Below are 60,948 nucleotides of genomic sequence, written 5' to 3' on the forward strand. Positions count from 1 at the left end.
TTTATGGAACGAATTATGGGAGAATATATGACAAATTCACAGTTATTTAGAAAAGCTAGTACTATTCTTTATTTTTATATTTACTGGTTTTAAGCAAATGACATTCAAATGTCTTTCTTGGTATACTCTTTCACAAGAAAAAACAATGACTGAGCGAGCCACAGAGTTGTTTAACTGGACAAAAACACTAAAAACTGAATAACTAGCAATTCACAGATGCTCCACTTGACTGTCACTCAGAAGCTGACTGTTCCCAGGGTAAACTTGGTAAGAACTGGAACAAGGACTTTCTCGATGCAGGGACAAAGCTGTGTAGAGCTCTGTTCTTGGAGCCAGAGTGAGCCGGACACTAGAAAGTTCAGGAGATTAGGGCATCTCTTTGTGCAATGCTTTCAAATGTTCTTGAATGAATCGTATAGAATTTCACAGCCTTGGCCAAAGATAGCTTGGAATTAACATCAAGGATAAAGTTTCTCCCAATCTTACTTCAGCTTTGAAGCAAAATACAATGCTAAACATTACCTAAGAATTATATGAATAAAAATAACAGATGATGGGAAAGGTATATATTTAGGTGCAAGAGACATCACTCAAAAATCATAACTGATGTTAAAACTCCCCACACTGCAATTAATGTCACAAATCAGAACAAATCCCACTCCCTGCCAACTCACACTCATGGAAAACGTGATGAGAATAGTCTGTGATTATTATTTTACAATCTCCATTATCATGTTTTCAAAGATTTGCCAAAAACAAAAGAATACTGCAAATTTTAGAAGACAATTCCATCCATACTGTTGTGTCTAAAAAATAGAACATAAAATAGTACATAAGAAAAGTTTGATACAAAAGCATGCATCTCAATCATGCTTTACACTCAACTGCTTTTACGCAAGAATTTAAATAAGTAACCAAACTTCTTTCTTTCCAAAGTATGCCTTCCAGCAAAAACAGAAACCATGCAAAGATGAGGTAATATTTACATACTGTTCACTTTAAAAAAGCACATTATTCTTCAGAAAAATGCTAAAAGCATGACATACTAACACACTGAAATGTTATATGAGAAATAACTATGCTATGACCAATGCCTGATGCCTCAGATTTGTGGTTTACATTAAATACATGATTCCTCAAATGTAATTCTAAATTAAACATGTCTAACATACAGAATTTTAAACATAACGAGGACTCTGCTTTGGAATAAAAATCCCAATGTGATAAGATGTTTCTCCATACTATTGAAAATCAATCTTCAAAACACATATTTGACAGTAGAGAGATCTGATTCCAATAACACTAGCCATACTCAAGTTAATTCTGTTTTTTAAAATCACCACTTGAACTGTATTCCTGGGAGACAAGCACACCTAGCCTGTCAGACAAGTTTTGCTGGAGAGACTCCTGAGCGACAGAAGAACATTCACAACCCTGCAGAGTCAGGCCACCTTGAACACTTCTAGAAACCAACATGCTCAAGAAATGCCCAATTTCTTCTAAATCACACAGCAAATCCTCACCTAACATCCAACCTAACAGTATTGTTTGATTTTAAAGAAAATTTAAAGGGTAAGATCTAGATATTGACACCAAATAAATAGCAGATAAGATTAAAAATAAGACATTATTTTATAAGCAAAAGAGATTTGCCTTCAAACAGGTTTTTTTTTTCCAAGATTCAAAAGATTTATTTGGAAAAATCAGCACAGGACAAAGATATCCTTAATATTCCTCCTCAGAATATTTGAATATTCAGAATCTATATGAAATGTAGACAGCAACTCTGAGTTCACAGGACATCAACGGTGCATACAGATGTAATCCCCATACCCGCCCTCCCCAATGTGCTACTCTGTCTGCCCCTTAGTGACATCAGTTTTCACTAAGCTTCTACCTTCAGGGCAACTTGCACAAACTAAAAAACAGAAAATCATTTGCATTTTTAAATGGCTGGGATTAGTTAAAGCAACCAAAGTATTACTATTACAGCAAAGTTTAGTAAAACTATAAGAGAATACCACTAATAACATTTTAAAATTATCCAAGATGATTTCTTTATTGAGATTAACTACATAGAATTCACAGTACTATGGCATACTTATATTTAGCTAAAGTCACAAACACATTTGAACATTCACAATGATGAGTATCATCATTACCATTCTAATCTACAAAGCTTATGAATAAAGAAAAATACAAAAACCTCACGTTTTACAAAAAAAAAAAATTTTAACGTCTACATACAATAACAATAAAACCACTTCTAGGTAACAGGTAAAAGTGTATTGTTTTCCTCTAGGTAGTCAGGAATGAAAGAATGTTTAATACCTACGACGCTTATTAGGGCCTTCAAAGTTGCCCCCTTGGCTTCCTCTACCAAAACCACCAGGACCACCACTACCAGGACCTACACCACTCATGGGTGCTTGGGGGGTCTCAGAGCCTGTTCTACTACCCATAGGTGAGCCCATCTGAGACGGTGGTCCTTGTGGAAATCTATCATTGTGCTATATAATACCACATAATACATGTGAAGTCCATTTGGAACACACCAAATGTAAGTGACAAGAAAAATTGGCAAAATCCCAAGTGGTGGTGTCATGAAGTTCAGCAGAAAGTCCAGCAGAATCAGGATCACACATAGAAGGAAGAAAGGAGCAATTTAATTAGTTACTATGTTTAAAAAATAAAAGAAGCATCTGAATGAAGAGTTACATTTTGCTAATGCTATGCCCCAATTTCATGAAAAAAGAACTGATTTTATGAAGTGAATGCCATCTTAAACCTAATTAGTTATTATTATACTGTTCTGATCTTTCTTTTTTTAATTATTTTTTTTTTTTGGCAGCACCGCACAGCTTGCGGGATCTTAGTTCCCCAACCAGGGATTGAACCCAAGTCCTCAGCAGTGAAAGGGCCGAGTTCTAACCACTGGACAGCCAGGGAATTCCCTCTCTCTTTTTCATTAAAGTTTATACTGCATGTAACAGCGCCGTGTAATAAAAACACTGTTTTTTTAAAATCAGAGAGACAAAACTAGGGAGCAGCATCACATTGTTTGAAAAAGTAAACATAAAAATTTCAATAGCAGTGCTTTTAACATAGAAAGCATGAGTATAAACACACAGTTATAATTTCAGTATGAAAACTTACGAGGTGTTTTTCTGGAAAGACTATCACTGGGAAAATAGATTTAGTTTTTAAAAGCTGACAATTAGCGTGTACTACTAATAGCAGAATTAAAACACTTGAATTATGTATTTTGTAAAACTTCACAGTAATAACCACATATATTAATCTCAAAGGTTGAACAGAACTCCCTCATGCAGCAGTAAAATATCACTGTGAAAAAGACTAACGGGGATATTTAAATAAACTTTACCATTTCTGCGGGAGGTATGGAAAAGCAGGACAGTTACTTTTACTTTTAACTCTCTGCTGATGATTATATGCTACACAAAATTTAACCAAAGTATTTACAAATTTTTACTAGCTCTCAGACATTTTACTACAAAATAAGCCTCCAATGGAGGAAACAGGAACACTAATTAGTATGCAACATCTGACCTGATCACAGTCGATATTACGGCACTGCCTCATTATCTCCCTATGTTAACACTCATTTAAAAAACCTGTTAGCATGTCCAATTTGTCCAAATTCTTAAAGGACTGTATTTAAAGTAAATAAATTTTAAAATAATAGAACACCGCCTCCATCAGTTCTAAGACGCACATTCACTGCTCACGTCTCTGAGATCAGGAGGGTTTAGAGCTGATGGCAGGTCTGCGTTTACAGCAGCACCTTTTCTTTCTCAGCAGCAAAGGCGCCTTCAGTTCCAAAATTGAACTGCCTTTTCCAAATATACGATCAACTAATTTCCCTTTTCTAAATGTCACTTAGGACAACCATTAAAAAGAACCAAATGAGAAAATGTCTTAGGAATATAACATCTCAAATAGTGACAGACTTTAAGGGAAATGAAAAACAGTAGCAGTCTTGCCACTGATTCTCAAATATGAATTACAACTGAAAAACGTTTTTATAATATTTAACCCACACAAAGATATCTTCACACTCTCAAACCAAGAAATGAAATTGTCTACTTTAAATTTAGTATCAAATTTAATTAAAATTAGTAAGTCTATAGTAAGAATACAATGTAAGTTTAAAATATATTTTAAAACTTTAATGTAAATTTTTTAGTTAAATTCTCTGAAATTACTCATAAATGATTTTTTTACGAAAAATGACAGAAAACTGTGTTTTCACACATATTGAGGTTTTGTACCCCACCAAAGGTAAGGAGTTCACACAGGAATAAGAACACGATCATAAAATACTTGACCATTACACTGAATGCTGGTAAAAGGTGTGTACAAATTAAATTAAAATCACTGTAAAATCACTAGAGTTAACATATATACCTGCTATATACTTAAGTACAAAAGCATGCCATGGATCATAATCCTAACTCTTGGGAAACTAAAAAATTGCCTCTCATAATCACCATCTAACTTCACAAAATTACCTTTTCTTCACTGGATACTGATCTTTACTGACAAAACAAATGATGCCAAATTATGTTAAGTGTGAAGTTACCTTTGGGGCAGAAGTATATATTATTGAATATAATCACAATAATGTTTATGATACATTACCACTGCTCCATTATCTGGCATCATTGGAGTTCCCATATTTGCAGCTCCTTCTGGCCCCATGGCAGGACCAGGACCCATTGGTGGGCCAGGTATAGTTCCTCTGTTGTTCATATTCATACCCATCATTGGAGGAGGACCTTGGTTACCAGCAGGTGCTGGGCTAAACGCATCTACGTAAAACAATCTATACTTAGAGCTGTCCTATCTTAGTTGATAAACATTTAAAATTTAACAATACTTAGGCAATCTATATAACAAGACTATTATCAAAATTATTTTACTTCCTTGAGAACGGGAAACTCAATTATCTACTCTGATAGAGCATTATATTTGCTAAACAAATGTACATAAAACAAATGAGAAAACTGTCAATTATTTTTAGCACATTTGAGACTATAAAAGCTTGAAAGTTTTCTTTAAAAAATCAGTATTATTTGCTGTAGTCTGCTTTTTAACCAAATACTCCCTTACGAGTGGTGACAACTTTCTACCAGTTTAAATTAATGGCAAAGGATTAGCACTTAGGAAACCACTTAATTTTCTTACAGTCATGACTAAAAATACTAGCATGTAAAATTATATTAAATTATGAAGGGAGAAGCCATGTCCTCATACATACACACACACACACACACACACACACACACACACACAAAGTTCACTGTAAATAAATTCTTGGCTTTTATATAATTACTGAACATCTCCCAAAATTATAGGAGGTACTCTTTTTTAACTTTATATAGAACTATGCAATAGAAACAAACAAAAAAATTGAAATGATTCATCATGACAAAACTTATTTCTAAAAGCAACTGCAACCAAATACAGATAAAATACTAATACAGCTGTTTGAATTTTTTCAACATGCTGAAATTCTGGAAATGAGAACAATTGGATACTTCAAATTTTTTCATCAAAAGACATCCATCCACCTGCTTCATGTTAACTGCAATAATGTTTAAGCTGTAATACATTTATAAGGGCCTCAAATACAACATTTTTGGGTATCCTCTTTGAACTTAAAAATTTTTTAAACTACTCATACTTGTTTATCATTAAAAATTCATGACAAAGACTGATTCTGAGTTTTCTTCTAGTATTTCATTATCCAGTTAATTTCATGACATTCAGAACTCAATTTCACAACAACACATTATAAATAGGAGTGGCAGTTTTCATTCAAACTCACAACTCTACACAGCACCCAATGCAGCTCAACCGGCACAGGACTGGGTCCAGGGAGCTGAGAGGAAGAAATCTGACTCCCTGCCGGCCCCTAGCAACAGACCCCTGCTCCTTCTGAGCCCAATCCCCAGGACCCCAGCCACTTCCTAGGGAAGGAAGTAGTTCCTTAATGCCCCAAAGTTCTTGTTAGTTAATCTACACTTCAACTACACAAGAATACTTCTACTCCCTTAAGATAGCTATAAAGAAAAATTTTTACTAGACTTCCACAACATCTCCCATAAGTGAAATGAGGAAGGGTAGAGACAGTATCCAGGAGGAATATTACCTCAACTTTCCCCGAAAAGAACAGATCAAGGATTAGTGGTTTTTCTTCTTTTAATAGAACATAATTATCACACCTAACTTATGAGATACGAATATAACTATACAAGTATGGGTATAATAAAATAAATGAAAAATATTTAAAACTATCATTAGTTGAGGTAGACTTAGTAACTATGTCTTCTACCAGATGGCTGTAGTTAGACTAAATTTAAAAATCTAAGGAATGTTAGAATTATCTGGTCCCCTGAAAAGCAGTTATATAAACTATGTTCCACTTTGTACACACTGGTAACAGACCAGAAAATCTGTCATGTTTAATCCATGCAACTTAACAGGATATGACAATTTACCAACTTAACAGTGACATTCAACTGCATGATAAGGACTTGTAGCTCCATGGATCCATAACTATCATGAGGATAAAATCTCACTTCGAATAAAATGTAAAGAGGAGAAAATTAAATGGCGTGGATGTTAGGGGAGCTAATTAAGTGCTCAAATGTAAACATGGTTCTCTGGTGAATAAAATGCCATTAAAATTTTTAATTCTCTTAAATTCCTCACTAAATAAGGAATCTAAAAGTACATTCTCTCATTTCTTCTAATAAAGTTGCTAATCAAGTAAGAAAGTCAGAATGTTTTCATGGTCTCTGAAACATCACAAATGTTTCAAGTTTGGTTCTGATGTTAATGACACACTTAAAATCCTTAAATCCAACTGGATTATATTATACACCAGCCCACAACTTACTGTGAAAAAGACATAAATACTGAACTACCTTTACATTACTAGACCCTCAACTGTGCTTTCTAATTTAGAACTTCTCATGTACTCTTGATGCACTAACTTTTTTCATGTATCCATTGTACTAACTTCACAATTAAGCTCTTTTGGTTAAGGGTTATGTCTCATGCTTCCTTTGCATATCAGAGATGCTCAATGACTACTTTTTGGTAGATAAGAAAAGTGACGAAGTAAACAGCAATTGTGTTAAATGATTTAGATTATCTAACTGGCAATGGCAACGGAACTGGCATGGGGGAGGGGTGCTTGGTCATGGAAAATGCTCGATCCACATATTAGAGGCTTTAAGATGTCTTACTCCACATACTACATGTACATTCCAAGTACAATCTGGATTTCCTCAGTGGGAGTGCATGTGATGCACACTGGAATGTTAAGGTAATGTAATCTTTACAACAATATGTACATTTGACTTTATATAAAGATTCTAACCTCAGCTTCTGTGGGACAATGTGAAATTAATATATAAAATTTTATTATTTACCTAATTTTCAAACGTATGACAGTTCAAACTTAATAAGACATATGAAAACATCCCATACTTATTTTTCCCTTAGCCTATTTACTTGATATTGCTGCCCTGACAACCTGGTTATACAAGCAATCAATATTAAAGATGCTAATATAGGCACTTTCTTAAAAACTTCACATCAACTCTAAACATACACATTAGTCTAAATATGCAAGACACATCTCATTTACTTGACAAGTCATAGATGTCTCCAAACAGTGCAGTTCTGTGCACAATACTGTGGGTTACGGCAAAATAGTTAAACATTCAGTAAAAGGAATAAAAATAGCCTCAAAGTTACACAAAAAATTATCTTAAAATAGAAATAAAATACTCTCAAAAAGTTTATAGACACTACAACTCAGAAACTATCAAAATTCCAAGATAAAAAAGCCAGTTTCAAGGCAAGAAATCGGATTTTTAAAAATGCAACAACATAGCTTTATTACACCAGTGATGACTCAACAAGTTTCAGGTCATTTACCAAAACCTGTTTACAGGTTTCTTTTTGTTATATCTATTAAAACATAATACCTCTTTTAGCCTAAGAATAAACAAAATAAAAATGTTCTTCCTAGGCATGTATTTTTAATATACTGGTATTTTTTTCCTCATTAAATAAATGTAAGAAATTTCACCACCTACAAACGCTGGTTGCAAGTTTTTGTTTGTTACTGATATGTAGATAACACAAATAGCATGTACACTTCCCTGAAAAATGACAAGTAAGTGACAGAAGGGTTTGCTTCAAATCCCTACCTCCCATGTTTATTGCTCCACGGGGACCCATATCACCCATTCTCATTTCCTGTTCTCTCTGTAAGTAAACATAGTTGTCACAGTCAACCTATCGATCTTAGGACTTTACATTTCCCATCTAAAATCAAAAAGAAAAGAATAAATTGCGACATCATGTTCCATTAAAATATTTTTAAATTTCCAACATCATTTACTTAATAAGAACACTGAAAAGACACTTCAGTCTCCCAGGCTTAATTAATATCCTGCATGTGCTTAGAGCACCCAATTTATATTGCTATATTATCAATGAGTCATACAAAAAACCTACTACAGGATATTTGTAATGTTATTCTCCCTAGAGATCATACACACATGCCTAGATTCTAAGAGAAGAAAAATCTAACAATAATGACCACCAGGACCAACTATTTTTCCCTCCCAGGTCTCTAAAGTCTTAAAACAGAAATGACTGTTACCACTTTCGTATTCAAATGTATTCAAACACACAACACAAGCAGCTGTGGGGTACTAAACCAAAAATAAGGTTATAGACAATTTTCATTTTTTAAATATTATAATTCACCTTTGCATTTTTATTCAAGTGCTCAAGCATTATTTCACCCAGGACCTACAGATAGATATACCATGAAAGCCTCCACTACACACAAACAATTACTGAAAGCTCAACATAATTTTGCTTCCTTTATTTGAACAAGAATTTTTCTTGGAAACCGAAATAGAAGTGTTATTACACAGTTGGAAAGTTCTGAAACAAAATGCTCTTGAGGTTACCTGTGACATAAAAAGCCATACAAATGTACAAAATGTTTTAAGTTTCAGTATAGAAACTACTTCCTAGAAACCCATTTACCAACAATAGTTATATAGAATTAACTTCAATGAAATCTCTAGGTGAAATTACCCAACATATCATAATTGAAATTTACACTACTATTTAATGATCTTGTGCAATACCAGACAAGTGTGTTAAATGTAGCAATCATAAAAAACACTGAGGCAAAAGTAGCAATGTCTAAATCTAAAGAAAGCATCATTTTTCTACTTTTAAAAGCAGTCTTACTAATAAAATGGGCTGGTTTTAAAATATAGTGAAAAACACCTATAAAGCTAGAAATAAAGGAAATAAAAGCCTATGATAGATAAATGCCACTAAGCAGCAAATCAACTGCCCATCTAACCTAACAGAGATGCCTCAAAAGTTAACCTTTAATGAAGCTATGATATGAGAAAAATACCACTCACATAATAGCTTCATGAAGAAACATTTCTCATTGCCTAGAAAACGTAAATACCAAAGCTTTCCCAAAGCTAACTTTTAACTTTCCAAAAAATAAATTTCTTTCATCATAAAACATTTGACTATTAATGGATACTATTACTGACCAGCAAAAAAGCTATTTTATAAAACTGGCTACTGATGAACTCATATAATTTTGCAATTATAGGGAAAATGCTATTCTCTAATCACACTTAGCACTATTATCAGTAAATTAAACCAAGTTGTCACTTCCTCATCAGCAAAGCCTACTGACAAAGTGTGGACTGTTTGCGCATATCCAAAATCTTCCAGGTACTATTTATATGAGATACTCTTCAAGAAGAGCTGCTTGCACTCCAGCACCAGAGAGTAAAATACATGGATTTTATGGCCCCAACATTTTTAGGGGACAAAGGTGTAACATATTTTTTGACTTGTCTTAACTATGAAAGACTAGAAAGGCAATATCTAATCACTAACAGAGGGTAATTATTAGTCTCACTCTTTGAGACTTCAATTTTCAAATCCCCCTTAAATACCCCAAACCCTAGCTTCCTAGTCATATTTTAAGGTTATTCTTTCTATAAACCCGCTACTACATACTTCTAGTAAAATGCAAGAGGCAGAAGTAATATTTAAGGGTAGTGTTATCAACAGAAATTAAGACAGTACTTCTCATTATAACTTGATATATCAATAAGGAGAATCACTTGAATAACCGCACTTTAACTATGTACCCACCCCAATAGAAATACATAAACAAGGCCCTCACTTCTCCTAAGAATTCTTCTAATATATTTTAAATTAGAACTGATACATGTGTGATATTTTTATAATACAAATTTTAATGATGCTTTATTACTTTACCAAAAATTATTGTGCTTTAACAGGCAACAACTTATATGTAAAAATCTCAAAAGACTGCAGTGCAATATAAAATGATAAAAGCTATGATAAACACTCCATTTTAATTAATTCAATAAATCCTCATAGCAACCCTATGAAGGTCTACTGTTATCCTATTTTAGAGATCATAAAACTGAGTCATAGACCTGCTCAATAACTTACTCAGGGTCATACATGTAGCAAGTGGTTGAGCTGACCTATAAACTTCTGCCAAAATAGAGTTCACAGAATTTTCTTCTTCACAGGGCACCTTCATTCTTCAAGAATTCCAAGACCAACAAAAGGCAAGATTTTTAATGTATTCTTACCATGTTTATAAGAGACTGTGCCTTTTGATTAAAAGAATTCTGCACTGTAAAGCAATTATACTCCAATAAAGATGTTAAAAAACAAAAACAACCAAAAAAACCCATGTCTACTAGTTAGACACATTTTGCTTCTCTTCTTCAAGTTCATTTCCCAGGACGCTGAAACCTCTCTCATATTTCAATGCCTTTAAATTGAATAATAAAATGTTAATTTGTATTTTATGGAAAAAAAAAGAAAAAGAATTCTGCGTATGTATTCTTGAAAGCTGGTCAGTGAAATATGCCTAAATTTACCAAAAAAGAAAGTAAAGTACAACTGATTCCAAAGCAGCATTCCATCAACAAAAAGGTTGTTCTCAAGGTGTGGTTCCTGGATTGAAGAGAGTCCCCAAGACACATCCAAGACGTGCACAAACTCAAAACTACTTTATTAGAACACAGTTCTAACACTGGTCTAATCGGGCTTTTCACTGAGATACTCGCAGGGATGGTGCAAGAGCAATGATGGGCAAGAATCCTGGTGTTTCAGCACAAACCAAGGCACTGGCATTCAATGTTTACCAGTAATCGTTGTACTCTAGACATTACAATACAACTACATTTAAATGATTTCAATTATGGCTGTCCCAGCCAGAGCATCCAGAAAAGACTGAAGATTAGATTGCAAGAAAATAAAACAGGACTTCCCTGCTGGCGCAGTGGTTAACAATCCCCCTGCCCAAGCAAGGGACACGGGTTCGAGCCCTGGTCCGGGAAGATCCCACATGCCGCGGAACAACTAAGCCAGTGCACCACAACTACTGAGCCTGCGCTCAAGAGCCCACGAGCCGCAACTACTGAGTCCACGTGCTGCAACTACTGAAGCCCATGCGCCTAGAGCCCACAACAAGAGAAGCCACCGCAATGAGAAGCCTGTGCACCCCAACAAAGAGTAGCCCCTGCTCGCCGCAACTAGAGAAAGCCTGTGTGCAGCAACGAAGACCCAACACAGCCAAAAAATAAATTTTTTAAACAAATAAATAAATAATTTTTAAAAAGAAAACAGAAGCCATGTATCAAAGAGCTGGATTTTATTTTTATTTTTTTTCTTTCTGGCTAAGCCACAGCAAGCAGGATCTTAGTTTTCTGACCAGGGATCGAACCCAGATGCCCCTGCAGTACAAGTGCATGGTCTTAACCACTAGACCACCAGGGAAGTCCTCAAAGAACTGCAGTACAGGTAGTTCATCAGTTTCTAAGACATGGGTCTGAAACAGCTACCAGTTTGGTTCTGAAAAGATCTCTGACTCGTGTTCAGTTACTTCATCGAGTAGGTCAGGACCCTGTCATGAGACAGGTGGAAAGAATAACCCTGTCACAATATTTTCTCTGGCAGCAAATGAGATGTGGCCGATCAGGGGAAAATGAAGCACACCAAATGGGTGAGGTCAGTCAAAAACACGGCACAGACTTTCAGTATTCTGACCAGGCCTCAGAGATGTGGCATATCAGTATGTGAAAAAGGGGTCTCGAATTTATGTGGACAGGAAGGTAGACTATGGTGAGTATATGGATAAAAATAATGTGAGATGACAAGAAACAACAATTACAGCTGATAACATATTTCCGAGTGACCAGACAAAAGAGAAGGCATAGAATGGACAATTCTTCTTTGGCCATTGTTTGGTACAGTCTCATTTCCAAATCATGATTGTCTTTATAGTTTATAAGGACAAGAATCAAAACACTCTTTTATATTAAAAAAATAATAATTTCAACTATGAATACCTGGATGAAGCAGTAAAAATGATTAATTTTATTAAATCTCTAACTTTAGGTACATGTCTTTTTATTATTCTATGCAACAAAACAGATATATACATTTAGCATTTCTGCTGCATTCTGAAATATGGTGGTTATTTCAAAAAACACCATTCTTATGATTGGGCTGAAAGCTGAATAAGACACATTTTCTTGGAGCGAGATTTTTACTTGAGACAGCATTTGACAGACAAGCCGAATAGTGACCTGTGTACCTGGCAGTGATTTCTGACGAGTGGCTGATACTAAGAAATGTGATTTGTTTCTAACTTTGTATAACAAAATACATTAACATTTTTATGACTTGTGTAACTCAACTGGTCAATATTTTTCAGCTCGGTACATGACATTACAAACTCATGCATAGGTAGAAGATCCACTCAAAGGTAGACCAATGGATTCTAATGCAAAAGAGTACTTTTAAGAAAATACTGCTTGTCAAGTTTCACTGCAGCATCAAACAACAATATTCACAATTAGCTGAAAAGGTTAAAATATATATACCTCTCTCCACTTACTTATCCATGTGAAACCAGATTCTCTTCGTATTTTTTAACCAAAAGAGCATTTTGCAATAGGTGGAATAATGCAAAAGCAAATATGGGAAGCCAGTCATTTTCTTATAAAGCCAAACACTGAAAAACAGTAAAATAACACTCTTCCCACTACACAAAGTTGAGCATTAAAGAAATTTCAAAAAAAATGTAAAAATAAGGCCACTCTTCCCACTATAACATATTTTCTTTTAAATTTCTCTTTTAATTTCTTACATGGTAAACATTGATATAATCTAAACATAAAGCTCTTTGGGGTCTTCAATAATTTTTAAGAGCTTTAAAAAAGGATTTGAAACCAAAGTTTGATAACCACTGTTTTTAAATTCCAGTCAATATTTACTTGTGAAAATGTAAAGTGGCAGAAATTTTGCACTAATGTAAATTAACTAAACCAGTATACCCCAATGTGCAGAACCTGACATTATTTTATGTATAATGTTGATTTTTTTCCTTTAATACTTAATACTCAGGATATCGATCTGTGATTTTTGAAGATATTTTAGGGTTTTCTAGGTAATCTAATTTAAACAAATATTGACTCTATGTAATTATCAACTGGAACAACATGCTGCAGTCAATGACGAAATGTGCTCACCTCACACACTGATCAGTCTAAGTCCTAACAGCCACCATCATTCTTCTTTAATTCATAAAGTCCTCTCTCATGTATGTCTCTAAAGAAACTTCTAAGGATTTTCTAAGGATCACGATGTGCCACTTAGGTTCCATGTCTTAATAAAGAAAATGCTAAAAATCCTGATATAAAAATGCTGGAATAAAACTTTTAAATCTAAAAGAAATATAATTCTAGAGAAACATATAAGTTTTGGCAAGTAACAATAGTCAACCTTTTTATCATTAAATATTCCTAGAAATTTTCCTAAAAATAAATTACTCTTAGCACTTGGAAATATAGCTTTTCCTTCACTAGAGAAGTTTACATACAAGAATAATAAGACTGTTAGATAGCTAGTCAAACATTCATTGGAGAAAACAAACTGTCAGCATCTGGAAATACTAGGTAACAAACATATTTACAAGAACGGAACAAAAATCAATTATGTGAAATATTTTTTAAAAATAGGTATAAACAGGGCTTCCCTGGTGGCGCAGTGGTTGAGAGCCCGCCTGCCGATGGAGGGGACACGGGTTCGTGCCCCAGGTCCGGGAAGATCCCACATGCTGCAGAGCGGCTGGGCCCGTGAGACACGGCCGCTAAGTCTGTGCGTCCGGAGCCTGTGCTCCCCAACGGGAGAGGCCGCAACAGTGAGAGGCCCACGTACGGCCAAAAAAAAAAAAAAGGTATAAAGATAAATAAAATCACAAAAAAGTAGGCCACTTTGCCAAGAAATTATCCACTCATTTAAAAAGTGTTAAGTTATGGAAAGGTGTGCATCAAGAAATTAATCTTCTAATAAACTAAAAAGGGAAGCAAGAAAAGTTCCTATTAATAGAACTCAAATAATAGCATGCAAACTTTCCAACATAACCAACAGAGAAAGTGTGGAAGACTTAACATTTTTAATTCAAGTAATAAAAAACACTTTCCAAGACATTATATCACTCACTGTTATATTGGGGGGGGATATTTTAAGTAACATAAGACAATCTTTAAAATATACAATTTATAGTGGGTTTTTCCCTTCAATTTGCATTCTAAAATGTCTGCCCCCGTGAGTATTGAGGAAACGTTCCTCAGGTTTATGATTGCTTAAGTGAAACTTTACATCACATTTCATTAGGGAACTGCTAATTAAGACAAAACAGTTACCACAACACATCTATTAAAATGTCCAAAATCCTAAATGGTGACAACAGGAAATGCTGGTGAGGATGTGAAGAAACAGGAATTCTCATACACTGCTGGTGGGAATGCAGAATGGTATGCCCGCTTTGGAAGACAATTTAACAGTTTCTTATATAACTAAACATACTCTTACCCTATGATCCAGCAATCATGCCCCTCGTTATTTACCCAAAGGCACTGAAAACTTATGTCCACACAAAAACCTACACAAGGATATTTGTAACAACTCTATTCATAACTGACAACCAAGATGTCCTTCATTTGGTGAATGGATAAACAAACTGTGGTACATCCAGATAATGGATTATTCAATGTTAAAAAGAAATGAGTTATCAAGCCATGAAAAAACATAGAGGAGGGACCTTACTTAAATGCATATTACTAAAAAGCCAATATGAAAAGACTTCATATCGTATGATTCCAACTATACGACATTGTGAAAAAGACAAAAATATGGAAACAGGAAAAGAATCCGTGGTTGCCAGGAATTATGGGGAGGGAGGAATAATAGGTGGAGCACAGAGAATTTTTAGGGCAGTGAAACTACTCTGTGTGAGACTGAATGGTGGGTACGTGTCATTTTCCATTTGTCAAAACCCAGAGAATGTACAACACCGAATGTAAACTATGAACTTTTGGTGATGTGGATGTGTAAGACACAAGTGTGCCCTGTATGCTGTGGGAATCTGATGTTGGTAGGAGTCTGACATGAGGGCATCTGTACGTATGTGGGGTGAATGGGGTGCGTGGGAACTGTCCCTTCTGCTCAATTTTGCTGTGAACCTAAAACTACTCTTAAAAATTTACTTTTTAAAAACTTTAAAAATGTTTCTTTTTGAATAAATTATATCTTAATTTATATCACAAGTTTTAGTCATGAAATAATAAAACATTTCTTACTTGTTAAATACTGAATCAGAAATAGAAGGAACCACAAATACAAGTAGGGGGCTTTATCCTTAGTTTACTGTACTGATTAAGCTAAATACATGCACCTCTTAAACTACATTCACTCAACAGTGTATTTTTATTTTTATTTTTTTATTTTTTGCGGTACACGGGCCTCTCACTGTTGTGGACTCTCCCGTTGCGGAGCGCAGGCTCCGGACGCGCAGGCTCAGCGGCCATGGCTCACGGGCCCAGCTGCTCCGCGGCATGTGGGATCTTCCCGGACCGGGGCACGAACCCACGTCCCCTGCATCGGCAGGCGGACTCTCAACCACTGCGCCACCAGGGAAGCCCCCAGCAGTGTATTTTTAAAGCCTGGTTCAGGTAACTTTGTAAACAGATTGTTCTGAGGTCACTGTCAAATTCAACTGACCATGTAGCAAAATTAATTGCCACTTTTTAAAACACAGGATGGCTTTCTAATTGAAGATGAATTAAATATAACTACACATAATCTAGCATGCATCAAGAGACAGAAGGGAATATTTTAAACAAATCAATTTTTAAAACAAATTTATATTGAGCTTAGAATTTTATTTCTAATCTATATACCTGAGAGACATTTTCAAATTTATCCTTTTCAACTGTCATGGCAAACTCCCTCTGAAAAGCTGCTTTTAAAAACTGAAATTAATTAGGAATATATGTAATTATTTTTCAAATTTAGTTATTTTATCCCAAACTATTAAAGAAATCAGCAATCTGAATACCGACTACAACACAGACTACTTTCAATTACATCTTACCAAGGCACATATAATACTGGTGACCGGTTTGCATTTCTTTACCTGTAACCCAGTTCATTTCCATATCAAAATCAAAACAACTATCATGACTGGCCAGATCAAGGGAAGAAAGATTAAAGAGCAAATATAAGCTGCATAAGAAGCAATTCCAAATCAGTCCCACCAACAGAAGAAAGCAAACAAAGCACATGTGTTCCAATGTATGAAGGATCAAGAACGTATTTAAAAGAGGAGAGTGTCTTTTTCTATTCATGATACTAGACATAAAACAAGTTATCTTAGCAGTCTACCAGAAGCTTTGAAATCCTGACAAATTATATATTGTTTCTAAGTAGATAACTCAAAGCAACACATTCAAAATATAGTAATATTTAAAATATTTAAATAACTAAATACAATTCAAAAAGTTATTTACAATTATAAGATAAACTACTATACAAGCATTTCTATTGTTCAAAAGCAGGATTTAGAAAAAGCAATAATACGTCAAATTAAGACGTTATATATATTATGAGAATTGTGGCAAATTTATAACCAGAAAAGACAGGATTTGAAACGTGGTGCACAGTGTAGTGGAGGATATCATAAGACAAAGAGGCAAACTCACCCATTTACTTTAAATTACTTGAAATTTCAAACAGAAGTAAATGCATTTCATCAGCAGAGCACGCTTACAAACCCAAGTTTTTTGCTCCCTGCCACTAGCAGTTAGTTAATAATTACACATGGATATTGATATTCACATTTATCTAGTTCGCTTTGGTAGAAAAATTCTGACATTTCAGGTGATACTACAGAGCTTCATGCCCTCAACATGAAGTACAAAAGATACGGGATACTGATTGGCCTAAAAAAAATTTTTTTTTACGTAATCCCCATGTAGAACTCCTGTAGGGGGCTCTAAATATTACAACAAGAAATCACAAAGCAGAACTAACAAGTTTTTATGTCTTCCTAGAACCTTCTGTTATTACTTCAAGCTATTTATTAACTGAACAAAATTCCTATTGTTTGCATTGCATGTAGTGGACATTTCAAAAACATGTTCACTTTAGTTCACTTGTATTCGCCAATCTTAACTCTCCTCTTCTCCAACCCCTCTAAAAACGTAAATGTTACCTAAAAGATCTGACCATTCTGAACCAAGTAAGATTAGAAGAACTTACCATTTCAAAAGAAAAGACAGAGGTATACCTACAACACAGTGGAACAATAAACCAATCACATCAGTTTTTAAAAATGTACCCAAAAGAGCCCCAGAAGAGTGCAGAGACTACACACTCACTCTCCAGCATACAATTTTCTCTAAACTCTCAGAACTTTTTAGCTGCGTCTCTTAACCTACCCCACATAGGTCCCCGGTCCCTAAAATACTCTAAAATCCTCAAAGATGTGACCCTGGGCTTGATTCCCCTCTGTATCCTCTATGAAGCTCAGGACTGTTTTGAACACAGGAAAAACAAGGAACAAATTTTTCCTACTAAAGGGAACCTCCAGTCTTTGTGTAAGACTAACTATCTTGAAGGGATAGTCAAGTGGAATCTGCATACTAAAAAGTTATGTGTGCTGAAAACCAAGATAAAAAAAATGGTTATTTTACTGTTTAAAATTTACTCTTGGGCTTCCCTGGTGGCGCAGTGGTTAAGAATCCGCCTGCCAATGCAGGGGTCCCAGGTTCGAGACCTGGTTCGGGAAGATCCCACATGCCGCAGAGCAATGAAGCCCACGGGCCACAACTACTGAGCCTGTGCTCTAGAGCCTGTGAGCCACAACTACTGAAGCCCGCGTGCCTAGAGCCCGTACTCCGCTACAAGAGAAGCCACTGCAATGAGAAGACCACGCACCGCAACAAAGAGTAGCCCCCGCTCGCCACAACTAGAGAAAGCCTGCGCACAGCAACGAAGACCCAATGCAGCCAAAAGTAAATAAATAAATTTAAATTTTACGCTTTACTATGTGACTCCATTATGAACTCTACAGAAATACATCAATAGGTGTGTTTCAATGCCACCTATGTTTCAAAACCACTGATGTTGAACATCTGAAATGTTAGTATTAAATAAAAATACTGAGGTTTAGTGGCTCATAAAGAACCCTCAAAACTGTATGATTGAGTTGCACGCTGTCATCTGAAAAAGAAGACATCAAGCAACTATTTAACTCTCCCAATTTGCATCTCAGTAACTACAATATAACAAATACAAGATTCCTGACCTCAAAAAGCTCAAGAGGGCTCAAATACTGGACAACTGTGAGAAAATATTTAGATGGCAATATAAGTACTAAAAAAGAATCATTAAAAATGATACAGGATCACAGCCGGGGTGAGTAGTCAGGGAAAGTTATGTATGTGCTGAGTATACACACTCCCCAGGAGGGTAAAAGGGATATGGAAATTTTTGTGGAATATGAGCCCCTCTGTGACTCTAATGGGAGGTAAGGCCGATGAAGACACTAGAGTCATCTAATATGACATAGAAATAATTAAGTCCAACAAAGTGTCCTCTGATGAAGTGGTTAAAGAATATAAAGGACATGGTAACCATTTCAATCTGGATTCATTCAAAAGACTTCTAAACGTGAATGATAAAACAGAGGGGGAATATGCTACTTATAAGCGTAACATATGATTAGGGTGACCACACACACATCCTGGTTTGCCTGAGACAGCTTATTTTATGCCTGCTGTTAAAAAAAAAAAAAAAAAAAAGTAATTTTACATAGTACTCATATTCACTTGTCCGAGTTTGGATGAAAATTTTATGCTACCAGAAAACTACTAGAGCTAATCAATGAATCTGGTAAAGTAGCAGGATACAAAATTAATGCACAGAAATCTCCTGCATTCCTATACACTAATGATGAAAAATCTGAAAGAGAAATTAAGGAAACGTTCCCATTTACCACTGCAACAAAAAGAATAAAATACCTAGGAATAAACCTACCTAAGGAGACAAAAGACCTGTACTCAAAAAACTATAAGACACTAATGAAAGAAAATAAAGATGACATAAACAAATGGAGAAATATACCATGTTCTTGGATTGGAAGAATCAACACTGTGAAAATGACTATATTACCCAAAGCAACCTACGGATTCAATGCAATCCCTATCAAACTACCAATGGCATTTTTCACAGAACTAGAAAAAAAATTTCACAATTTGTATGGAAACACAAAAGACCCCAAAGAGCCAAAGCAATCTTGTGAAAGAAAAATGGAGCTGGAGGAATGAGGCTCCCAAACTTCAGGCTATACTACAAAGCTACAGTAATCAAGACAGTATGGTACTGGCACAAAACCAGAAATATAGATCAATGGAACAGGACAGAAAAACCAGAGAGAAACCCACGCACATATGATCACCTTATCTTTGATAAAGGAGGCGAGGATATACGATGGAGAAAAGACAGCCTCTTCAATAAGTGGTGCTGGGAAAACTGGACAGCTACATGTAAAAGAATGAAACTTAGAACACTCCCTAACACCACACACAAAAATAAACTCAAAATGCACTAAAGACCTAAATGTAAGGCCAGACACTATAAAACTCTTAGAGGAAAACATAGGCAGAACATTCTATGACATAAATCACAGCAAGATCTTTTTTGACCCACCTCCTAGAGAAATGGAAATAAAAACAAAAATAAACAAGTGGGACCTAATGAAACTTAAAAGCTTTGCACAAAGGAAACCATAAACAACACAAAAAGACAACCCTCAGAATGGGAGAAAATATTTGCAAACGAAGCAACTGACAAAGGATTAATCTTCAAAATATACAAGCAGCTCATGCTGCTCAATATCAAAAAAACAAACAACCCAATCCAAAAATGGGCAGAAGACCTAAATAGACATCCCTCCAAAGAAGATACACAGATTGCCAACAAACACATGAAAGGATGCTCAACATCACTAATCATTAGAGAAATACAAATCAAAATTACAGTGAGTTATCATCTCACATGAGTCAGAATGGCCATCATCAAAAAATCTACAGACAATAAATGCTGGAGAGGGTGTAGAGAAAAGGGAGCCCTCTTGCACTGTTGGTGGGAATGTAAATTGATACAGCCACTTTGGAGAACAGTATGGAGGTTCCTTAAAAAACTAAAAACAGAACTACCATACGACCCAGCCATCCCACTACTGGGCATATACCCTGAGAAAAACCATAATTCAAAAAGAGTCATGTACCACAATGTTCACTGCAGCTCTATTTACAATAGCCAGGACACGGAAGCAACCTAAGTGTCCATCGACAGATGAATGGGTAAAGAAGATGTGGCACATATATACAATGGAATATTATTACTCAGCCATAAAAAGAAACGAAACTGAGTTATTTGTAGTGAGGTGGATGGACCTAGAGTCTGTCATACAGAGTGAAGTAAGTCAGAAAGAGAAAAATAAATACCATATGCTGACACATATCTATGGAATCTAAAAAAGAAAAAAGAAAATGGTTCTGAAGAGCCTACAGGCAGGACAGGAATAAAGATGCAGACGTAGAGAATGGACTTGAGGACACAGGGAGGGGGAAGGGTAAGCCAGGACAAAGTGAGAGATTGGCATGGACATATATGCACTACCAAATGTGTAATAGCTAGTGGGAAACAGCCGCATAGCACAGGGAGATCAGCTCGGTGCTCTGTGACCACCTAGAGGGGTGGGATAGGGAGGGTGGAGGGAGACGCAAGAGGGAGGAGATATGGGGATATATGTATATGTATAGCTGATTCACTTTGTTATAAAGCAGAAACTAACACACCATTGCAAAACAATTATACTCCAATAAAGATGTTAAAAAAGAAAATTTTAAAGTTTTCCTTACAAATAATTAGATATTATTAATTAGATATTATTCCTTACAAATATTCGTATAATATTAAATAATAATAATGCAAATAATAATATTTGTATTCCTTACAAATATTAATTAGATATTATTCCTTACAAATAATTAGATATTATTAAAATTATTAAATAATCCTTTTGAGAAGTGATCGAAGATTTCAACAGCTGGTTAAAATTGATATTATATCTTCAACACAAATGCCCCAAATCATCAAAATCCTAAGGATCACTTCCTAGAGTATATGTTAACATTATAAACATGTATCTTTGTTTTCATTTGATGATAAAAGTCTAAGTTCCAATTATGTACCATCCTTAAATATTCAGAAAAGTTCTTCGCTCATTGTAGGAAACCAAATTATTTTAGTAAATAAATAAAACATATTAATAACAAAAAATTGGGCACAACTAGAGCATTCTATGCGAGGCCACTGCAGTATAACTGTTATTATCCATTCTGATTTTTACCATCATGTCCAAACCATCAGAAGCAGGTTGCCATTACACCAGCGATAGGTAATAACCTTCCCACACCTAAATCTGACTCCAAACACTACAGCAAATAATTCTTCAGTTATTTCCATAGGATGATGAAGAGGCTATAAAAACCTCCTGTGAAATATGTCCTTTGTTCAAATGTGTCAGATATTTAGCCTTCCAAAATAACGCAATCTTCTACTTCAATACAACCAAATTACTTGTTAAAGCTAAATACTTTACTGAAAAAGAGAAGTGATGGCCATGTTAAAACCACAAAATGGCAGCTTCTCTCAAAAATTCACAAACTATTTCAGAAAACGTATTTGTACCTCCTCATTAGTAAGTGACACCTGGGATCAGTTGGCTCTGCCAGCACCTATTAATGAAAGTTCATTACTGGCTAGAGTTTCTGCCCTGAGTTTTGTACAGCGAACATGGGGGGAAGGGTTAGGTTATAATTAAATCAAGGAATGATGATAAGAGAAACAATACCCACTCAAGAAGCAGGAAGGGACTGGCATAAAATTAAACAACAGGCCCAATGTGGCAGCTCTTCCCATAACTTCTGCTGATTTATAACCGTGACTACTAATGAACCTTCTGAATACTAATTTGGATTCTTCAGAACCAAGAACCAAGGTTCTAGGATATGAGGCACTCTGCTCAATAAACCTTCTAAAAACGCTGAAAAAGAACACGTAAGTTAATATAATTACATTTTAGGTCACAAACTCTTCATGAGTTTGGTTAACATGAGCCACTTTTTATAGATTTCCCCCCCAGCTCTCAGACTGGCCTGAGAACAGAGGTCGGCAAACTTTTTGGGGAAAGGGCCAGATAGTATTCCAGGCTCTGCTGGCCATACAGTCTTGACACAGCCTCAGAGTTATGTCACCACTAGTCAACGCTGCCATTTTGGGGCAAAGCAGCCATAAACAAAACATAAATACAGCTGTGTTCCAAAAAAACTGTTCAGAAAAAAATAGGCAGTGTTCAGATTTGGCCTGGCTTACCCTAGTCTGTAGACCTCCAGTCCAGATGAAATATTTTAAAAACTAAAAATTAATGTATCATCTGAGATAATACTCCCTTCCATATATAGGATGAAAGCCCAACTAAAAGTTGCCACACCAAAATCCCACAGAGCGCGATTCACAGAGAATGTTGTGCCATTTATACTGCTAACTGTATGAATTGTGTCTGCCTTGTCCAATGACCCTGACCTCTCCCTTAAAACTCCCCAGGTCCCATAAAAAATTCAACTGCTACTACTATTCTCGCCTCAACATATGTCTGACTGCAACATATGGCCAGTGGTTTTCGATCTTTGCCAAGGAAAATAAGCAAGCTGAAGGGCTTTTTAAAATGCATATCCCATGGCTCCAACCCAGACCCACTGGATTAGATCTCAGGCATTTTTCTTTTTTACGTTCCACAGATGTGCTGCAAAGATTGAAAACTACAGTATTTAGTCAAAACTGTCGATCGACAACCCATCAGAATCTACTGGGATCACAAATGAATCAATTAAGTAGGACGGAGACCTGAGAACCCACATTTTTTGAAAGCTCCCTGAGTGCTTATGATGCACAACTTGAAACACTACCGTGGAAGAGGTGTTACCCTCTTAGCCAGGCTACATCTGCTGTGGCCTCTCTGCTCAATAATTCCAGGAGCTACAAAGGAATACCTCTAAGGATTTGACATGGGTCAAATTACTGCCTTGGTATATAATACACATTCGGGTCTTTATGCACGTGTTCATTTCTCGAGGGCCAGTCTCACCTACTCAAACAGGAATAAAAGTTATTCCATATCAATTCATGTATATATCTTAAAACAGATATGAAGGGCTATTCTCTTCTTCACTAAAAACCAAACATTAATATTTACCATGCCAGATAAAGAAACTTCTTAAGTTTTAAAACAAAGTAGCATCCAATCTAAGCACTGCCCCAATTTTCCTAATCAAAGTATTTTTATAACTACATGATGAAACTACTAAAGCCAGAATGACATTTAGACATTTTATGACTTACTCATTTTTCCAAGAAAACTAAGTTTACTCCAGGAAACTGCATTTTAAAAATATTCTAATTAAAATCTCCCCTTTACTCCAAACCAAACTGCATCCACAAATGAAGACTAACACACAGCAGTACTTAAATGTTTAAACTACTGAATCTACAGTAAGTGAAACAACCTAATAGTAAAAAGTCACAAGACAACCATAAACAGTCTCACAAATTCTTACTGTAACAGAATAACTTCTGTGATGTGTTCAAAAGCTGTAAAACTGCGATAAGTAGAAAATTTCAACCTAGTAAATACTATCTAGAAAATGGTTCAAATACACTATGGTAAAGATAAACCTAAATGCAATTAAGGCACAGAATAAAAATATATACATTGTTATGGGAGTCAAAAATGTGTTATGCTACAGGAGTGAACACTAACATGTTTAATCTATAATTACCAGATCTATTACCAAAGAGCATGACTTCCTCTTAGGAGGAATAAGGTATGAAATTAAAATGACAGCTTCTAACTGATGAAGAGCCGGCATATCCTTGAAACTCTTAAAAATATATTCACACGGGGCTTCCCGGGTGGCGCAGTGGTTGAGAGTCCGCCTGCAGATGCAGGGGACACGGGTTTGTGCCCCGGTCCGGGAAGATCCCACATGCCGCAGAGCGGCTGGGCCCGTGAGCCACGGCCTCTGAGCCTGCGCGTCCGGAGCCTGTGCTCCGCAACGGGAGAGGCCACAGCAGTGAGAGGCCCGCGTACCGCAAAAAATATATATAGATAGATAGATATTCACATGTATGTCATAATATTATGATAAATTTGAAAGCTAACAAAAAAAAAAAAAAAAAAAAACCCAAAAACCATGACCAGACATGACGCATCTTTTCTTTTGGTAAGGGCGGGAGCCGCGCTATGCAGCATGTGGGATCTTAATCACCTGACCTCGGTTCAAACCCGTGCCCCTTGCATTGGGAGTGTGGAGTCTTAACCACTGGACCACCAGGGAAGTCCAGATGTGTCTTTTGTTACATTAAAATATATATATATTATTCAAGACAAAGTATTTATTTTATACTTAAAAGCCCATACTATTAGTTGTGCTGGAATATTCCTAAAAGGAATATTAGAAAGAAACGTGAGGTGGCATCTTAAAACGAACCAAGTAAACCTACATGACTTTTATTACCCAGGCAAGCTGAACACTTACCATTTGATTCCTCCCTTTATACTGAACAGTGAGAAAAGAGAAGCACATAAGAGGGCCTAATTTCAAAGCTTTTAAAAACAAAAACAAACATTAAAATTGTTTAACAATTTTTCCCCAAAGACAGTTTTCAAAGTAAAAATGAAGAATAACTAATGCAACAATGGCCTCAATGTTTCTTCTATTAACACAAACCAGTCAAGACTAGTATAGAGCTTTTGTTAATATTTCTTTAGTGCTTGATTAGTTTATATTAATAAGCATTATGGAGCTAGGAACCAAATAAAACTGATACCAAAATGATGAAAAACCTGTGTCTATTCATAATTTCTAATCTCAAAAATATCTAAAAATAGAACAAGGACTATATTTTCCCCTAGATATTTAATTCCATTACTACATACTATGACTCCTTTCCAGAAAATTAAGAACATAGTAACTTTGTGGCCTAACATGAGTATTAATTAAAAAAAAAAGTCACCAACACTCCAGCCCAGGATTCAGCAAACTTTTTCTATAAAGGGCCAAGGAGTATTTTAGGTTTTGTGGGTCAAAAATACTCTGTTTAGTAGTCTTTTTTTTTTTTTTTTTTTCTTGTCCATCAACCCTTTAAAAATGTAAACACCATCCTCGGCTCTGTGGTAGGGTGGTATGAAAATGGGTGGAGGTTCCAGGCTACAGTTTGCAGACCTCTGCTCCAGCCAAATTAATCTTATGATGCTTCAAATATGCAACACATACTTTAAGTAACTACTTAAAAATATCTTAATATTAAAATACTTGATCATCTAAATTTTCTAAGAGCATATTTATGAAACAATAAATGATCTATTTTTAAAATGCCAATAAATCTGTCATATTTTTAAATATCTAATTTGTTTATTCTCAAAGTTCCTTGGCTATCTATAAAATTTTACCCACCACTAAAATGATTTTGAAACATTCGAATGTTTTTAAGAATTTGCAGTATTTCAATTTTAAACTGTAGCAACATTTCTAAATAGTTTTTCAATAGAAAAGTAAAGTCGAAACTATCTGTTGTCCTTTATTAATTATACCTATATTAAATACCACTGAACATATTAAAAAACACTGGTGTAAGTTTTTTTTAAACTGAAATTTCAAAGAATGAAGAGTTTGCAATCAAGCTTATGATGTAGCCAGCTTAAGTTTAACAGAATATTTTATTTAATCATTTCCTTCTGGTCCCTAAATGATTTACATCATTATACATAGCTACACATTTGCTCCAAGAATATAAAGTGTATGCCAGAGAAATATTAAGAAAGCTAATTCCACCAACTTTACTATAAGCAGGCAGTTTAAAAAAAGATACGTCGAGGTACATAAAAGAACTGGGAAGAATTTCCTAATCCTCAATGGAATGAAATAAAATTTCCCTAAGAAATATATCACATGTGGTTTACATTGACTGTATTTTAAAATAAAAACGCTAGTTTTCAAAATATATGCGCCTGAAATTTTTTTTTAATTCCACATTCTTTTATAACATCATAAAATATCCTCACATTGATAAATCCAACAGATTTATGTTCAAATGTAACTATGAAAGACCACCATTTAAATATGTCACTATGCAAGTGCTATGTATCCAAGAGGAAAAGAGAATTGCAATAATGCTAGAAATTATTCAAAAAGAAAGTTCAAAATGTACTCAACTAATTTTCTAATGGGATTTATAAATCTATTAATTTAAACTTTTAGTGTGACTTATAAATAATAAAAAAATTTCTAACAATTTAAATGCCATATAATTTTCATTCAAAGGATATTTACTTGATGGAAGGTAAGATAAAAAGTTCTTGTTGCTATTCTACTTAGGATTTATATTGCTGTCTGTATTCATTTTAAGTATTTTTTTAATTTTCCAGGGACAAAAGAACAGGGACAGAGACAGTCAGAAAAAAGACACCAATGATTGGAATTAATACATTTAGCCTCAGAAACTTACTTACTAAATAATCATGGCTTTTGAACAGCTAGAGGAAAAAAATACTGGTAAGTATTTTTTAGAGTGAGTTGTTAAGCTGGCATTCATCTAAGGTGAACAATGAGACTCTGTTAATTATTATTAAGACCCTGTGGGTTATAACCTACTTGAAGTATCCTTTTTTGCCCTACCATTTTGCCCCCCCAAAACAAAACCCTGAGTCAGATAATGTCTTTGGAACTAACTCCAGTTTACAAGAAATTCGGGCATAAACAAACTTGCTGAACATCACTGCAAGGATACAGTCAACAAAATCCAGGACGTGAGATACTCTATACGAGGAGCTGTTTCTTTAAAAAAAAAAATAAGGAAAAAAAGAGAGAGAGAAAACCTATAGACTAAAATGACTGGATTTACCAACCGATCTGAAGAAACCAACTACTTTTTAAAAAAAAAGTAAGACTTGGGCGAACTGGAGCTTTTAGTAGTTAATATTAAATAACTGGCAATTTTTAAGATATGATAAAGACATTTTTTGAGAGTCCTTATCTTTTAGAGATACACACTGAAATACGAATGAAATCATATGAAGTCAGGGGTTTCATATAAAAAAAAATTAGGGAAAGTGGGTATACTTAAAGATGAAAAAGATCTGCTAAGTATTGATAACTGTTATGGTTGAGTGATGGGCACATACTACTTCTACTTTTCTCTATGTCTACCAAACTAAAGAATTTTTAATGTCAATTAACGGTGAAAATCAGTCAAGTGGAGATGATGAATTTATCAAGATTCCTAGTTTAGTAGGAATTAAAAAAAGATAAAGTAAAATGGAGAAAAATTTAATATTCATTTCATAAAGCATGATTATCTTCAGAAACTAATTTTAATTTATTACCTGTAAGAGGTTAAGAAATTCGTTAGTTTAACATAAACATGACAAATTCAGAAAGATTAGAAAATATATTACTATATAAAGCAGAATCTAAAGAATTCTAAATATATATCATCCACCTGACAATGTAAAATCATTTTAGTTAACCAGTATTTTACTTACATTTTCCATATAGTTTGGCTTAAAGCCCTCCTGCTGTCGCCTCAGCTCCTCCTGTTCTCTGTGTCGGATCATTTCCTCTTCACGACGACGGTGCTCTTCTTCATGCCTGAGAGATTTTTAAATAAAAACTCAGGGTGGTTGACATATAAGCCATAATACGGTATTTTATTTCAGGTAAAACAAAATCATTTATGTTTATCATTTATTTATACTTTATGCCTAATCTGTGATAACGAGTGGCTTACCAGATTTACCTTCCTTTTATTTTGCTCTAAACCATTACTAAATCAAACAAACCAATAAAATAATTTATCTAGGGTAAATCAAAAAAGTAAAATAACAGCATATAACTAGGATAATTATATGCTTACAGTCAAAAAATCCAGAACCAAAAGCTCAAGCCAGTACTCTATTACTCCACAAGAGAAAGCCTGGGATTCACAATCACTGGCACAGCAGAGTTAGTTCTTAGAGACACTCAGAACCTATTCCAATACAAGCCACTGCAAAGGACCACATTGCCTAGACAAAAATCCTACTATGTGCAAAAGGAAGCCTTAACAAACATTCTCTCCCCCACTTCATTAATGCACTGAGGAAAGTATGCACCTGGAGCAGGTGTCTGATTACCACCTGTTTTCGCAAATTAAGTTTTATGGGACAATCATTCCCTCACTGTCTGTGGCTACCTTTGGGCTAGAGCAGTGCTGAATAGCTGATACACAGACCATATGACATGAAAAGCCTAAAATATTTACCATGTAGCCCTTTCCCAGGAAAAGTATGCCAACCTCTGCCCCAGAGATATCAAGCATGGAACAACAACTACAAGACAAACAAAAAAGATATGTATGTGCAGGATTACTATTAAATCATAATTAGTTACAATATGATTAAGAGGGAAAAACCTACAAAATAATATTAAAGTAATAGTCTGACATTATACTGACATTTAAATCAATGCAAACTCAAATATACATGCTCTCCACTCAAAAACAAAAAAGTAATTTAAATAGCAAAGACTATATAATGCTGATGCCCCCTCAGTAGGTCTCATTTTCCAGGCTACTCTTATAAGCACCCTTTTACACAAGTATAGATACTTCGTTGTTGTTTTGTACACCAAACACAGTACCTGAACTAAAAGAAATGGCGGTTTCACCCACAGCCAGCAAGAAAACAGGTTGTTAGGACTTCATATCAGACCATGTGCAAGTAACAAGACAATGTTCCTAAGGTATTTCAAGCAAACTCTAGATTTTGAGATATCTACATCCCCAGTGTAGATCTCTATTCAAGGAAACAGAATATTCCAATAAACCGGTTAATCCATTTCTAGTACATTAACACACTCATAAATTTTATGGTTAAGAAAATACTTTCATGTTCATACACTGCTGAAAATGTACATAGTGACAAGAAAAATTCTCTTATTCAAAAACTCTAAGGCCACATGTGTTTTTCAGACTTTAAAAAGGGTTTAATATACTATTATGATATCCCCAGTAGGATCTATTATGATCCCCCAGCAGTACCCAGTAATCAACACCATTAATACTTCTGTAGCAAGATGAACATTCACATTCTACAAATATAACAAAGGTTTGGCATGACCACAACATAAAACAGGTCAGGCTTTGCATCATACAGGCTCATGTCAGATCCTGCCACTAAATGATACTCAAAGCTTTTTGGTCTTCAAGATTGCAACAATGACTTTGTTGAGGACCAACGTGTAGCAAACAATTTTATGTGTGCAAATCCATTTCCAGTAAACTAAACAGAAATATCTATACATGTGTGCAAGAATGTATACACACAGATACAAGACTGTACATTAATTAAAGGCAAAAGGTTGAAGACATTCAATTACAAATGAGGGACAAGGAATACAATACAACCATTACAAAGAGGCAGATTTGCATTTACTGACATGAAACAATGTCTAAGGTACAGTGTCAGAAAAAAGGCAAGCAAAACAATAGTATTCCTATTGCTGCATCTAAAAACCATTTGTAGGAGCAGAGAAGAGAGTATGAGAGTTTCTATCGCACTGGGGATAATCTGGGGAGACAAGAGCATTGCCCTTTTTCTTTTGTACACATACGTATCATGTGAGTTTTTTTAAACATGTATTGCCATAACATTTTTAATTTAAAAGATATTTTAAACAAAATTTATAATGTACTTCTCCCCATTGTTAGAGCAATTTTTTTCTGATAAAATATGAGACTACATTTATATCTGGAGAAAAAATATGGTAAAAAGGTATAAAATCACTTTAAACATTTGCTATTTTTTTCCTTCCATTCCATTGCCTATAGATTCCAGAGTTTCTACTTTATTTTGTGATTACACCACACTGACAATTCCATAATATAAATTTACAGGCAACATATAGGAACATTCCCTACTGTACATGCTTGCTTTTAATTTTTTTCTTTCCACAAGATGCTTTAACAATTATCTTTATATTTAATGTCTCTTTGGATCAAGGATAATTTCCTAGGTTATATTCACAAATGTAACTAATAAGAAGCATGATGAATTTTAACATCCTTCATGTTATACTTAATTGGAAACTGACAAAACCTCTATTTTACAATTTATTTTAATTGGAAACCCACTAATTGTCTCATATTTTAATAGGACTTTGAAACCTGAGAGGCTTTAGGCACTAAGCTATGATACGACTGACATAAAAATGTCCTGCTCTTTGTTCCAGTCCAGCACTATGGCCCCTACACCCACCAAAGGCCTCAGTCCATCTGATGATCTTTATACTTTGTCAAATGACATAAAAAGGGAAAGAATGGATGGATGGGTAGATGAGTGAGTAGGAAGGAGTAAGGGAAGGAAAGAAGAGAACAAATGAACAAGTACTAAGTGGGCCAGTTACAGCCTGAACCAGCCCATCTAAGCCCTGTCCGCCTTCATTGTCACAGCCTCTGAAGAAGTGACCCACGAAAACCTAACTTATTTGTAGCATTGAAATGAAAACCAGAAAATTTTGTATACTCCAAATTATTTAATTTCTTTCAAATATATTTTCTTAAGCAGTTTTTTCAGTCTCCCAACTAAGGTAAACAGAAAGGCTGTGTCCGGACTCTCTGGCTGTCTCACGTGGCAGCCTCCTGAGTCAGACCAACTTCTGCAGGCTGCTGCATTTTTATCTGCTTTCTGCTGCAAGGGCAGGATATGTTTAACAATTATTAGTAAAGTAAGTTCCTAGACACTATTTTTTTCCTTTCCTTCATACATGCTGCAAAATAACTCAATTTTAACACATTATTTACATTTCTTAAATCAAGAAACAATTCTTACAATTAACTTCAAAACAAACTCCACAGGCACAAGTAAAGATTAACAGATTTATCACTGGCTGTATCTGCTAGAATACAGCCAACCATAAAAGTTACGCATCAAATTATCACCTAATTGTTGATATATCTTTATATTGTTAGTACACACTTATCTGAATTTCAAATTGAATCTGATATACCTCTGCAATATTAAGTAAGATTAATGGAAGACCATTCGGTGAAAAATTACCAGGTACATAGAATACTTATCACGTCAAGCAACCAATATTTCAATTATTAAACAAGTAACCTATTAAAAATTCCAGTAAGTACTGCGTTCTATTTTGTGCGCTTCACTTTCTTTTTAATAATCTGATCATATTCCAACTAATGTCTGCCTCCCTCCCAGATTACCTAAGTGCCACACCAGCAGAGCTTGTGTCTTTTGTTTTCCACTGTATCCCCAGTACCTAGAGTCCTCTTTTTCATTTTTGTATTTCCAACTAATTTTAAACTTACAGAAAAGTTGCAGAAATAGTAGAGTTCCTATATCTCCCTCATGCAGCATCCCCTAATATTAACAACATCCATAACTATAGTACAATTATGAAAACCAGGAATTCACACTGGTACATTGCTACAGTTCAACTCTAGGTCTTACTCAAATTTCACCAGTTTCCCCACTATGTCCTTCTTCTGTTCCAGGACCCTATCCAGAATCTCACATTGCATTTAGTTATTATTTCTCTTTAGTCTCCTCCAGTCTGTAACACTTCAGTGTCTCTTGGTCTTTCATGACCTTGACACTTTTAAAGAGAACTGATTATTTTGTACAGTGTCCTTCAATTTAGGTTTGTCTTAAGTTTTCTCACGACTAGCATAAGGTTATGAAGCTTTGGCAAGAAAACCAAAGAAATGACAATGTACACTTCTGGGTGCATCATATCAAGGGGTGCCTGGCGTCCGTGTCTTATTAAGGGTGATACGAACCTAAACACTTGGTAATGGTGGTATCTACTGGGTTTCTCCACTTCAAATTTACTATGTTTCCATTTGTACCTCATACAAATTTGAGACTCCACAAATCCTGTATCCCAAGTTTTGCGCAACCACCTTAGCACCTACTGGGAAATCTTGAATGAACAACTATAGGCGTGCCTCATTTATTGCCCTTCCCAAAAACTGCATATTGCTTTTGCACACTGAAGTTTTGTGCCAACCGCGTGTTGTCAGATGGTTAGCATTTTTTAGCAAGAAAGTATTTTTAATTAAGGTACACACATTGTTTTTTAAGACATCATGCTATTGCACACTTAAAACACTATAGTATAGTATAAAGGTAACTTTTATATGCACTGCGAAACAAAAAAATTCACTTTATTGCAATATATTGTGCTGGTCTGGAACCAAACCCACAGTATCTCCAAGGTGTGTCTGTATTACTGCAGTATTCACCCATTGGTAATTTTTCTCTCAGACTTATTTCACATTTATTATTTGGAATTCTACTTCTAACAACTAAGGAAGAGTTGTCCATTCTCCCCATTTATTTACTTACTCATTAAAATAACTTCTATCAGCACAAACTCATGGATATTTACTTTATTCAACAGTGTAAAATCTAATACTATAATTTTTTATTTTGTGGTTGAAATTGTTCCAACTTTGGCCCTTAGGAGCACCTTCAGTTTGGCTCCTGTGTTCTCTCAACATGCCCTAGCATTGTTCAAGTACTTTGCTTCTCTCTGACACAAGATTTGTCAGGCTCATCTTGGACTTTTCAATCCTGGAATCAACCACTTCTCCAAAAACCCCTGGTTCCCTTTATTGGAGAATGGTGCTCAGAAACAAAAATCTGGGCATTAGATGAGCTCATTGTTCCTGAGGCATCACTGCTTCTAGATGGACAGGGCTAGGAAATATGTATATATCTATGAACCGATGTATATATACATGTCTATATTTCTGTATCTGTCTAGATTAAATGCCACTCGGTTCATACTGATACTTAGAATCCCCATTAAACATCACAGGAGTCGTTTTAATTTTAGCCTTTCTCCCTTCTTTCTTTCTCCAACAATGAGAAACCTGGTTCATACTGATCTGTACTAATATATTCACTTAAAAAAGTATATATTATTTTCAATAAAGTCTTGATCAAAGAGAGAAAAAAAGTATACACATAAAGTAGTTTCAGAATTGCAAACCTATATCCTTATGAGAAATACATTTACTAACTAGATTAAAGAATTTATATATTGTTCTTGCCACTAGCCTATAGTATTCAATCAAGATACAGTTTTCCAAAGTTATTTAGGTTCCTTATTTTCTTCCCCATCTCCTTCCAGTGTGACAATGCTGTCCATTTATATATAATATAGTTAAGTTTATCTGTTATATTTTTATTCCCTACTTTGGGTTCCCCCACATTGATTGTTTTTTTCTTGGTTTCTGTTTTTCTTTTTGTTGACTGAAATACAATTGATTTACAATGTTAGTTTCAGGTGTACAGCAAAGTGATTCACTTATACATATATACTCTTTTTCATATTCTTTTCCATTATGGCTTATTACAGGATATTGAATATAGTTCCCTGTGCTATACAGTAGGACCTTGTTGTTTATCCGTTCCATACATAGTAGTTTGCACCCCACATTGTTTAGTTTTAATTACTTATTATTTTAGCACACTAGTATAGGGCACTAATTTTAAAAGCCTACTTGTCAAGGATAAATGTAAGAGAAGAAAGCTGGATTCAGGTAGGTTTATGTTAGGGGAGAGGAGGTTTCCTTTTCTTTGTACAAGTAGAGGAGACTTTAACACATTTACATGAAGTGGAAAGAAGCAACAAGAAAGAAACTGAAAAAGGTCCCTCATGTAAGAAGTTCATGGCGGGAGTTATTTACACCAGTGGTTCTCAAAATTTAGGATGCACCAGAGTCACCTGGAGGATTTACCAAAGCACAGGTGAATCAGCTAATGATTCGGTAGTTCAGAGGGAAGGCTTGAGACTTTCTAACCATCTTCTAGGTTAGAATGCTGATGCTGCCTGCCAAGTACCATAAATTGAGAATAAGTAGGTTAGAGTAAAACCAGAGAAGTACCAAGACAGAAATACACAAACGCTGGTATAATCAGGTATCAAGTTGGAAGAAAAACACTAAAATATATGTCTAGTACCTATCTCCTGACCGTGAAGACACTTCAAACTCATTAACAGTTTTTCGCTTTATTTCCCATGAGCACCTAACTTCCGGTCACAAGCACTTACTACTTTTATAGCACTTTCAAAACAAAATTTTAAGTTTGCTTTAATCTATAATATCTTTGTTTATAACAATTCCTAATTATGTTTTTGTTTTTTTCTTTTTTTGCGGTACGCGGGCCTCTCACTGTTGTGGCCTCTCCCGTTGCAGAGCGCAGGCTCAGCGGCCATGGCTCACGGGCCCAGCCGCTCCGCGGCATGTGGGATCTTCCCGGACCAGGACACGAGCCCGCGTCCCCTGCATTGGCAGGCAGACTCTCAACCACTGCGCCACCAGGGAAGCCCCTAATTATGACTTTTGAAACTTGTAAGAGTAATACTTATCTCATATTTTACAACTGAATACTGCAGGTACAAGAAAAGCTGTTAATTTTTATTTCTACATCTTGGATCAACTACTCCCTTAAACTTCCTTACTTAACCTAAAAGATTTTAAGTTGCCCATCACAGTTCTCTATTATGTACTGAGATCTTTAATGCCCATACCCTTTTTACCATGGATTCCAGATATCTTTTTTTTTTTTTTTTGCGGTACACAGGCCTCTCACCGCTGTGGCTTCGCCCGTTGCGGAGCACAGGCTCCGGACGCGCAGGCTCAGCGGCCACGGCTCACGGGCCCAGCCACTCCGCGGCACGTGGGATCTTCCCGTACCGGGGCACGAACCCGTGTCCCCTGCATCGGCAGGCGGACTCTCAACCACTGCGCCACCAGGGAAGCCCCCAGATATCTTTTTTAAACAAATTATCACAAGTACAAAAATGCTTAACGGCATTCAGAGTAGTAGTATACACATGAAAAAAAAACTCAGATCAACGCAAATATATCCATCTCTGGAAAAATGGCCCCGTAAATCACGGTGCATTCTTACAATAAATTATACGAAACAATGCCTAAGCCCTTTATGTAAGTTCACATTGTCTGTAAAGTGTCCATAATCAGCTATAAAAAACACAGAATAACAAAGATTTGTGTTATCTCAAAGAGTTATGTTATCTTCTGGAGTAATTCCCTAAATGTGGTCAGAAATCGACAATTTTGGTTTCCTCCCCTGTATTTTCCAAGTTATATAACTTGTTGATAACAGGCATTGGGAGTTTTATTCATAACATACATAATGAAACCTACATATATTCACGTATATGTTATAGTGATGTTCTTTACCTCAGTTGTATTTGCTTCCGTTTTTGCAGCTCTTGGTTTCTGAGTTCTTCTAAGCGTCTGAGTTCCTCTTGACGCCTCATTAAATCTACAAGATATTGATTACAGATTAATATTTTTAGCTTCCCCTTCTGTATTTTTATATTCATAAGCATATAGATTCTCTATGACTGGCAATATATGTGGTAACTTATTCATACTCATGCACCTAGCTTCTCTTTTTGTCTATCACGTCATTTTACAATGAAAGATTATAAGCTGTGTAATAAATTAATATCACTTCTGGGCCCATTTCTTCATGTGTATGAAGAAAATAATAAATCCATCCTTATATTAAGAAATTAAAATGGGCAGTAACTGTTTTAAAACAGGGCCTAGAACATATTAAAAATAGAATAGTAGCTACATTTTCATTTACATAGTTTTAAACAAATTAGAATTTTTTTCAGCAGCAAGCTCAAAGCCCAAAAAGATGCCTTGGCAACCATCAGCAGAGAGCATGTAAGAACCAGACCAAACAGTACGAATAATGAGATAGGACATGGCATAAAACTCAAAAACATCCCTCCCAACACAATCAGCAGGTTTCCTCCTGCATCAGGTCTGTGTCATATGAAGGAGGGCAATGAGGAGACAGTTCTTGAAAGGGGAAAAGGGCTGAATACTGATATGAACAAGACCACTTTAAACAGGACGAACATTCCCACTGTCACCAACCCGTGTCACATCATCAAGAACAGGGGTTCCATAAACAAAAACAAACAAACAAAAAAACAATAAAATATATTTCCAGAAAAAAAAAGAACAGGGGTTCCACTGCAGAATAAGATGATGAAAGATACATTTGTTTTGCACATCTGAGAAGCAGTGGGTAAACTTCCCAAGTATTAAAACTCTTTGTACTATCTTACCAAATTACATGTCCACGCATGCATAAAATATATATATACACATATACAGATATATGAATACCCTGAATAACACAAGTATTGGTTGTTTTTATTTTCTTTTTCTAAAATCATGTTACCTGAAATTTCTAAAATAAACACATATTATCTTAATTGAATGTTTCTTAATAAATTGCTATATTCAGAATTCACTTAACATAATACTTAACAGTTAAAGTTAATATTTCATGTGCCAATAACTCTAAACATCTTAACCATAACAACACAGGCATAATTATAACAAGGTATTATCCTCCCTACAGATTGAATTATGTATTAATTATGTCAAAGAAAAAAGATCCAGACAGATTATAAATGTGCTCTAGCCATCCAGCCACTACATGGTTCAACTGGGATGTATAGCCAAATCTATCCTTATTCCAAAGCTCTTTTCAAAATGCCAGCATTGCAAACCTGGCTGTTCAGCCTCAACTGAGAAACTTAAAAAAAAATTTTTTTTTTAAGATTTTCGGACTCTGCTCAGGAAAGCCTGCTTTGGTATATGGGATAGGAACCAGGCGATTCTGATAACATGCCAGTTGAGAAAACATTTAGCTATCTTAAAACCCAAACATGACTACAATTAAGTTCAAACATTTTTACCATTAGCTGTCAACCTTGACTACTCATTAGAATTACTTAAGCACCTTTTAGCCATAGACCAATTAAATCAAAATCTCTTGGGATGTGGACCAGCTATGAGTATTTTTTTTTGAAGCTCCCTAGATGACTCCATTCTGCAACCAACATTGAGACCCCATAACTATCATATAATTTCTATAGCTGGCGAGACTTGTAAAGACCAAAAATATACAATCTATTTATATTCCTAAGGGGAAATGCGTCAATAAGCCAAAGCATGGGAAGTATCTTACTACCATTAATTACCCAAGGAAGTCAATACAGCGCATCCTGTAACAGTTTTATTATTGATTTTGTAAGGTTAGCTGTTCTTAAATCAGGGGCACATATAGTAATAAATGTAAAATTACATTTTCTTCCATGAAAAGGAATAAGAAAAGAACATAAATGTTTTCTGACAACTGGATGTTCTCCTTTTAAGCTGGGCCAGTTAAGACAGGTGCTTTAACCTCTCAGATCGTGCTTTCTCACCAGTAACATGGGTATAATGATTAGCTCAAAGGATCTGACAATCAAATTATCAGATAAGCACAGTATCTAACAGTCATGAGGAGCACTATCAACTTAAAACAGAACGACCATTTTACATCTTCCAAATTACTTCCTTTAAGTTGCTAATATCCAGGGTTCCTGAAATTTCACTAAAGTTTATATATTTGTATACTGCCATGATAATATTCTTCTGGAGGAAAATATTACCCAAAAAACAGGTAACCTGAGGTGCTTTTTATCCTTTAACCCAGTAAATCACACTCATAGGAATTTTTCTTATAAAAATAATCCAGGGAATTCCCTGGCAGTCCAGTGGTTAGGACTTGGTGCTTTCACTGCAGGGGCCCAGGTTCAACCCTGCCAGGAAACTAAGATCCTACAAGTCACACACGGCCAAAAAAAAAAAAAAAAAAATCCAAAGGCATCCACAGACATAAAGTATCAGCTGCAGCACTACTCACTAACAGACCAAATAACATTTAAAACTGTGTACCTAACAAACACAAAAGACGTAAAACTGTATCTATAATTGCAGTATATCATAATCACGGGTATACAGCAAAAAGGGAATAGAGGGGAATGTGGACAAATTTTATGTCTGATTTGCTAGACTGTAGGAAAGTGTTCTCTCAATGTAATATCCTTCAAGTCATGAAGACTAAACATATGCTCTCTGATCTAACACAGCTCCTTCCTAGAAATGTAAGAACTGAATCTATAGATTGAAAGGGCACATCTGGTCCCAAGAAAAGTATGATGGTGTACAATAAGATACATCTGGAATATAAGACTGGACAGATGGAAAGATGTAATAAAACAAGTATAGTAGAATGTTAGTAACAAAATCTAAGTATTAAATACCTTAAAATTCTTTCAACTTTTTTTTTTTTTTTTTTTGGCCACACCATGCAGCTTGTGGGATCTGTTCCCCAACCAGGGATCCAACACATGCCCTCTGCAATGGAAGTGCAGAGTCCTAACAACTGGACCCCCAGGGATTTCCCCTCTTTCAACATTTTTATGTTTAAAATTTCTCATAACAAAATGTTTGGGCGGAAAACATATCCTGGATAAGTTACTGAACCTTAAAAGAATTCACATGGAAGCCTGTTAAAAGGATCAAGTCACAAGAAGGGAAAAAAATCCAGGTTTGTCTCAGACTTTCCCACAGAAACATACTATCAAGTACTTAAGAAAGGGGAGAAAGAAGCATGAATTTTACGCCATTCAAGAGAGGATTTAAAGTATAAGATCATGAGGATTTCTCTGGTGGCGCAATGGTTAAGAATCCGCCTGCCAATGCAGGGGACACGGGCTTGAGCCCTGGTCCGGGAAGACCCCACATGCCGCGGAGCAACTAAGCCTGTACGCCACAACTACTGAGCCTGCGCTCTAGAGCCCACAAGCCGCAACTACTGAAGCCTGCATGCCTAGAGCCCATGCTCGGCAACAAGGGAAGCAACCGCAGTTGAGAAGCTCGTGCACCGCAACAAAGAGTAGCCCCCACTAGCAGCAACTAGAGAAAGCCGCGCGCAGCAAGGAAGACCCTACGCAGCCAAAAATAAATTAATTTTTTTTAAAAGTACAAGACCATGGATGTTTTAGAAGATGCAGGAACACTGTTTCTGTGAACCTTCTGACAGAAGTCACGAGGATAAACATCAGAGAATCAAGTGATGAACAGAAAAGTCATGACTCAACATATTTAAAATAGGGCTGAGAGAATTATGTGAGAAACATGTGAGAACTACGGTTAAGGAACATTAAAAAGAAAACAGGGTCTCAAAGACACATTTGCACTTCCATTGTCTGTTGCACTATTCACAACAGCTAAGGTAATGGAAACAAACTAATGTCTATCAACAAATGAATGGATAAAGATGTAGTTGTGTACATACAGATACATAATGTACACACACAAAAAATGTGATATACAGAAATATAGACACACACATTGGAATATTATTCAACCATCAGAAAAGGAAATCCTGGGCTTCCCTGGTGGCGCAGTGGTTGAGAGTCCGCCTGCCGCTGCAGGGGACACGGGTTCGTGCCCCGGTCCGGGAGGATCCCACATGCCGCAGAGCGGCTGGGCCCAAGAGCCATGGCAGTTGAGCCTGCGCGTTCGGAGCCTGTGCTCCACAACGGGAGAGGCCACAACAGTGAGAGGCCCACGTACCACAAAGAAAAAAAAAAACAGATAGTGAAGCAAAAAAATAACCTGTATTAAGTATAATGGGATTTGGATCTAGAAAGGACTACATAAACAGCAGTAAAATAGAAATGAAGCAACTGTTAAAAGGAACTGGTGTGTCAGTAAGAATCAACATTTACAAAAATTTGCTAAGATATATACATATTGACTGCAACACTGTTTTTACTAACAAGCTGGAAAGAGAACTAGACATCAATTAAAAGAGGATAAGCAGGGCTTCCCTGGTGGCACAGTGGTTGAGAGTCCACCTGCCGATGCAGGGGACATGGGCTCGTGCCCCGGTCCGGGAAGATCCCGCATGCCGCGGAGCGGCTGGGCCCATGAGCCATGGCCGCTGAGCCTGCGTGTCCAGAGCCTGTGCTCCACAATGGGAGAGGCCACAACAGTGAGAGGCCCGCGTACCGCAAAAAAAAAGAGGATGAGCAAAACTAATTATAGCCATTTAACAGAGTATCATTAAGCCATTTAAAAAATGAAGCAGATCTATACGTACACACTTATACAGAAAGTATAAGAGCAAGGAGCAAAAAAGATCTTCTTGGTTATAAATAAATACACACACACACACACACATCTACTGACATATGCATGATTTTTTTTCATTAAAGGATACAGAAGAAACAGTGACTCCTATAAGAAAGCAGAAGGCGGGGCCAGGGAAAAGGACAGTTTTCTGTGCTGTCTGAGCTTTCCATTTCCAAGATAGGTCAACTAGAGAGCCCTGTGTCTCTGCAGAGCCAAAGAACTAAGATTACTTCAAGTTGCTCCCCAACCTGAATACACCCTTAGAAGCGCTCGATAAAATATAAAATTGTAGAACAAAAGATAAGATTGTAAATTTTTTTTTTTTAAACAAACTAACACTGAAACGAATTTATCACCTGCAGACTTTTGCTGAAATACAGCATGCACTTCAGGAGAAGTAAACCCAGAAGCAAGGACTAAGATACAATAAGCAATGTGCTTTTCTAATATTATAAACCAAAAACTGTTAACATGGGTTATAAATAAGCACACAAAAAGCAATAAAATGAAAGCTCATAGGAAATAACTACAAAATTACTCTGCTTCGAAAGTCAAAACTCCCTTAGGGGTGAGGCAAAGTTTTCTAAGAGCTCACAAGAGCTCTACGAGGCCTAAAGAAATGTTGTTCTTTGTCATCACTACATCCTCAGTACCTCACATGGTGTCTTCTACAACCAACATTCAATATGGGTTCAAGTAATGACTGTTACACTACTGCCTGTTAGTAGCAGCAACAAATATCTTTCAGCACAAATGCTTACACATCTGATCAATGTTTTTTCCTAACTATGGCATGACCATAGAGAGCAGGAAAATAAAGTGGCAAAGTGCATGTCAGGCTAAGAGCTGAGAACAATTCATACTGGACAGAAGTGCAGGAGCAACCATGAGGCCTGGGAAATTAAAATTTTTTTAATTTCCCAGTAGATTCTGGTGTGTAGCCGATTTTTTTTTTTTTTTTGGCCATGAGGGGCAGCATGAGGGATCTTAGTTCCCCGACCAGGTATTGAACCCGGGCCCCCTGTAGTGGAAGAGCAGAGTCTTAACCACTGGACCACCAGGGAAGTCCCTGGCCAAATTTCTGAATCATAAAATCTAAGGCTGGATAAACTTGAAGCTCTCTCTTCCAGGTCTAAGCAGCCTATGATTCTAAAACTTTATCTTAGATAACAATTTTCAAATTTCTGCAAGAGACCTAGTATAAACGTAACTAGTTTAAACATATTAGTATATGATATGAATGACTTCAATTTTATTAGAAAAAGAGTATTTTACAGTTTATAGAAACGCTAGGTTTAGGGTCCAAATGAAACCAGAAATGTCTGACTAGTTTCTAGCGTTTGCTGAGTTTGTTTTAACTTATTTGGCATCAACGCAGTTATTCAGTGACTTGACCGTAATTGCTCAATAAACATTTACTGAACAGTTTAAAAAAAAAAAAAAAAAAACTAACCTGGATTTTATCTAAAAGGAAATGAGAATCTACCAAAAAGATTTAGAGATGAATGATGATCAAATTTTCACCTTTTAAAGAAATACTGGCTCTAGTATAAAGAATACTTTAGGGACTTCCCTGGTGGCACAATGGTTAAGAATCCGCCTGCCAATGCAGCAACTACTGAGCCTGCGCTCTAGAGCCCGCAAGCCACAACTACTGAGCCCATGTGCCACAACTACCGAAGCCCGCGTGCCTAGAGCCCGTGCTCCGCAACAAGAGAAGCCACCGCAGTGAGAAGCCCACGCACCACAATGAAGAGTAGCCCCCACTCATCACAACGAGGGAAAGCCCACGTGCGGCAACGAAGACCCAACACAGCCATAAATAAATAAATAAATAAATTTATTTTTTTAAAAAAAGAAGTCTGCTGCAGAAATTGGGCAGCTGTCTGTGGCGCCATGACCTCTGGGGGCAGTCAAGAGAAGGTACATAGAACTTTACTGAAGTGCTAAGTTAAAAAAAAAAGTGCAAAAAATTTAAGAGCAAAATAGAAAGCAATCAGATGCTTTATTTTAAGAAATACAAAATTTGGGGAATTCCCTGGGGATCCAGTGGTTAGGACTGCGTGCTTCCACTGCAGGGGGCACCGGCTGGATCCCCGGTCAGGGAACCAAGATCCCACAAGCTGCACATCATGGCCAAAATAAATAAATAAATAATTTTTTAAAAAAGAAATCCAAAATTTTACAGATAATGGAAAAGATGAGTAATAGGAAGAACCAGAAAAAGTTATTTGGAGAATTAACAGGAAAGAAGAAAGGGTAGAGATAAACAATATAGACAGGGATAAAAAGAAACCTAGAAACAGGAATGGGAAGAAGTAAGCTTCTGAGATATATTTAAGCAGCTTGACATGTTAGGTATCTGACCAATGAATGCGAGTAAATGTTATGTTATGTATAACACCTGTTATGAGTGCTCTTAAAAATTCAGTTAGCTCTGCCTCAAGTGTTTAAAATGTTCTTGCCAAACACTCAGAATTTAGTATTCCTGAATTCCCATACCCAACAGCACACATGAATCTTTTTCATCTCTGCCAAGGAATATCCATCTGTAAATCTTCCGACATGTAGTAAGAATCTTAAATAGCCAGCATTTGCCATAATTCTTCTTTCCACCAAACAAAATCTTGATATGTGACTTTATGCCACAACTACATACCAAGAATCACCTCACTGGGCTTCTCTTTGCCAGCAGAAGCATGTACTCACTTCTGGCAAAAGTTAACAACCTTAATCACCTCCAACAATACTATTTATGTAGGTAACTTATTTTTAGTAAGTTTTTTTTCCTAAGGAAGTTCTCTCAGAAAAGTGAAATGTTTCTTTCTACCATTTTCAGTTTCAACTGTCTCTAAACCCCTAACTAGCGACTTAGTAATAGGTGTCAACGGGGACACCTACACGGAAACGCGTCTTACCTTGCCGCATGAGCATCAGCTGGTGCTCGTGCCGGGCCGCTTCCATTTCCGCCTCCAGTTTCTCTTTGGCTTCTCGGATGTTTCTATCAACCTGCTCACGCTGCTGCTTCTCCATTTCATCCAGAGCCTTCCAGCGAGATGCATACTCAAATTCAAATGTCCCAGGCTGAGCAAAACGCGGCGGCTGTTCTCTTTCCCTAAGTTTACAAGGAAAGACACACAGAAATGTTATGTTTCAAAGGTAAAATGACATGTAAGAACAACGAACACTACCATTCACTGAGCTATTACAATGTTCATGGCACTGTTGACAAGTACCCTCCATGAAATATATCACGGCAACATTGTCAAGCAGGTTTTAACAAGCCTAAGTTTGAGAAACTGCCCAAAGATGCCCAACTAATTAGTAAGGGCACCAGGATTCAAACCTAGGCAATCTGATGCTACAATCTACACTCCCCTAATTAACAACTCCAATAAGGCCTTCCTGGTTTTCACTCAACAATTTTATATAAGGTAGTCTGCAACATATGACCCAAATGTCCCTTAAGTTAATTGGCTGAAGTCAGATTTTTCTCTCTAAAAGTATAACTTTTAGGGATAGTAATACAAGGTTCATTGGCTAGGCCAAAAACTGTAGGCCTAATTTACTAAAACTGTCTTAATATTTGTTTGCCTTGCTAGACTATAAACTCATTGAGTACATGAAATTTCTGTTAACCACTGTAACTAAGTACGTAGTACATATCTAGCACATTGTACACATTTAGTATTTATTTCTTTGAATGAATAAATGACCGAAAAAATTTAAGACCTGTGAATGTACCTGACAGTCAAAGAAATTCTTCAGTTATTCAAAAGTACTGATAAGAACATAATTCTCACTCATCAATAAAAGTACAGATGGCATGCAATCACAAATTTTAACTTTTATTTTGGGGTGGGGAGGGGAAGATGGTGGATGGGACAAAGTTGGGAGATAAAGGGAGAGGTTGTCACAGAGGGAAAATGTAGTGACAAGAAACAGCTGTGGGACTTCCCTGGTGGCGCAGTGGTGAAGAATCCTCCTGCCAATGCAGGGAACATGGGATGGAGCCCTGGTCCAGGAAGACCCCACGTGCCGTGGAACAACTAAGTCCATGCGCCACAGCTACTGAGCCTGCGCTCTAGAGCCTGCAAGCCACAACTAGTGAAGCCCACGCGCCTAGAGCCCGTGCTACGCAACACGAAAAGCCACCGCCATGGAAGCCTGCATACTGCAACGAAGAGCAGCCCCCCGCTGGCCGCAACTAGAGAAAGCCCACGTGCAGCAACAAAGAACCAACGCAGCCAAAGATAAGTAACTAAATTTATTTTAAAAATAATAATAATAGGCACCCATATTTGTCATTTAAATCAACTACAAGGAAAAACATCCATCTGCACTAAAATCAAGGAATGCTCATTAAAACATGCATAAAATGTCATCTTGAGCCTACACTATCATATCTTAAACATCATAACATCCATCTTCTGTCAGGACAAAGAAAAATACTTTTATACACACACTCATAAGTATAAATTGGTATAGTATTTGGGGAGAACCATCTGGCAGTATTAATCACAGTTAAATATGCATAGCCTTTGATCTAAGCCATCATACCTCACTTTCTTGGTTTTAAATGGTATTTCTCACTACTTAATATGTTTTATAATCTTTGGTTCATTAATTATTGTATAGCCCCGCCATGAGAAACGTAAGCACTGTGAGGGCAAAAACAGTTCTAAGTTGCACTGGCAGGAACAAGAACAGTGCTTAGCACAAAGGCATTCCAATATTTGTTGAACTCATGCATGCAAATATTACAGGTTTTTTGTTTCTTTCTTTTGGGCCACTCCATTCAGCATGTGGGATCTTAGTTCCCCAACCAGAGATGATCAAACCCACACCTCCTGCTTTGCAAGCACAGAGTCTTAACCACTGGACCGCCAGGGAAGTCCATTACAGTTTTATTTACTATAATAAATGAGTGACTGGTTAAGAACAATACAACATATTCATACATATTCAATACAACAAATTCATACATTTATGCAAAAATATCTGAATCACACTGAGTGAAAAGTAACTGAAAAAGAATAACATATAACATTTTGAAAACAGGCTATTTTTCTTTTTCATCTTTAAGAAAAATTCTTAACTCTTTGCCAAGTTACTTAACTAGAACCATCTCCACTCCACCCCTGCCAAAATGTCTCCTAACTCACGGCACTTCCCTGGTGGTCCAGTGGTTAAGACTCCACCTTGCAGTGCAGGGGACGCCGGTTCGATCCCTGGTTGGGGAACTAGGATACCACATGCCGCGGGGCAAGAAGCCCACGTGCCACAACTAGAGAGCCCACACACTCTGGAGCCCACGCACCACAATTATAAAGAAGCCTGCACACCGCAACAAGACCCGATGTGCCACTACTAAGACCCAAGCAGCCATAAATAAATAAATAAATAAATATTTCAAAAAGTCTCCTAACTCTTAATTCATAATACACCTGAAGCATACTAAATACAGAAATTTTCATATCTAAAATTCTTTGTTGGGGCTTCCCCGGTGGTGCAGTGGATAAGACTCCGTGCTCTCAATGCAGGGGGCCCAGTTTCAATCCCTGGTCAGGGAACTAGATCCCACATGCATGCCACAACTAAGAGTTCACATGCCACAACTAAGGAGCCCACATGACGTAACTAAGGAGCTGCCGAGAAGCAACTAAAAGAGCCCATGAGCCGCAACTAAGGAGCCCACCTGCCACAACTAAGAGCCGGTGCAACCAAATAAATAATAAATAAATACCAAAAAAAGAAAATTCAGGGCTTCTCTGGTGGCACAGTGGTTGAGAGTCTGCCTGCTGATGCAGGGAACGCGGGTTCGTGCCCCGGTCCGGGAAGATCCCACATGCCGCGGAGCGGCAGGGCCCATGAGCCATGGCCACTGAGCCTGTGCGTCTGGAGCCTGTGCTCCGCAACAGGAGAGGCCACAACAGTGAGAGGCCCGTGTACCGCAAAAAAAAAAAAAAAAAAATCATTGTTTCTCTGGCATAAATACTACTGACAGTATCCTCTTACCTACCCCATCCATGCCCCAGTTGTAAAAGTTGAGACTTCGAAGTCAAGTTAACATTTTACCAATATACACAAGAAAACTAGCATTCCATGTAGACCAGCCCACTCTAGTAACCAGATTGTATGACTGAACAGCACACCTTATAATCCAACAATACTCGATTACAAATGTGAAGTAATAAATACCCTTGAGAGCACAGATCTAAATTATCTTTGTTAGTAAAATCTTACTTATGATACTGCTGAGTTTTCTGCATTAGCTTCTCTGGCAAGCCATCTTCATCATCAAACTGCTCCATGGGCTCCACAATGACTGGACGAGGGGTCCTGGACAGGTACAAAGCATTAATAAGAATTAATACAGTATCAAGAATTAACGTCCTCCTAGAAATCTTTTATAGTAATACATACTTGGAAAATTTCTTTCCTGAGTAAAATGTCTGAAATCAGTCAAAAACACTGGCTGCACAGACACAGGTGAATGTCCAAGTCAAAAATCAGTGTTTATTTTTAGAGCATGGAGTCTATTCAAGGTGACAGAAAAATACATCAACCACGAACCTGCGTGAGCACCGCAGTTAACTTTTACAAAGCACAATGCAGAAGAGCGAGTACCTGACTCTCATCCTGTGTGTGTCGTCCTCATCCCCCCAACCCCATCACCTCAAATTCCCACCACTGCCCACCTGTCAGCCTCCCTCTGTGTCCAACCGGTCTTGTAAAGAAAAGTCTTTCTAAAACCCAAAATGAGACCTAAAAGATTATCAGCCAAGAAAAAGGGAACGAGGCGGGGCCAGAAGCAACACATGCAAGGAGGAAACGGGGTGGGGGGACAAGAAGAGTGGATGATGACACAGATCTGACCTGGAAACCCTCCTTTATTGTTTTCCAAAGGAAGGGAAAGCTCACTGAGGAAAGACAAGAAAGAAAAGTAACTGCAGTAGATGATATACTGATATTAAAACTTTCCTTGCTATCAGTCTCTCACCATGCAAACAGACTAAAATCTATTTATACTGCCTTCTGAACAGAGATGCTTCAGAGAGAAAAAAGTCACGGTTAATTTTTGAGGTGTTAAGAGACGAGCTAGAGAGGTGAAGGGGCTTCCGCAGTTCAGAATGCTTCCCTAGTTCAGAATGCTTCCCTTTACAAATAAATAAAGGTCCAGAGATTAAGAGACTAAATCCTCCACTGTAGGGAAAGGAAAGATATAAATCCGTTATTTATAAAGTTATTCCTGGGCTAATGAAGACATTTTAGAGAGAAAATGAATTAGAAGCAGATGTGGAATACCTTGGGGTGATGAAGACAGTGAGATTAGAAACCTCAGATAAAATGCGTGGGAACCCAAAAGAAAAGGGATTCACAGGCCTCATTTTCCAGGGTGAGATCTTGTATCCAACATGTAAAAACAGAAACATAAGAAAGAATAAGTAAACACAGCCTCCAAGAGTACACATAACCCAGTGAGGTGTGAGAAAGCAGCCAAGAATTCCTGAACCCACCCAGCCCATAGGACGATCTAGTATTCTAAGAGCACCCAAAGGGGCCCAGGGACAAAATGAAGAAGATGCACTATATGGACCACTTAACCACTGGAAGCCTTGGCAGGGCCACAAACATTCGAAGAGTAATAGAGCCAGGTAAGAACTACACCTGAACCGAGGCCAGCAACGACTGAAACCTGCACCCTCCACTTCAACACCACAAGGCCACCACCACCCCAGAGAAAAATCAGAAGAGACCTCAAGAGGAAAATGTACTGGGGCTTCCCCTGTGGCACAGTGGTTAAGAATCCACCTACCAATGCAGGGGACATGGGATCGAGTCCTGGTCTGGGAAGATCCCACGTGCCACGGAGCAACTAGGCCCTTGCACCCCAACTACTGAGCCTGTGAGCCACAATTACTGAGCCCGCATGCCACAACTACTGAGCCTGCGCTCTAGGGCCTGCCTGCGAGCCACAACTACTGAGCCCACATGCCACAACTACTTAAGTCCACATGCCTAGAACCTGTGCTCCGCAACAAAAGAAGCCACCACAATGAGAAGCCTGCGCACCACAACAAACAGTAGCCCCTGCTCGCCGCAACTAGAGAAAGCCCACAGGCAACAACGAAGACCCAACGCAGCCAAAAACAAATAAATAAAATTTAAAAAAATAATAATGCCAATGTCATAACACTGACATTTTTGTCATTTGGGGAGCTAAAACAGATAAAAGGAAATAACAGATGTAAATAAATTCAATGTGTGATCTTTGATTGCAAAAAATAAGTTATAAAACACATTACTAGGCAATGGGGAAACATAATATTCAATTAAAATTAAACTTTAATATTCAATATTAAATATTGGATAAACATTGTTTCCTCAGTGTGACAATTATATTGTGGCTTTATTCATAGAAGATACATGCCAAGTACTGTAATCAGGGGTCAAGTATGTTATCCACTGCTGACTCTTAAATGAATTAGCAAAGAAAAAAACAAATTTGTACATATAGTGAAAAAACTATGACAAAATGCTAACAATCAGTGAGTGTAGATAACATTTATATTAACATTAAAGGATTGTTTTAAAGGGAAAATATCTTTCTCTAAACTGAAATTAAAACATACACTTTTTCCTCCTTCTAAGGAAGCAACTCCAACATCATCTTTAGGGTATCAGTTGGAAAATAGTAAGAACAGACCACTGTATCTTCATTGAAGTTAACCTGAAATGATCTTTAAAAAAACAAACCAAAAAAAAAAAGGGAAAGGGAAAAAAATTTGAAAAGTGAGCACCTATCATTATGCCTCCTCAATTCCTGTGAGCTCCAGGCATGAGCACCTCTGCTGCTCTAGGTGTGATTCTAATGTTTAAAGATGTGGACATACCTTTATTATCATAGGTGAAGCTTTTTAATTTCCCCTTTTTTCTATTTTTCTGCCTCTTTTGTAATTTCAAAACAGCATAGACATATAATTTACACATACTTTTGCTTACTGTGTGGTAATCATTATATATACTGTGTACAAGGTCATTTACCTAAAGGCATGTGTGGTATACAACATTTTATGACAATTTAAAGGTATTTTCAAGAGAAATTTTGATTACACAAGATGTCTACATTTAGAAACTAAATCCCTGTGATACCACTCCTATAAATCACTTGTATTACCTCAGATATCTGAGATACAGTCAGTCCATCAGTAAATATTTGATTACCTAACAGGTACCAAGACTGCAGTTGGGGCTAGGGATACAATGATAAACAATCCCTGAAAGTCTTCTAAGAGACCCACCCCCTCCAAAAAAATGAGTAAACAAAAGAACCATTTTAAGACCTAAGAAGAAAAAACGATGCTGTCAGAAAGAATAACAGAGGCGCCACTTTAGATAACGCAGTCCAGAAAATCCTCTCCATAAAGCGACCCTTCAGCTGAGACCAACTATTCAAACAGCAGGGAGAAGAGCATCCTGAGCTCCATGAGAATGTTTAACAACAAAGGACCTGAGTAAGGAGAGTCTACAGAAAGAAGAAAACACTCCACCTGCAGCACAGTATAAGAACCAAGGGAGGGCTTCCCTGGTGGCGCAGTGGTTGAAGAGTCCGCCTGCCGATGCAGGGGACACGGGTTCATGCCCCAGTCCAGGAGGATCCCACATGCCGCGGAGCGGCTGGGCCGGTGAGCCATGGCCGCTGAGCCTGCACGTCCGGAGCCTGTGCTCCGCAACGGGAGAGGCCACAGCACTGAGAGGCCCGAACACCGCAAAAAAAAAAAAAAAAAGGCAAGGGAGAGACTTCCCTTGTGGCACAGTGGTTACGAATCCACCTGCTGATGCAGGGAACGTGGGTTTGATCCACGGTCTGGAAGATAAGATCCCACATGCCGCAGAGCAACTAGGCCTGTGTGCCACAACTACTGAGCCCACGCGCCTAGAGCCTCTACTCCGCAAGAAGAGAAGCCACAGCAAAGAGAAGCCCACGCACCACAATGAAGAGTAGCCCCGGCTCGCCGCAACTAAAGAAAGCCCGTGCGCCCCAACGAAGACCCAATGCAGCCATAAATAAATAAGTTTACTTAAAAGAAAAAAAAAGAAGCAAGGGATTTGGCATCAGACTAAACTCTACCATTTATCTGCTGTGCAATCTTAAGCAAACTACTTAACATCTCTGGGCCAATTTTCTCACCTGAAAAATGGAACAAATAATAACCAGTGTTGTTCTGGAAATCCATGAAATAAGACACATAAAATGTTCAACACCTTGCCCATTCCCTCAAAATTGTTATAAATTATTCTAAAAGCTACCCGTAAGAATTAAATATTTACCAATGCCTGGCTATGACTTTAAAAAACAGCAATTAATCAAAGCCTGCAGTGGAAAAAACATACTAACCACACACCTTGCCTACTGCTTTAGTCCTTGCCTTCCTTCACTCTTTAAATAACTATTACAAGCTTACTATGTGGCCAAGAAATATTAGAATACAAATGTTAGGATTATAGTGTTAAGCCAGACAAAGTCCCTGCGCTAGTGGAGCTTATATTCTACCGCAGAGAAAGACATGCAACTTAACACTAAGTGCTATGGAGAAAAATAAATTGGAGAATAAAGCATCAGCCTATTTTAAGATAAAACAGTCAGCTTCCCTGAGAAGATAACATCTTAGCAAAATGTGAATAAAATGCAAGAGCAAGGCCCATGATGATCTGGAAAGAGAGCATCTCTAAGCAAAGGGAACAAGAGCCAAGTCCCTGAGAGAACAAGTTGGCAGAGCTGTAATTCATGCTACATCTGCTATAAAACAGCTTTAACACAAACGCTTAACTGTCAAAAACAAACTGAAAAATGCTTTACAAATCACCAAACGAAGCTCCTTGGGGCCAGGAAACAATTTTTTTACATTGTCTTTGTATCCAATTCCCCAAATCCTAAAATATTTGAACGATCCCAGTCAACAGCACAAGTGCCAGAGGTGGGCACAGTATCAGATAAAAGAAATCAATTCAGTAATCAACTAAGGAACTTTTACACCAAATTCAGTCTGAAGACTAAGTAAGAATGCATATCCAGAGCTTTCTTGTGGGCAAACTGAAAGGAAAGACATGTTAATATGGCAACAGGTTTAATGACCATCATAATTACTTTAAAATATTTTTAAGTAAATGGAGAGATACATCACATTCGTGGATTGGAAAAGGTTGATAGAAGATGTTAATGTTCCCCAGAATGATCTGTAAACTCAAAGCAATTCCAATCAAAAGCCCAGCAGATTATAAACAGAAACTAACACACCACTGTAAAGCAATTATACTCCAATAAAGATGTTTAAAAAAAAAAAAAGGCCTAGCAGAATCCTTTTTAATTGACAAGCTGATTTTAAAACCAGTAAGGATATACAAGGAAATGATAATAACCAGAACAATTTTGCAAAAAGAATAAAGCTGGATGATACTATCTGACTTCAAAGCTTAGGGTAAGGCAATTAAGAAAGTATAGTACTGGTGTAATAGACATACTGATCAATTAAACAGAAAAAAGAGTACAGATTTTTTTTCCAGTTTTCCAAAACTCCAAAATCCAGTTTTCTATGATTTCCAAAGGGGAAATCATAATCTTTTCAATTAATGGTGCCAGAACACCCAGATATCTATGTTAAATAAATAAACTGTTACCTCCCATCATACTCAATACGAATCACAGGTTTAAATAAAAAGCTATAAAATTTCTCAAGAAAACATGAGAAAGCTTTGCTACCTGAGGAAAGGCAAAGATATCATACAAGGATTCAAAAAGAACAAAGCATGAAAGAAAATAAATTGATAAACTGGACTTCACCAAATATAAAAACTTCTGCCTTTGAAAACCACTATTTAAAAAATTAGAAAGCAAACCACAGACTGGGAGAAATAGTCTTAATACAGACCTGTACCCAGATCTGTTAATAATGTAAGACAAACAAGTCAATTAAAAAACAGGCCAAAAATGTCAACAGACATTTCACAAAACACATAAAAAGAGCCAAAAAGCACATGAAAAGATGCTCATCATTGGTCATTAGGAAAATAAAATCTAAACCACAATGAGACACCACTACACTCACTACAATATCTAAAAGGCTGAAAATACGAAGTGCTGTTAAGGACATGATCAACTAGAACTCTCTCATCCATTGCTGGTGGGAATGTAAATAGGTACAAACATTCTGAAAACAGTTTGGCAGTTTCCTATAAAGCTGAACATATGGTCATTTCCTCCTAAGTATTACCCAAGCCACATGAAAGCATAATGTTCACAAGAAGCTTTGTACACAGATGTTCATAACAGCTTTATTCACAATGGCCAGTAGTTGGAAGCAACTTGAACATCCACCCACATGTCACCGGACAAAGTTGTAACTCGGCCATAAAAGGGAACAAAATACTGGTACAATGATATGGATGAAATCTCAAAAACACGCTAAGCAAAAGAAATCAGACATGAAAGAATACACACTATATAATTTCATTTCTATGAAATACAAGAAAAGACAAAACTAATTTATAATAACAGAAAGATCAAGAGCGGTCTAGGCAGAGATAAGAGGTGGGGAGTAACTGCAAAAGGACACAAAGGAACTTTTGTTGAATGCTGGAAATGTTCTATATCTTGACTGTGGTAGTAGGTTACATGACTACATACATACATTTTTAAAAACTCATTGAAAAAAAAGAAAAAAACTCATTGAGCTCTACATGCAAAATTGGGTGCATTTTAACATATGTAAATTATACTTCAAAGTTGACCAAAATGTCATTCATTCATTAAATGTAACATTTTGCTTTGCACACAATAGACGTTCAGTAAATTGAACAAAAATTGTAGTACAAAACATTCCTGAGATTCATGTAGAACGGATCAGTACACTGAAGTCTGAATAAAGTAAGACTCCTGACGGTACATAAATATACCCTATTTGTATTCACTGAGTATTTATTCAACACCTACTTACCACATGCCAAGACAACATACAGAATGCACTGCAAAGAAAGAAGTGAGAACAGAGAGAAGCCCATGTGTAACTGTATAGAAGAATGACAAGACATTTAAACTCACGTTGTTAGCAAGAATGCCCCATCACCACATCTCTCCAGAGCCTTTCGTGCAGGAGGTTTTGCTGCAAATTCCACAAAGCCTTTTCCCGTAGCTCTACCACGGTCATCCACGACAACCACAGCTTTCTCTACTGGACCAAACTGGGAAAATGCTTGCTCTAGAAGCTCATTGGAGACAACCGGAGAGAGGTTCTTGACAGTTAAGGCTGCTCCATGTGTAGCAAAACGAATTCGGAGAGGTCTGCTCTTCAAAATGGTGCCATCCAGCTCTGCTTTTGCAATTTCAGCCAGTGTTCTGGACTCCTTTTTAGGAAGAAAAAAATCACCTTTTAAAAATTACAGTAACAAAAAATTTTAAATAGTGGTTTGTTTCTAGGGAGGAGAGCTGGGCAGCTTTAGAAAATGACTGATAAGGTCATTCTGTTTTTGCGTCATTCAATGATGGTATCACATGCATTTTATTAATATTTTAAAGATAATTAATTTTAAACATTTTAAGTAGAAAGTTCCAACCTCAATGTCGTGTAAAAAGTCATCACTTAAAAAAAAAAAAGTCATCACTTAAAGATGATCTACTCATAAACAAATTGCCAACTATTAAATATTCAAAGTAATATCTTTTATCAATCTCCTACATGTATTAAAAGAAACACATAATTACTTTTTGAGACCGATTACCAGTTACTAGAAACTATTACTGAAAATATATTAATTCTCTACACACTCCATGTTTCTGATATTTGTATCTTAATAAAGCATACCACCTCTCCAATGCCAGACAAATCCCTTTCCATTTTTATTTCCATTTCTTTTATATTATCTGTAAGAAAACTACTATCAGGTGTTATTAATCACCTCTTCTGAAATACTTTCATGGGCCACACATTTCTCACCATTACAGTGAGAGAAGCAAACACACATTCATGGGCTGTAAGAGTTCTCTCCCCAAAAAAGAGTTCTCTCCATTATACAGAAAAGTGCACATGCACTTATTATAAACTAGAAAATATGTTCATTGCTGAAACTACAAGTTAAGAGAACTTCCTTCTTGAAGAATTCAAAGCTGGTATAAAACAGGCATCTAAAACAACAAACTGGTAAACTTACTACAAGTATGTTCTTTTTGTGCTGTGAAAATTTCCCAGCAAAAACTGAAAGAGCCTTTATACGCATTTGTGAGAAAAGTACTATGTACTTTCTTATGAATAAGGTCACAATAGCTTTTTATTCAATCCCTAAAATGTTCACAACAGCTTTAAATGACAGCACTTAGGCAAAAATCTACCTACAGAACCAATTTTACAAAGACAAATGAACCTAACCTTTTGATAGATATTCAAAATAGCCATTTTGTTTATCACTCTTAACTTAGTAACAGTAGTAGTAGTGCCAGCAAACATTTCACGAATATCTAACAAGGGATATGTCCTTTGCAGCTAAGATGTCATGTAATCCAGCAACTCTGAGAGGCAGATTTTAGTAACAGAGTCTTGAATTAAAATGCTGTCACACATATAACTGGGAATGGGAAGAAACGTGAGGACATTTCATGGGGTGATGATAACATCTTGATCTAAAATCATGAAACCATACACTTAAAATTTGTGCATTTCATTATATGTAGATTTCAAATACCTTAAAAAACAATATTGGACTCTAGCTAATGATAAGCATGCTAAAGTGTTTAAGAGTCATCGACTGATGGACGGATGGAGATAAGAAATACAGATATGTGAAAAAAATACAGCAAAATTTAACCATAGAATCTAGGTATTGAGTGTATGAATGTTCATTTTTATACTCTGAAATTATTCATAATAGTATGTTTGCGGGCAGGGGAATAGAGAGAGCCTGGAGGACTTTGTAAAACTGTCAAGTGTTTCTAGAGGGCATCTCCTGCTCAGATTCAGTCAGACATAGTGACAATGTCACGTATCTTCTTTTTTTCAGGATGAGCAAGAAATCTCCATTTTTATGTTAAATCAAGTACTTTTTTACTGTTGGCAACAAATTCAATTTTTAATACTTTCTGGCCAAATAAAATGGTTATGCTGTCTGGAATTTTCAATGCCACAGTCCATCTTCAAAGTTTATACTTTTTATGGTTTTAAATGGTTCTACATCAGGGTTCCCCCAACCTCAGCACTAGTGACATTAGAGGCAAGATACTTCTTACCGTGGAGGGCTGTCCCGTGCACGGTAGGATGTTTATGCTAGTAGAACCACTCCCCAGTTTGACAACCAAAAATGTCTCCAGACATTGCCAAATGTCCCCTGGGAAGCAAAACCACTCCATTTGAGAACCACTGCTCTAAACGTGCATCAGTGCATCAAAGTAACTGTAAAGTCAATTAAAATTATGTATTTGAAATGAACCAGATTTCTTTACTTCATAGCTCCCGATAATGACAATAAGATAACTTTTATTAAGTGGTTATTACATGCCAGCCATTCATTCCTCCCCCCATATATACACATATACACACAAGTGTGTGTGCACTATCTTTCATTATCCTTACCAACAATCTAACGAAGTGGGTTTTGTTACTATCCTCCCTTCGCATATGGGGAAACAGGCTTATTATAAAGGTTCAAGTACCTTGCCCAAGATCACACACAAATGCTGATTTCTATCTATACAAAATTCACAATCTCCATCAATACACCATAAATACAGCCTTCCAGCTGGTATCTCTGCATCACTGTTCATAAAACGTAAACTACAGGTTCTTAACTGAAAGGAATACAAAAAACAAAAAGAAACTGAAGTGACTACCCCAAGACAGAGACTGCTTCAACTAGGGCCTAATGATTTCCACTGGCTCCACTTTCACTTTCCAACAGCTCTTTCCAAAGCACAAGATCTTTTCCCCCACTGTTTACTAATGGTGAAAATTCCCCACCGCAAGAGTACTAATAAGTTAATAAGGAAATACACTGACACAAAATGAAAAAATCCTTGTAGTCATTCAGTAAAGTTGCTTAAGTAGCCTGCAGTACATTCATACTGTGAAATACAATGTGGTCCTTAAAAAGAATCTAGTGCCATGAAAAGATGTTGAAGATGTTTACATTAAATAAAAAACTCAAAGCACAATACAATGTGTATGGTACAATTTGATTTTTATGGAAAAATTACACAATGTTTAACAGTGATCATCTTTACTAAATGTACTAAGGTAGGGAAGATCTGCTAATGTTAGAATTGTAATTAACAGAATGTCTCTGAAAAAAAAGAAAAGAGAATGTCCCTGAAATAAAAGATGACTTCAAACTATATGCTGGGCAGGCCAGTTACATTCTGCTACGTCTCCTCTAATATCTTATAGATCTAATAACGATCTATAAGAAGCACATATCATGTCATAATTAAACATAAAAAAGCACCAGAGGAGGGGGTTTAGTCCCCAGTGACTGACTAAAAGTAAATTCAGTTGATTTTAATTCTTTAATTAGAACAATGGTTCTCAAACTTTAACAAGTATCAGAATAACATGGAAGGGTGGTTAAATCCCAAAATTGCTGGGCCCCAACCCCAAATTTTCTGATTCAGTAGATCAAGGGTGGGGCCCTAGAATTTGCTTTTCTAACAAATTCCCAGTTAACAATTTTTGAGATGGTTTAGGGTCAGCATTGGTATTATGAATGGCAGGGAAGATCATTTAAGTGGACTTCTGCTTACACTAGGAAGAGATCTGAAGTTACTAGACGGGGACCAACCACACTTTTGTGAATCACTGCTCCAGAAATCTGGTTTACTAAAGCTAAAAGTAGGGGAAAATAAAAGCAGAAACCAAGTTCCAGTCAAACTAATGACAGTTTTAACTACAGTAAGCTTGCTTTAAAATGAACTACAACTTTTCAGTAAATTTGTCCAATCTAAATTGTCAGTAACCATCCAAAACCTAAAAAGCAGCGTCTGGGTCTAAAATTCCACAAAATGTGCCCAAAATACACACAGTGTTTCTCATCGCTCATGTACCATGGACTCAACAATATGGGTTAGAACCTCACGAGTAGCTGCCACTTAAATTCTTTTCCCCACCATTACATACAAGGAATGCTGACCCTACACCATCTCAAAAATGTTGCCTCACCTCATCAATTAACTGGAAAACTACAATTAACTAGAAATAGATTAAATATTAACTACTGAACAAGTAAAAAGAATTCCTAAAAACACACATCAGATCAAATTATACCACTATTTTAGAGCCACTACACCACCAGTACACACTACAGCCACCATACGATTACTTATATTCAGATCAGGTATGCACTATGATTTTTCTAAGTAGAAGAAAATACATAACTCAGAAATATTTAAAGCTCTTAAATATACCTGTTAAACACAGAGTTCAGGTTAAACAGTAAAATTATCCAAGAAGTAAATCTCATAAACTAAATTCTAATTTCCAACTGACAAATTTTTAACATTCCTACACAAAAATTTAGGGTGATGGAGTCTAGGAGCATATCTCAAAGGAGCAGACAACAGCAGCCCTTCTCACCTCCTCATTTCATAATCCCACAGATAACTTTTTTAAAGAAAAGAAAAGCGAGGACCTGTATTTTCCAATATAGTAGCCACAAACCACATGTGGCTATTTAAATTAAGAATAAAAATACAGTGGGTGTGAAAAAGAATTAAAAATAAACATGGGGAAACTGAGAAAAAAATAAATAAATTACAAAAATAAATTAATTAAGAATAAATAAAATTTAAGAGTCAACTCCTCAGCCGCAATAGCCACATTGCAAGTGCTGGACACTCACATACGACCAGTGGCTGTTCTATTGGACAGTGCAGACACACTGAGGAAGGAAGAATTTTTAGTAGCTTTAAAATTAGGAAGGAAAAGGATTTTTCCACATCAAAAAAGAAATGTTTATTGGCTTACGTATAAGGCTTCCAGAACAGGGAAATTCAGCCTTACCATTCTTCCTCCAGAATATCAACTTCAAAATAGAACAAGATGGTGCCAGAGGCCAAAGATGGTTAAAATGTTAAATAACACCCTTCTGGAAAGTTTACTAAAAGTTGCCTATAACACGTTATTGTAGAAGCCTAAAAGCCTAACTTCCTTTATTTTAAGATAAGTTTTGGATTTACGTTAAAAATAATTTTAGCAAGTGAAAGGCTGTTTCTCTAATGTCCAAAGGATAATTAAACATACTTATAATTTCATGTTCAAAATGCCAATTATTAAACTTGAATTTTAAGAAAATGTCTAACCCTTCTCTTGAAGCCATTTAGATCTTCAAATGTTCTCCCTAATACTAGTGTCACTGAATTATAATCAGTTTTCTCTACATATTAAAATTTTGCCTTTGTCTACTCACGCAGAGAACTCGATTTTGAAAGTTTAAGTTCCAAAAGGAAAGCTTCGGGAAACTGCAATGAACATAAAATTTGAGGATCAAACTAGAAAGACAAAAGACACAAAACCCACTTATTTATATAAAGCGGCCTCCCTCTAAGAAAGATATTCTGTTGGGGAAAACAAAATCCATCTAAACACGAATTACATTAATGCTGCATAAGTAACACTGTGAACACAAAGCACATAGAAAAACCTAATAAAGTAGCTCTTTTGTCCTGTAAGTGTAAACTCTCACTGCTCAAATTTCTTTTAAAGATAATTAGGGAGGCATAGTTTATACATGATGTCGGAAAACCCATTAAGGTTTAGACTGAAAAGGGGTAAAATATGTGCTATTCTAGTATCACAATGTATAAGCGGGACATAAAATAGCAGTAAGTCCCCGTGGGAAGCACGAGGCACGCGCTGAGGAGAGGGGAGGAGAGGGGATACGAGGGGAGGGGAGACGAAGGGAGGGAGGGAGACGACGGGAGGGAGGGGAGGGGAGGCAAAGGGAGGGAAGGAGAGGGGAGAGGAGAGGAGGGGAGGGGAGGGGAGGGAGACGAGGGGAGAGAGGGGAGGGAGGGGAGGAGAGAGGAGAGGAGAGGAGGGGAGGGGAGGGGAGGGAAGGAAGGGAGGAGGGGAAGGAAGGGAGGAGAGGAAGGAAGGGAGAGGAAGGGAGGGAGAGGAAGGGAAGAGAGGAAGGGAGGGAGAGGAAGGGAGGAGAGGAAGGGAGGGAGAGGAAGGGAGGGAGAGGGAAGGATGACCTCTCGGCCCTCGCGGCCCCGCGCCCCGCCCCCGGCCGCTCCTCACCAGGCGGATGAAGCCGAAGCCGCGGTCGCGGTTGATGAACACCTCGCTGGGCTCGCCGTAGCGCTCAAACAGCCGCTTGAAGTCGTCCTCGGTGATGTCCGTGGGCAGGTTCCCCACGAAGAGGCGGCAGCGCTGCGTGTACGTCTTCTCGCCCGGCTTGAGGAAGCTCTTGATGTCGATGGTGAAGCCGCCCTCCTCGGCCGGCCGGTCCTCGGCGGGCACGGCGGGCGCGGGCGGCTCGCCGGGAAGGGCGAGCGCCATGGCCGCCGGCTCGCCCTCGCCGGCCGCCGACTCTAGAGCGCGGAGGCGCGCCGGGTTCTTCTCGATGCGCACTTGCTTCAGGTTTCCTCTCAGCATCATCTCAGCGCGTGCCCCCCGGACCCGGCCTAGAGCTCGACCTGCGTGTCGATGTCCGCGCACGGAACCGGGGTCGGGAAGGACGCGCTCGGGTACGCCGCCAGCTCGCCGCCCGCACTCACGCCCCGGCCGCTCGCCCAAGATGGCGCCGCCACAGCCGCGGTGGGAAGGAGAGACGCCGCCGAAGCCCCGCCCCTCCGCCGAAGCCGCGCCGGGGCCAACGCGCCTGCGTACTGCTGCGCCCACGGCACCCTGGTGGCGCGCGCATGCGCACCGTTGTGCGCGCGTCCCTGTTCGCAGCCTTCCCAGGGCTGAGAGGAAGGCAGATCCCTAGCACCGTAGGAGACAGTGATGTTGGAAGTTGCAGCAGTGTGTGAAAACGCAGTGATTCGGGAAATGTCCACATTCTCTTACATGCCAGCTCAATTTTCAATGACAGCAGAAAGTGAAAACTTGCAGATTTATACATAGCATTGAATAACGAGGTATTTCCCAGTAATTGAAACAAGTAAAAACACATTTCTGCCCTTTTCAAGAGCAAGCTTTTATTATATTTCCTAATGAAAAATCCAATTCTATAAAATAATTGTGATGTTGATTATTCACC

At 37.1% G+C, this 60,948-nt stretch overlaps 1 protein-coding gene and 1 pseudogene across 1 annotated transcript; one reads left to right on the plus strand and one right to left on the minus strand.

Annotated features, from left to right (window-relative positions):
* Positions 1–2,040: 2,040 nt before the first annotated feature.
* On the minus strand, positions 2,041–60,496 carry PSPC1 (paraspeckle component 1). The gene is made up of 9 exons (XM_065896015.1): positions 59,985–60,496; positions 53,810–54,111; positions 46,954–47,049; positions 43,626–43,822; positions 35,890–35,974; positions 28,160–28,265; positions 8,250–8,307; positions 4,663–4,832; positions 2,041–2,510 (listed from the first exon to the last, which is right to left on the minus strand). Exons 1-9 carry the CDS (start codon positions 60,342–60,344, stop codon positions 2,325–2,327), a joined length of 1,560 nt encoding a protein of 519 aa, XP_065752087.1. The 5' UTR covers positions 60,345–60,496; the 3' UTR covers positions 2,041–2,324.
* On the plus strand, positions 11,229–12,359 carry LOC136137846 (single-stranded DNA-binding protein, mitochondrial pseudogene; annotated as a pseudogene).
* Positions 60,497–60,948: the final 452 nt, after the last annotated feature.

The sequence above is a fragment of the Phocoena phocoena genome, chromosome 18 (genome assembly GCF_963924675.1).
Source record: "Phocoena phocoena chromosome 18, mPhoPho1.1, whole genome shotgun sequence".
NCBI classification, from domain to species: Eukaryota; Metazoa; Chordata; class Mammalia; order Artiodactyla; family Phocoenidae; genus Phocoena; species Phocoena phocoena.

Excerpts from the sequence above, each read along its gene's own strand:
- PSPC1 (XM_065896015.1), bottom strand. The coding sequence starts at position 60,344 with ATGATGCTGAGAGGAAACCTGAAGCAAGTGCGCATCGAGAAGAACCCG. Across the intron at positions 35,975-43,625 it reads GCTGATGCTCATGCGGCAAG|ATTTAATGAGGCGTCAAGAG; the intron begins GTAAGACGCGTT and ends AATATCTTGTAG. Across the intron at positions 2,511-4,662 it reads TGCCAGATAATGGAGCAGTG|CACAATGATAGATTTCCACA; the intron begins GTAATGTATCAT and ends GGTATTATATAG.